Source organism: Liolophura sinensis, chromosome 8 (assembly GCF_032854445.1).
Source record: "Liolophura sinensis isolate JHLJ2023 chromosome 8, CUHK_Ljap_v2, whole genome shotgun sequence".
NCBI classification, from domain to species: Eukaryota; Metazoa; Mollusca; class Polyplacophora; order Chitonida; family Chitonidae; genus Liolophura; species Liolophura sinensis.
In genome coordinates this window covers 47,408,455-47,472,095 of record NC_088302.1, presented here as the reverse complement: position 1 = coordinate 47,472,095, position 63,641 = coordinate 47,408,455, and the positions used below count along the sequence as shown (strand labels likewise).

Here is a 63,641-nt window from a genome sequence, read left to right as displayed (position 1 = left end):
TCTTTTTGGCCTTAAAGTTCGGAATTTGTTTAATCGAGGTTCTGACAGCGATATTTTCATCCTTAATTCGCCATGCACTGACTAACCTTTGAACACCTTCATTAAGAATTAACAATAAGACAATCTTTGGTGTCCTTGGTTCATTCTGTCATTACGAAGCAATCAAGGGCGTATATCAGCGATACATATGAAGGTTTGGTGTTAAAGTTATTTGTAAGGTATTGCACTATATCTAGGCGTTCGCAGAACCACTGTTTTGCAGCAAATATTCTTGCCTTTTGTTCAACTCCCACATTTGTGACAAATCGTAGCGGGAAATAGTTAAAAAAAACTCTTAGACTAAGCGCCATTCTGTTATACTTCACACTGTACTTATTTTCTAGAGGATAAACCCACGCTCTTTGCTACTAGAATATCACATTGATGGCGACGAATGCAATACTTGTGGAAACAAAGCCATATTTATAGCGACATAACCCATCCTTTGCGACCATATCACACAACATTAGGCAGACAGAGAGGACGATCTCAGGACGCCATTCTAGATGATTATATTTAATAGGATATGCAGACTGTGAGATATGTTCTGATTTGTGGCCTGGTCCTGTACGGGATATTTATTGGCAGAGTCGCTATCATAAGCTGCTTGGACGATAACCCTGGCCGACCCCGATTCAGAACCGACTTACCAAAACGACCCAGCTTTTACGCCAATTAAACCGGTCATACTTGATAAAAACAGTTTCCTGTAAGGAGCGTGTATGTGATACAGTCCAGTTTGTCATGATGGCATAATGAAACGGATATCCATATTTAAAAAAAAAACACGCAAGCCCTATGGATACGTTATACCGAAGCTTTCCGCAAATACCCAGCTTTCACAGAATGACGTTTGATTTGTTTTCTTTTGATGCTGTTTCTGATGCGGCAATAAAACCATGAACTTCATTCCAGCTAATTTACACGCTGTGTGTGTTGGTTCAGAATTACTCCAACTCTGTTTCCAAGATCAAAGAGAGATATTACTGGCTATTCTACGGAGGATTAGGTCGAAAAAACCCAATATCGTTTGTTGTCGTATGCCTTCAGGCAAAACTAAGGAGAGTAAGTCTAGAGTCCTTAACTGACCGGTTAATTCATTAGCCAAATGCTGGAATTCTCGTTAACCGACTGATTTATCGATTGATTCTACTTCGTATATTCACTGACTGAATGACTGATTTGTAATTGTGGCTTGTTCGTTTAGCGAGCTTATTTACTAATATTCCAGTAATTTTCTAAGCATTCTGCATTGTATCAAAATGCAGTGCCATGTGTTGCAGGCAAACACTGGAACGAAATCTTTACACATTTTGATAAAAACATATGTTTAGCTAAAAAGCTTTAATATATCAATGCAATGCCTTGTGTTGCAGACAAACACTGAATGGAAATCTTCACACCTTTGATGAAAAAAAATATGATTAGCTAAAAGTCTGTAGACTTTCAACGGAAATCGAGGAGCAAAACGGCCCGACCTTCTTCCACGATAAAAAACCTGTCAGGTACTTAACATCTTGATAGAAAGTCTAGACTTGCTATTTATCGTAAACAGTGTATTCTGTATAAGTGACTGTATGACATAAGGAGAATCAGGTCGAAGAGTTTTAATGGCATGTGGTTGTTTGTTTGTGATGGTAAACTGTAATATAATATGACGGTGGTGGTTTAAAGTGCCAAAAGCACTCTAATTCGAGAGACAGCTACTAAGGGCATCTCAGTCCGTAGAAGAAAAAGATTAGAAATCAGGTAATTTAATGATACATCTTCCAAAAATTCTTTTTACACTGAGTCTGATAGGAGGTGTTAACAGACACGGAAGCTGTGAGCTATTCCCTTAATCCTGATTCTTCATGGCGGTTACCTTAGCAAATAAGTGGTGTGGGATAATGGTGGGCGGTTGTTTCACTTGATGTGTGCCTTTGTTATGCCAGGAATCACTCAGGCCAAAGAGTTTAACACAGGTGCTGGTCTCCTTCACACATTGTTGTTAAATATTTGTCTTTGACGAAGGATCTGGAATATCCCCCCATTCCTGGGTGTTTCTTTTCCGGAAAAACATTAATGGAAATTGGATCTTTGGTAGTGCGGCGTTTTTATTTATCCTGAGACCGTCGAACATCCGCGGAAGCCCAAACTTTGAACCTGCTGTTGGGAAACAGGCGCGCGTTATCGACAAAGCTTTGTAAATATTATGATTTTGTTTGCACATCCGCTGCCCCATATTATTACTGACTAAATGGCCGGCTGGCTTTTAATGTCTTGATTACCACGTTTCGTGAATCTCACTGCTGAAGTCTATTTGAAGGTGATATGGTGTTACATAGTGGTAGTATTACAAAACTCGGCACGACCTGTTCTCTGGTTCTCGTTGAAGGATGTCGGATTGATGAGTGGTTACAGCGATATATGCATTGTATGTCTGGCCACCGAGGGTAAGATTTCACGAAAGGACACGCCCACATAAAAATGTCACATATTAGTAAGCTTTTACGTTGAAAATACCTATAATTTGACAAACAAAAGACAAGTGTACTAAAGAATTTGTGCCGATGATAACTGACACTCCTAGGATAGTACAGAGATGACTATAGATTACCACGGCTCTCCGGTCGTACGTGGGATGGTATGCTAAGAGCCTGCGGAAGGTCATGATTCCCCCACCCCCCACCCCACCGGACTCTGCTTGGTTTCCTCACATCGTACTACTGGCTGCTGTCGTATAAGTGAAGCATTCTTGAGTACGGCGTAAAACACGGATCAAATACATTGACTACTACGCAGATCACGTTCACAAATGTATAAAGCTGGAAAGTATTATTTCTGAACAATAAAACTACACAAAATGCATCTCAGAAAAATCGCAGACGGTGTTCAGTGTAAATTTACGTGTTTACCTGTGGTGCCATCTTGGGTGGCGAGAATGAATGAAGGAACTGCATTTTAGAGCGAGACATCCTTAAGTTACCAGTACCTGCAAATTGCTGTAGGGAAAAAGAAAGGTTGACTAAAATGAAAATGGATCAACAGTAGTTTTATAATTCTATGACTTCGTCCAAAATTAACTAGATTGGCGTTACATCTATATCCTGTTGTGAACAAAGATTTTTCATGAAATCCAGCGTCAGCCCGGTGAATAAAGCCAACCCAGAATCTATATGAAATATATCGGTGGCATTCTCATGAAATGCTTTTGCATTGGCGTGAAGAGTTTGATGCGTACTAACACAGTTAACCCGCTGGCATTATTTGCGCCGGGAATATTGTTCACAGTAAAACCGTTTGTGGAAACAGGCAATCTGCTACCAGCGAAACTGTAATAAACTAAAATGATAATGATTTCTCCAGGGGGTGAGCTTTTGAATAAGCTGGATAGAGGGCAGCCCTTTCCACGGATTGTATCAGGTCCAGAATGAAACTAGGATATTGAGGGACTTTGCGGAAAGGTACGTCCTGTTATTTCCTATGGGACAACTGATTCCTGTCGGAAAGATAGAACTAAGAGACATTTGCATAAACGAATCAAGAGATATTGGACTAGTAAAGCATACACCAGTTTGCACCTCGTACATACAAAAGCTTCCCTTCACAATGCCGGCCAAAAGCCAAGAAAAGCTTAACTGCTTTATGTACAGATTACACTGCCTGGGATTCACGAATTTACCATGCTACATTTTTGTAAACCAGTGTTTACCTCACCCACCTATCGGTACAAATTGACCCGTTCTTTGATAAGTTTAAGAGGTGTCACACGAAACTTAAAGTCCATGTGAGGTCAGATAGCTTAATGTCCTCTAAATGATTTTTACGCAGTTCTGCTGTGTTGAGGGGCTACTTCTAGGTAAACACTTACATAAACAGCTAGAATCAATCCCATACTGCGGTAAATTGCGTGTGACTATTTGTCAATTATCCCACTGTTGTTGCTGCTCTTTACCGTTCTTTTTTGTCATATGAACATATGATCTGTTAGCAGGGTGTCAACTGGACCTTCTGAGCCTCTGTATTCATTATGTCTACATAGAGCCTTATGACGTGTCGCTGAGCTCGTGGGCTGATTGATAATTTTACTGTGGTTTCCAAGCAAATTCAGTTTTGATAAAATATCGATAAAATATTCCGCGTAAAGTTAAAAAAGCATACCTTTTAGTTTTTCTGATGTTGCATAATCGAAACATCTCAGTTCACGTGTTTGCGAAAATGCGCACGTGGAGAAAATCGGAAGTGTCGCCATCTTATCAATTGTAACCAATCAGGCGCGAATTACTTTGATAACCTGAAACCACAGCTGTTTCCACTTACGCCACGCTAACAGTGTCTTGCGTAGGATACGAGTGAGGGGGGCATCGTGCTTCAGGTTGCAGTAACATGACACATTCGATGACCTCGTAAGACTTCCAGATTAAAAGTCGAATAATATAGAGTTAACAAGCACGTCAGAGCAAAATGGCTGACATCGTTTTGGTCAGCTTCCACACATCTTTCGAAAATAACTAAGGTTAAATTATTTGTTGTATATCCTTTTAAGGTAAAACAAAATGAAATCATACATTTTCTTTCTTTAGGTTCCTTTATTTGTCATTTTAGGCGGGTATTTAACCACCATTACCAAAGAATGTATTTTTCACATCACGATTATATAAGTGAAAGTGCAATCAAACAAATAAATTTATGTAGTTTGAAACAGCGTTGTTAGATTAAGCGGACAATCATGGCGAATCAGCGCAAACTTCTATCTGTAAATAACTGTTACAAAGTAAAGTACACATATTCGAGCTCACTATCAGTCAATCTCATAAAACAAATAAATAAATCACCAATTTACAAAATACAATTCTATACCTGGTTTTAGGAGGGATTGGCAAGGTTTAAACCTGACCCCGTTCTCGCGGATTTCCCAGGGTTTAAACTCGGTATCATCTCTGTGTACCCCACGATTCGTGTAATCATGTCTTCATGTCTTCTGATATTATTAAAACCATGGTAGAGTTTATGATTTTGTGGCAAACCAGATTTTATGACAGATGTATTGACTTGTTTATCCGCCATCTTCTTAGTTAACCTAATAACACATAATTCAAGGTTCTTGTCCTACTGACCGGCCATCTTGTTCATCTCTTATGGAGAATCTCAGCAGGGATGGCCAGGCCGTCATTCCTGACATTTTGAATGTGGCGCTGAAAGACTTTGGTCGGGGCTAATGTTGCTTTAGGAGAAAATCGAAGTTGTCGGTGTCAAGTTATAATTCCTACCATCATCTTTCCTCGACATGAGGAAAGAACGGAAGTCTTCCTAGAAGCCTTGGCATATACTTTGTATGAGATATTGGCCATACTTTATCCACGGGCAAAACAAAAAAGGCCTAACCGAAAATGGCAATGTTCACGATACTCTTTTTAGAAGTCTTATCAAGACTGAAAGCCAGGTCTTCTATAGTGGGCCCTTCTGGCATCAGAAACGAAATTGCAACTTTCTCATTTTGTCTGGAGGCTAAGATTGCTGTCGCTGAAGTCCTATAAAGAAACGCTCTCAGCCAAAACAGCATAATACTTTAACCATTGTCAACGAAACCATAAATATGTCGCATTAGCTAATGCACCACCAACATGGCACGGCTTAAAACATCGAAAAATGGCCTTATTCGGGAAATACTTCTGTCAGTTTTTGACCGAATTGCCTTCAGTCTAGTATATTAACAAAACTCTGGAGTGGAGACTGCGGAGAGTCTCGGGAAACCGGTGATAGCGGCATGAAATATGATGACAAATACATTCAATTCATTTTATTGACTTAGCGTGACAGAACTTATAAATATATAGTTGTATCTGGACTAAAATGAATATGGCAACAGATTGCAAGCTTTTTCTTCTCATTCTGTTCAGCGTGTCATTTATTTTGATTTGGCATGGTTTCGGAAAACTACATCGGCGCCTGAGTGGATTATGATGGAAGGTGTAGCGATCTTGTTACATCAACAGGGTTGCCACAATAGCTTGAAATATAGGGCTACAGGTGCGAAAACTCATGACTACGGAATTATGCCCAACGTCTAATCCAATGACACAGAATGACGGTCTGTGCAAATCTAAGCCTGGGTCAAGTCAGACATTCGTATACCACTCATAGACCACGAAGGGTGCTCCGTTCTCAAAACAACTTAGAACACCAGTTCCCACAGGGATATGTAAGAAATAATATATAAATTGTAAATAATGCTGGTAACATGTAAGAGAAAAGCTGTCATCAGTTTTAAATGATGCAGGGAATTCTAGCCTGAGGATCAGTCCGCTGTTTTCAGTTTGGTTTCGCAGGGTACAGCCTGGCAGGTATAGGTCATGTGAAACTGTTTTTTTTTTTCGCCCAAAACACAGTGAAAATAAAAATCACACTAGACCAAGGACGAGTCGTTTGACTTAAATTGCATTTTAAATGACAGTAAAATAAGGTGCGATAACTGAAAAGATTACCGCAGGGGAAACATGAAACACCTGCGCCCCCGTCTCCTTTAAGGCTGTAATTCCACAGTAAGAATTATATTGAAGCAACGGGCTGATACCAAACTAATTGAATGCAGTTCATACTTCAGATTTGACGTCCAATTCAAATTCAAACTCGGCGTCCATGAATAATTTCCAGATCGAAAATATAAATATAAATATCTCAGTCACATGCAAACACCTAATCCAGTGACAGTATAGGGTTGTCTGTTCTCACCCACGACTGTGGAGTTATATGCAAACACCTAATCCAGTGACAGTACAGGGTTGTCTGTGCTCACCAACGACTGTGGAGTCATATGCAAACACCTAATTCAGTGACAGTATAGGGTTGTCTGTGCTCACCCACGACTGTGGGGTCATATGCAAACACCTAATCCAGTGACAGTACAGGGTTGTCTGTGCTCACCCACGACTGTGGAGTTACATGCAAACACCTAACCCAGTGACAGTACAGGGTTGTCTGTGCTCACTCACGACTGTGGAGTCTCGTGCAATCACCTAATCCAGTGGCAGTATAGGGTTGTCTGTTCTCACCACGACTGAGGAGTCTCGTGCAATCACCTAACCCAGTGACAGTATAGGGTTGTCTGTGCTCACCTACGACTGTGGAGTCACATGCAAACACCTAACTCAGTGACAGTATAGAGTTGCCTGTGCTCACCCACGGCTGTGGAGTCTCATGTAACCCCCTTACTCAGTGACAGTACAGGATTGCCTGTGTACACCCAAGACTGTGGAGTCTCGTGCAATCACCCAATCCAGTGACAGTACAGGGCTGTCTGTGCTCACCCACGACTGTGGAGTCTCGTGCAATCACCTAACCCAGTGACAGTATAGGGTTGTCTGTGCTCACCTACGACTGTGGAGTCACATGCAAACACCTAACTCAGTGACAGTATAGAGTTGCCTGTGCTCACCCACGGCTGTGGAGTCTCATGTAAACCCCTTACTCAGTGACAGTACAGGATTGCCTGTGTACACCCAAGACTGTGGAGTCTAATGCAAAGACTTAACACAGTGGCAGTATATGATAACGGACAAGGACAGTTATTGCAACTACTGCAGAGATATTGTTAGAGCAAGGAAACATGACTGATTAGCTCGGTACCAGTATAATGTGTCTGAGTGGGATGTCATGTCAGGTATCTTCGGCATGATAATTCAGTGGGAACAGCAATTTGGCGGCATGGACTCTCCCTGCCATAAGAAGACACAATATATATATACACATATTGCTAAGTACGAGATTAAACCCTAAGCATACAGCATACATTCTCCCGTTCAGGCACACGTCTGGCAAAAAAAGCCCCCAACAGATTCGTAAGCTGTTTGCCCGTTTTACAGGGCTGTAAGATATGTTGACAACTGTTTTACAGGGCTGTGAGATATGTTGACAACTGCTTTACAGGGCTGTAAGATATGTTGACAACTGTTTTACAGCCACTATTGTTCTCCTTAACTCATGTCTAGGGTTGCTTAGCGCTCGCTAATCAACCCATGAAGTAATCCGTCAATAAATGTAATCCATCAAAAAACCGTCCGGTATGGTAGGGGTTTTGTGTCAGAAAAATCGCCTTTCAGCCTTAGATAACACAGTCTGTATCAGTCTAACTGTTTAAGAAATACAGTTACGCCCCGTTGGAACCACTGGTATCAGGACTGTTACGTGTTCTATTAACAAGTCGGTGGTGCACTTGCACCCTTAACCGGATTCCAGATCATCAACTGTTGAACCTGAGCAATCAAGATCGAATAACTAAATATTGATCTTTCCTAGAGATCTTCTCTCAAATCTTTCTTTAACAGAGAGCCTGTGTTTAAAGACTTCGTAATTTCTCCCAGTTTCATCCAGTGTGACTCGCCTAAGAAATCGCCCAGTAATTGTTCAGCGATGCCGCGCCAATCAAGGCGTACTGGACAAATTATTTCGCATCAGCCATGGAATATGCAGGAGTAAATTCGAGCACCAGAAAAGCGCACGACACATCTAACATTGTAATTACGTTCGCCTCTTCAATGACAAGCCCGGTGAGGTGTGGGCGGCCAGGCGTGCATTGGAAATTTGCATAGAAATAAAGGTGGAGTGGAAGACGACGAGAAGGTTTTATTCCTTTGACTCGCTATCTGGCACTCGATTAATGCAGGCTATCTTTGATGAAAACTTTGAATTTCCTCTCCAAAACACTTCTTTTCATTGGAACGACAAAGTCTTTAATGTTTTTTGTGAGAAAGAGATTTTAGTGCCTTAGGTATCTGTATTTACGTGAAATCTTTAATTGCGTCATTCTGTGGAGATTTTTTCAGAGAAAATAAAAACACTTCCTGGTTTATTTTCGGATTACACCGCTATACAGTGTCTGTGGCGTAAGATTTACTACATTGAAAGAGTCGTGTACTGAGCAGTTTAAATATTCTAACTGGGGTAACAAAATTATATCATTAGGTAATCAGTAATTCACCGGTGGGGCTATGTAAAGACATATGAAAAAATAACCGGCCACTTTTCCATACTTTGGATTAGGCAAAACGTTCTTGCCATCAGCACGTCTAACAATACCAGGGCCTGATTACTTATAACTGTCTTAAGACTGAATAATATGAACTAAATCTGCTACTGTTCCAAGTGGTCTCTGCACAATTGTATTATACATCGTAAATGTATAACATGACTTAATGACGGTATTAGCTAATGCACTTACATCTGGACCGGGTATTAGCTTTAATCTAAACTAGAGTCACATTGGTAGAAAGCCATAGGTCGAATATACTGGTCTACCCGGTGTCGGTACACCTGGGCTGTCTCACCGGTGTCTTTGGCATGACTGGCCAATACTGTAAATATAGGTGACATAACATAGGATTCTCTTAGGGACAGTTATAATCAACGCGTATTTTTCATTAATCATCAGTTTTTGTATAAAAACAATTATGGAGCTTTCTACTTTCTGATAGTATTTTAACGTGTTATTTCCTAAGAATATGTAAGATGTTTTATTATTCACTTATCACTAAGCTTATTGACACTTTCAGGGCATCTCGCTGTAAACAATATTTAAAAAGTCTTCCTGTTAGCCTTTATAATTCCTTTGAAAGCTGATTGAAAATAAATTTCTAACAATTGAAATACACGTACGTATTTTTCTGAGCATCAACAATCTATTGGCATCATTTCTCTTTCTGTGCAATCGTAGAGTTTTCGAGTCATGAATGTCAAAGGCTGTATTTGTCATCCCAGTCTGACAAACTCCATGATGTGCATAATCCAGACTATTATGGAACGCTAGTCCTAATTAATTCAATTTGGCACTACAAATTAATTGCGCTGACCAGTGATTGGGGGGATTCCCTCGCAATTTACGGTAGTTTTCGAGGTTGTAGGTGGAGGGGATGACTTTAATTTTCCTCTCCAATGCTGTTGTTAGGGGCCAAACGCTTTTCTCTATGGAAGCAATAAGTAAAAGTTGTTGGCTGACACGCCAGCACGTTTTACGAATGTGATCTTCTGACCCGTCGATCGTCTCTGAGATAATCTTATTGCGTAGTATTGCAGGTTCGTGCCAGATCTTCGCTGCCTTAACCATACACATTCATTCCATCATACGTTTAGGAGATCCGTCTTCCTGTTCACGGCCAATCCCAGCCTCTCTTTATGGCGTCCGCAGGGGAAAGGCGACCGCAAATGCTATACTTCAACGTCTAACATGAGAACGATGGTATCATAACGCTGGCTGTGGCGCGAGGTAATACATCTGGTCCGGCGATTTAACCTGTTAGCAAACCTTAGTTGACAAACAGCGGCATTTATCAGCAGTTTTCTAAGGAAATTACATAGGACGGACTGGAAATCTTTCCCGCCTCTGCCAGTCTTAGCGTAGGGGGAGATATCCTTGGATTTTACCGGGATTTTCGCACAAGCACATCTGATGTATGAGAACCAACCTGCCCTCTGACCGACTAAGCGCTTTTTGGTTGCACGCTAACAAGGCGCTATGAAACTGAACTCATTAGCGCGGGATAAGACATGCAGAAAGGTTCCTGTGAAGGTCAAACGGAGAAAAAAGTACCAATCATCTGAGCAGATGTTGGGAATAATGCGCTTGAGTGGGATGAGTTAGAATAGCAGATGGTCTTGATAAAAAGGCTTATCGTTTTACGTTCAGATATTTGAATCTATCAGGCACTCAGATAATCCACGACACCCTTAACATATTAAAGGAGAAGAACACATCTTTATAAAATAAAGGTGCCAAAATAAGGTGAAAGAGCATCAAAACTTTGATATTTAAATATTTGATTTGCAAATGTGATCTTTAATATTTTTTGGATTTTTTTTTCAAGGGAAAAGGGTATTTGAAAATATTTTTGTATGGTGGGTATTTGGGACCAACTTTTGGTATTTATCGTTGTTGCATAATAATGTTCTATGTAAGGATGGGATGTTTGTCTAATAAATTTATTTGTTGTTTATATCGAAACATATGCATTTAACCTAAATTATGATAATATTCATGGACATATTAAAATATAAATATGATCCAAATTCAGGTTTATTACATTTATTAGCTGAAAAGAACAAATTCTGGTGTACCTAATATGTATTAAACCTGTATTACATTCTCATTTATGACATTACTAAACAAAGATTATAAATACCAAAGGTGGTCCCAAATACCCACCATACAAAAATTATTTTTAAGTGTCTTTTTCTCCTTAAGGAAAAATCGAAAAAAACATTGAGGACCACATTCAGGAATAACTCTTCACACGCTTTCATCTGGACTGTATGTCATTTTTATGTTTTCTCCACCTTTAAAAAAAAAATAATAAAGGTAAAAGGTGCCCGATTTTTTTGATTTATCCGGAACTAGGCACGGAAAATGTGCATACCGTTGTTTGATGCCTTTGTCGTTGTCTTTATTTTCTGAAAAATACGTGATATCAGGAAATCATGTTTGTGTATATCTACCAGATCAATGTGTACATTTCAGTCTTTCTTTAAGTCGTTTGTCTTTCTCTGAGGTTTGTAACAAAGGTTATGATTTTTTTCTCTCTTCTCGCCTCCCATGTACATGCTTGGGACATAAGATGCGTTAAAATACGGTTCATAGGCAATTCTGTGCGTACAAAAATAGGATAAAACATAATACCATCCATTTGCTTCTAGAAGAAAAAACCTACCTGCTGAAGGATTTTTTCTTAGGTAGTAAAAATGCAGATAAAAAAGTAGCTTAATAGTGATGCCAAACTGACCATTTGTAAATCGTACTCGCGTCTCGCTAGACTATTTCATATCAGATTTATGTCAAACAATTTTCACAGAAGCCCAGGTTGCCTTTGAAGGATGCTGAATAATATTTCTCGCAGCAATGTTTAGTGCGAATCCACTGCGTCCATGCCAGGATCAAGCGCAAATATCTTCCAATATATTACAAAGGTCAAAGCCATTCATAAAGACGAGCCGAGCGTCACTTGTGCCCAGTGTAATATTCACCTCCCTATTGAGCTGCGCAGACGTTGAGGCAATATTTTTGTCAGACAGTTATTGGCTTCATTGTATTGCTGATACAAATCAGTCCGTGGCCTAGATTTTCACCAGTTACAAACGTCACGATCTGGTGTTCATATATATTAAATTAAAGTGTGGTGCATGCTATACTCTGTGATTTTAGAAAGAATGTACATTTAGATTAGTTATTCTTGCCTATTTGTCAAACAATGGGAATCCGAACTTTAAATCAATGTGTACTTCTTCACTGTAAATGTTTAACGATGTCGTACAAAAGTGTGTAATGCTACTGTGATAACACTTCAATCTACCAAAATCAGCTCAGTAAATAAGCTTTTTCATCGTGGGAAAATGTAAAATAAGAATAAATAAATGTTGCATGTGTTATGTGTGGCTTAATGCTATGGTGCTGCAATCTTCCATCAATTGCTGGTAAAAATAACACACCTGATTTAAACAGGGTGATTTACAATTCCAGCGTCAATAGGGTCTCTGGAGTCCAGAAAGGTATTAAAGGAAATTAACAGTGCAATAGCACTAGTCGATCACCGTCTACTACAAACGTAAAGTGCCACACTGCAACCCATTTTTAAAGCGCATAAAGGATATTTCCATGCACACAGTGGTTTCTCGTGCAATTAATACGCCTACACAATATACTGTCTTCATGTTTCATGTGTGCTTGCCTTTGTGATGCAAAAACTGACATTTTCAAATGATATCCGGTGTGGGTATTAAACTGTGAGGTTTTTGTCTGCAGTGCAACGTGAACGTAGCGATTACAAATCCGGTATTCAAATGCTAAATGCCTTATCTTTATTAATACATTGCTGATAAATGAAGTGATACACGTTAACGGCTGCTTGAGATACTTCCTTTAACTAACAGGACAATGTGTTACAAACTACGTGTTGTGTAAGCACAAACTATATGGAATATGTCATTTATTCCTAGATAACACTGGACAATATTACCTAACCACATATGAATATTACAAAAATATAACCGTATGAAAATACGTGTAGAGTCAATTTATTTATTTATTTGATTGGTGTTTTACGCTGTACTCAAGAATAATTCACTTATACGACGGCAGCCAGCATTATGGTGGGAGGAAACCGGGCAGAGCCCGGGGGAAACCCACGACCATCCGCACGCTGCTGAAAGACCTTCCCACTTACGGCCGGAGAGGAAGTCAGCATGAGCTGGACTTCAACTCACAGCGACCGCATTGGTGATAGGCTTCTGGGTCATTACGCTGCGCTAGCGCGCTAACCGTGTAGAGTCAAGAGAAGTGTGGAAACTTATCTTTACCATTTACCAAATGCTTTGTTAGAAATCTAGAGAAACGGATAAAAAATAGGAAAACAGGCGATGGGCTGATTCATGCATGGGAGTCTTGTTCCTCTCACATGGAACATGTTTATTATGGATACCAAAGTTTTGTGAGAAACCCGCTAATATGAGATGAATTCTAAGAACTTCGGCAAAGCCTAGATTCAGTTATATAGCACTTGCTGGTACAATCCCGGAAATAATGCTGAAGTTCGTGCAAAGCATAATGACAAATCTTCCAGACAGCTATTCAGATTATTAGAAAGGTTTCAAGGTTGTATACATGGCAGTTTTGCCCTGTATCAAACAGCTCGTCAGTGTCCAAAAATTGGCGTAGTATATTGTCCTTTTCCCGCTGCTTATTTCCAGTCATATTTAGCTGAAGCGTTCAAATAACATACTGGTCATGTGACCCATTATGGACACGACCTTTTTACGCCACTTTGTTGAGCGTCATACCCAAGTGCCAACGCTGGAATGGCTCACCAAGCTTATGTTGGTTACTGATACGCTATACAAGACCCGATTATTGCCCTTTGAAAAGATATGAACGCTGGCACGTGGTACAAGAAAGATCATAAAGATCACATTGAAGTCTGTTAGGTTTCCCTCTTCTCCAAGTGTCGCTGTTGATTACAGTTTACGTTGCAGGTTCTACAAGGCTGGTGTCTTGTACGTTAATATTGACGCGTTAATGTTTATTTATGTATGGACTTTATTTGTGTTTTACCTTGTATGTCCTTGTTATGAGAGCCTGCGTGCAAATCTGCTACCGCAGAAATTTGTTCAAAGTACAAACCTAAGTCGTTTCAATATGCTCATGTCTACTAAGAATGTAACGGTCTTGAAAGCTCTTATTAAGTTCATTCATGCAGCCTTAGAAATACGGCATAGATTGCTACAGAAACTGATGGCATATATAATATAAAAGGAATGAATAAATGATCGAAATGATCGAAAAAGTCTGTTAAACTATATTTAGATCCATGGTCTTAGATACTGAATAAACTGAATTTCTTTCTTTCGTTTTACGCCGTACTCAAGAATATTCCTCTTATTCGACGGTTACCAGCATTATGATGGATGGAAACTGGGCAACGCACAGGGGAAACACAAGACCGTCTGCAGGTTGCTGCCAGAAGCCAGCATGAGCTGGACTTGAACTCAAAGCGAGAGCACTGGTGACAGATGCTCCTGTATCATTGCGACGCGTGTCGTGTACATTGATTATTGTTGAAAACTTACACAAGTCGTTACTTTTATAATTTCATAAGGGATTAACCACACTGAGGACATTTGATTTCCTGATAAATACATGCTAAATCTAAAGATGTTGGAGTTATTGTGAATCACAGACAAGTAGGAGCATATTGACCTGTCAGCCATCTTCCATCATTGGAACCAGGAATGTTACACTGACAAATACCGCCTGTTCAAATTCAGCCATCGTCTATAACATTGGGCGATAAAATAGATAAACTCTAGATGGCCCTAGGCCTAGTATTCCACCAATAATAGAAAGTGACGTTATGTCGTATGATCGTTCTTTATAGTGCTTATTTTTGCTCCATAGTGGCATTGACTTCAAATGATAAGATTCGCCTCTCACGTCCAGTAATACATATAATATAACAACCCTTGTTCATGTTCTTCATTCAATGTTTTATAGCCAGATCAGACACTTTAAGTACATTTGTATAAAAAAGGTACTAAACAGCGACTTTCTAAAGAACAATAAAACTTATTATCTTTTTTTTTGCAAGGTTATTGTTATTAAAGCTGTCATCTTAAATTCTAGAAAATTTGGCCGAGTATTCATGCATATGGGAATCCAGCTGAAAAAATAATAGCTTCAGCTTAAATAAGACGTCTACAAAATCATCTTTAATGGAGTCAACACTGAAAAGGACTTAGAACAAAAACAAGATTTTATCGATATAGAATCGAATTGCTGTTTATAGTATCAGTGCCAAATGTTGAGAAAAACAAATTCCAAGGAGCGATTTTCTCCTCTTATTCTTTCCTAAATGATTTATAAGCCGACAAGATGTATTGCCTCCCATCTGTCATATGTCTGATTTGCGCTGGATTTTTGGCTTCCCGGCGCCGAACCTGAATTACAAAATGTATGACAGCTGAACATTATGCGCATGACAACTACACAGAGCCACCCAATTTTTGCTTGTGCTATACTGGAATAATTTCATATCGATAATTTTCATAAATGTGTGATTATTACGGTCTTCCAATTTTGTGTTTATTGGCGAAAACGTGTCGCGATTTTAAATGGTAGGAATCTTTTTTATGACACCGAACTTGCTAATTTCTCACTTTCTTTTCCTCTTCAGATTTTCACAATTTGTACTGAGAGTGTGTTTGTTATTGTCGACACCCTGCACCCTGCTTGTGGCGCGTTGGTGACAATAAATCAGTGGTGTTTATGCAGTCCAGTTGTCTTTCACCAATATGGTGTACACATCTGTACTTTAAATGTGAGAAATTTTGCTAGTAACTTGCTAAAGGTCGGAGATTTATGCCTGGCACTCCATTTTTCTCCACCATTAACACTGAGCGCCATCGTATAAGTGAAATTCTTTGAGTATGGTGTTAATTAACAACTCAATATATGCATGAATAAACAAATCAGTGTTACTAGTGTCTGCCCGATCTGTTTAATGGCAACTGGCTGTGTACGAATGTCCGAATGAGCCGTTGTGTATGCACTATACATATGAATGTAGTCTTACTCGGAACGCCAAAACAACGTAACCCACACACCCGCCTTATGCCGTCGAACAGCGAGGCAAGACTTTAAAAGTAATCGTGTTGAGGCTATTTCAAAATAACACCCACTGGCGGTATCATATAGGCATGTTTTCGTGCAGTGGTCGAAATTCGGAAAGCATTTGGTCAGGTTCCCACGCATTTACCTCGATTCATCCCATTACAATAGCAATGAGTTTGAGTCCGTGTGCAGCAGAGCCTAAAGAGAGGCTAAAATAGGCGTTTGTGTGCCAGTTAAATTAAGTTACCCGGATGTGATGCCATTAGTACGTGATAAAGACATGACCTAGTTTCTCACTGTTCACTCCGTTTAAAGCAAGCAAGACTACGGTTTGGACATGGTAAGCTCAATTTATCATGCTCAAACTCAGCATGGCAGACGATATCAGTTGAACAAACATGCTATTCTCTGGGCTGTTACTGTAGCTGTAATGTAATAAAAGTGAACAATGCGACGGTAAGACTTGAGCGTAAGTGACAGTGTCTTGTCAGGAAATTACTCTCCTTGATGCTCATGCTCAAGAGATTTCCCTAACTAGGCCATTGTCTTCTCAGTCAATGTGTGAGGCACCGTCAACTACCCAAACTTTGCGCACCTTACCAATGACACGGCTCACATTTGATTTCTGTGCCCACAACATGCACTCTTCAAACACCCATGGCAAAGGAATTTGTTCTGCTACAGTTATATTAACCATACTGAAATACACTTTGCACATTTGGGTAAAACTATAACACTGTCAGTTCTTTTTACCTGTTTGACAAAGACACTTTTTCCTTAACTTTTATTCCCCATAAAAGACAAATGACATTAGGCGTCAGCGATGTAATTTTAGCCTTAGAATCTGCATGATTGCATGTTTCCATCATAAAAATGTCCCATTTATTTTACGAACACGGTATAAACCGATTTATTTTTTTGAACACGGCATAAGTGTGCTATTCATTTATCGAACAACAGAATAGGTGTCCTATTCATTTTTAAATACGGTTTAGTTGTTCTATTCTTTTTTCGAACACGATATAAGTGCTTTATTCATTTATCGAACAACGGTTTAAGTGTCCCATTCATTTATCGAACACGTATCGAACAACGGTATAAATGTCCTATTCATTTATCGAACAACAGTATATTTGTCCTATTCATTTATCGAACAACGGTATAGGTGTCCTTAACACGGTATAACTGTTCTATTCAATTATCGAATAACAGAATAGGTGTCCTATTCATTTTTATATACACGGTATAATTGTTCTATTCATTTTTTGAACACAGTGTAAGTGTCCTATTCATTTATCGAACAACGGTATAATAGTCCTATTCATTTATCGAACAACGGTATAGGTGTTCTTAACACGGTATAAATTAACGGCTAATACAATATAAAACACAAGACGATGACTACTTAAAACAGCTTAGTGAAATATTAATTAATTGCAGAATTTTCCGCGTACGTGTCACCCTTGCTTCCAGATTATACAGAGCGGGTCGCCAAATGAGCGAAGAGAAGCCTCGTTAAGGCAATGTCCTGCATCAGACAACCATATACTATGAGAGCGCTGCTCCAAAGCGAATCTAATACGCTGATGGTATCAGCAGCTGTCACGATATACCACACACTGTCTCCTCAGGCAAGGTTGAAATAGTTTATCAGGGAAAAGCGACGGAGATTGTAATACCGCGAGCCGCAGGAAAGTATTTCTAACTTGGATCCAGGCCGCGGTTAGTGTGTGTCTATGATCCATAAAGAAATATAGTCTTTAGTCTGACAATATGTATAATGGGGAACTGTCAGTTGTCCGGCAGTAGAACCTTGACGCCATTGTATTGACTTCAAACTTTCGTTTCCCAGCTCATCATGATGACGTCGCAATAAGGACACAGCGACGTTACAGTAGAAAGTAAAACAATGTAACATTGTAGACGTTGAGTTACAATAAATTTTTTGATGTAACAATGGCCCGAGGTCCGGCTTCACACTAGCGCCACCTCAGGGTATTAAAAAATATGCCGCCTCCCCATTGTCAGGAATAGACACAATGCAAGTGGTCCATAGCTTGATGATCCCAGCATTTATCGTGACATTTAAAAATAAACAATGAACGAATTAATACATGTTACCACCATATGAGATGTGTTAAAATTTAACTCTGGGGGGAGACAAAAAGGGGGATAACCGTAAAGGAAATTTGGAAAGTTATATAATATTGGGCCCTTTTCTTCATTACGTAAAATCGACTTGAAGAAGAAGAACCTATGCGTCAAAACAGACATTCGTAAACCAGCCGTCAACCAGTACGGACGCTCCAGATCAATAATTGCAAGGTCAATTCCACCAAACGACTTACAACACAAGCCACCTATACAGTCCTATATTTCATAAAAGGGCCAGTTCCTCGTAGAGCCATGTGACCCAAGCGATTAGATGGAACACACTGACTGATTGATGGACTTGATGGACTGATATTTTACGCTATGCCAAAGAATATTTCACTTGCATTACGGCGAGGAGCGCACACAGAGCAGAGTTCTTCGTCAGATACCCGGTAAACCCCCTGACTTGAAGATGCAGGCGGACAAGATTTGGTTGCATTTGATCCCAAGACATCACTGATCAAAGGCCGATCGACCGCGACAAGAGCGACACTCGAGTGGACTAGGGCTTACAGTGGAACATATTAGTGCTTGAATCGCCATCGCACTGACCAGGGAAGGTAACACTTTGCTTCATTGTTTTCTTTGATTATTCCTTAACGATGCAATCAATAATTTTTCATTTATACTATATAATGGTCAGTTTTATGGGTGTAGGAAATCGGAATGCGAGAGTAAACCACCAACCTCTGGCAAGTAACTGACGAACCTGCCCATTTGTGACGTACAGATATACACATTGTATCATTGGAAGACAAATGGTCTTAAACGAACCTTTGAATGTGTAAACTATGATGAACACACGAAAGACAATCAACGCCGTTTGTCTACCATCGAACAATGAGAACGGGGAAATCCACAAATTCCCTGTCCAAGGCCGGGGTTGAACTCAAACCTAGCTATTGTAAGTTCAGCGTTTTAAATGGGGTAAGACTTCCTCCCCTCAATCGGTTGAATTAAGACGCAGAATCTGTACAGCTGACAGCATAACAAATCACGATGAGATGACAATTTGCCAGTAGCCTCTTCGTTGTTTTTATTTTGTATAAAATCATCTGATAAGCTGCTGTCGACTGCACAAATTAAACATAGCACCGTTATGGCCAAGCAGTGCAAACATATCATGTTTTTTTTTATATTTTTTCATTAGCTCTATCGTGTTACATTACATCAGAAATGAAGAAAGAGAATCGGTTCAATCCTCTGCTTGTTTGCTTTACGGAATCACGTAAAAAAACGGAGAGCTAATTGCTGGATGGCCACGGTGGCTCGAGTTGTAATCCGCAGTGATAATGAAAACATGACAGTTTGGTCTTGTGGTAAATCTAACCTCAAGAGAGGATTAACGTCACGCGCTGAAAAGTATGCCAATCACTGGGAATGGGTAGCTCTAAAAGACGCACATAATGGAATGAGCTGCAGCTGATATAAGAAGAACATCGAAAATTAATCGCGACATGGCAATCATGTAATAACCAGTAAAGTAATTAAGCTAGCTGATCGACGTGTGAAGCTTAATATTTCACTCAAATTCTGTAAAATCGAGATCTATTTTGCATTTAGTTTCGTATGTTTAAAATAAAGGGAACAACATACGCGTTTTTTATCTGCCAGTGAAGTCACTGATTCAAAGCCAGCTCACGGCATGATGGTTTCTATTGTTAACATCTCGCATTTCTGCCACCCATAAATCTGGCGCAGTTTTGAGTTCCACAGAAAACACGTGACAATGAAGAAAAGTAAAAGAATCAATAGAGAAATAAAATAACCCAAATATAATCTGTGTATATGTAAAGAAAAAAGACCGTAGACAAAAATATCAAAATATCAATAAAAATATATCTAATGAATCAAATAAAAGGATGACAAGACCACATACAACAACAGGTATGGATTAAAAAGACATATAAACAATCATATATAAAAGTATGAAATGATGATATACAGCCACATCACTAGGTAAACAAATATATATCAATGTTAAAACCACACAAAAGGGAGGGGGGAAAACATGTACATCAAAATTAAAGGATAACAATATACATATATACTTTCATAAAAATGAATGAATGAATGATTGTAGCTTAACGCAACTTTGGCAATGTTGCAGCCATGCCGTGGAGAGAACATGTTTAAAAGATGAGACTGGAAATGGCTTCCATTGCAATGAGAACATGAAGTCAAACAAACATTGACGGATATTTTCGAAACAGTCAAAACAAACATTATGGACACGTTTTAAGTATGTTATAAACAAAGCTATTTAAAATTAACTGAATATAATTCTTATACATTGGTCTTCAATATCATAGAATATAGTTCTTATACTACAAAATACATAATGTTATATGGCCACAGCATATAAAATATCTATGTATTTAAAAATAAGGACAAAAAAGGACAAAAGGATCAAAACACAGAACTGGGTGTAATATACTTACAAACAATCACATATAAGGATGAGAAGATCTTATACATTGAACATCTCATATAATCACATAAAATAATGTAAGACTGAATCAGAGAAAAATTGTCATGTCTATATAAAATTAGCTTTTAAAAATTATGTCACCTTTGCCTTTTAAAAGACTGGAGTGAGAAATGATGGAAACGAAAGGGCAGAAGCCCTAAAGCAGATCTACTGGGAAATGTTTGTTTGGTATGCATCTCTAATCCTGAGAAAAGACGGAACAAGGTAAAAAAAAACCAACCCTACATCTCGAGGTGAAACGACTAAGTTTACATAGTCAGCCTTGGAAATGAATTCAGTCATGTTCCTCATACAGGATCAATACAGCTCTGCGAGTAAACACCGGTGTGTCAACACAAACTCTTCACAGTGTACACAGTCAGCCGAAAATCTCAGCCAACCCAAAAGAGACAGTTAATCCCCTTCCATCGCAAATCGTTAGTTAGTGCATTTTGTCTTAAAACTTGAGCAACCCAGATGGGCTATAGAAGGGTGACAGTTGCCAACACTCTGTGAGTGTCTGTATTGGTTTGGCTTATATAAAAGGGTAAACGCAGTTCTTACCAGCATGTATACATATTATAGAAGTCCTGAAAATGGATGAAATGCAATTGCCTAGACAGACAGTTACGTTTTATTTTTCAAAGTAAACAAGAAAATAATCGATATACTTTTGAAAAATGGTTAAATGTGATGTCTCGTCAAGAAAATAGATATTTTCAACAGCCGAAAACAACTGCAAAATACTTGTTTAGAGCGGCCTAAAATTTGGAAATGTTTGGAAGTGGGAAATTACCACATAGAATATCAACCCATCCATCATTGCAGCAACAATCAACTTTGCTCCTCGTCATATCAGGTTCTGAATTCTTAATCCAGTTTTTCCAGCGCGTATAAATGGTGGATTGTCTTTTATTTTTTCATTTTTTTTCACAATAATGATTCCTCTTTCGAAAGCTATCCAAAGCAAATCTTGTTAACCTAAAACACAATAAAAAGACTAAACCCAGTAACATGGATAAAAGCTTTTTAAAAAAAATGGCCATTGCACACATTCATATGTAGGTGAGACGTATTGAACATGGGACCGATATGGTGTATTTTTAATCAAGACTAAAGGAGGCGAAAGCTTACTTTGACAGAGGGGATTCATGTAAATGACTCGCTCTATGCCTTGAATCCACCCAAACGTCTCTTCTATCCATAAATGAAGCATAAACCTGTCGTGTAAGTACCGTCTAGTACAGCATGTAGCAAACCGATTACAAAATGCGTGACATCTTCTGTCATTCTCCTTGACAACACTTCCCAAGGTTAAGATCTTATTTCTGAAAGACAAGCTCAGATGCTCAGCAAACTGACAAAACTCTGTCATGGTCAAGAAAAAAATTCTTCATGGACAGAATGTGAGACAATCCCAAGTCGAGCAGTTTGAAATATAACAGCATAAACCTTGTGAGGGAGAACTCCTACGTGTCTCATGCTCGTTAACAAATATTTACTGGATAGGATTCCCTCTAAATGTCTCCATACATAGGAACGGCATCTCCGAGTAAAAAAAAACAAGGTACGGCACAAAAGTGATGTGGTATTTTTTTCTGACTTTGTGTCTTAAACCCGCGATACTAAAATAAAATGAAAATATTATCTCATAGTAAAAAATATTATCTCATATACACGATGAAGGATGGCAAACATATCCGACACATTGTCTTCACGAGTTTGTGAATGTGATCAACAACAGTTACATGGAAACTCCCAATGGCGTTATTCACAAACGTGTGAATGTAATAAAAAATAGTTACCTGGAAACAAGTACACTCCCACTAACGTTATTCACAAATGTGTGAATGTAATAAAAAATAGTTACCCGAACACTAGGACACTCCCACTGGCGTTTTTCACAAATGTGTGAATGTAATAAAAATATAGTTACCTGGAAACTAATACACTCCCACTGGCGTTATTCAAAAATGTGTGGATGTAATAAAAAATAGTCATCTGGAAACTAGTAACTCCCACTGGCGTTATTCACAAATGTGTGAATGTAAAAGAAAATAGTTACATGAAAACCAGTTCACTCCCATTTGGCATTATTCACAACATGTTTGAATGTAATATAAAATAGTTAGATGAAAACTAGTTCACTCCCATTTGGCGTTATTCACAAATGTGTGAATGTAATGAAAATAGTTACATGAAAACTAGTTCACTCCCATTTGGCATTATTCACAAATGTTTGAATGTAATCCAAAATGGTTACATGGAAACTAGTTCACTTCCTCTGGCGCTATTCACAAATGTGTGAATGTAATATAAAATAGTTAGATGAAAACTAGTTCACTCCCATTTGGTGTTATTCACAAATGTGTGAATGTAATGAAAATAGTTACATGAAAACTAGTTCACTCCCATTTGGCATTATTCACAAATGTTTGAATGTAATCCAAAATGGTTACATGGAAACTAGTTCACTTCCTCTGGCGTTATTCACAAATGTGTGAATGTAACATAAAATAGTTAGATGAAAACTAGTTCACTCCCATTTGGTGTTATTCACAAATGTTTGAATATAATGTAATATAATGTAAATTAGTTAACTCCAACTGGCGTTATTCAAAAATATTTTAGTGTAATCACAAATAGTCACATGAAAACTAGTTCACTCCAACTGGTGTTGTTCACAAAGGTGTAAATGTAACCAAAAAGGGTTACATGGAAATCAGTTCACATGGCGTTTATATACATGGCTGTCTTTGCAAACGTAGATTTACGATTATTCAAGAACGCAAAACAGACAATCGGATGCGTACAGAATAAGCCACCTGCATCTGTAGAGCGGAGAAGATTCCAGAAGACAGCTCTGAACACAAGTAAACATTTTCAGTTGTAAATCCCAATCTTGTATTGAACTACGTAAATGGAATTTAACGTAAATTTTCAAACCAAACATCCATTCGCTGCCGCTTAAAAGACATCAACTGCTCTCAGTTTCTTTGCAGGCTTTGTGGTTACACTCAGTAGCGATATATTGCTGGCTTTTTTTTTTCGGTTTCTTTGTATATTTCATCTATACTTTTGGTCTTTTATTCGGGCAAGGAAGCCTTATCCCAAACAATGCGGTTATGTATTCCCAGCGTGGGCTGATTTGTCTTTGAATGCAAAAGGTAGCTCAGCTCAGGCACACTTATGTTTGGGTTAGCTTCTACGATTACACTGACCTAAGATTTTGAAATGAAAGCCGGCTGTCGCATGACCCATCCAAGCAGGAAATAACCAGGGTGAATTCTATTGAATTAGCACTATTAATGAGGAGCGACCATGATTTATGCCTATCTTATCTAAACCACGTGTTAAGAATACTGTTTGGAAAAGGTGGAACTCTGACTAGGTTAACCATGTAATTGTCATTTTATTGTTTCCGCGTACATAAATTTTTCACGCCGATCGCGGTTGATCCATTGATTAGCGAACGTCTCCGCGCGTTTTCTGTCGTGGCTGTAAGGTGATCCAAACGGCACCTCACTCAGCCAGAGCCTAGTCCGAATAACGAGCTGATGAGGAGTAAAGATAATTCTCCTGTCTGGGACGAGCACTGAATCGGCAAAAAAGTCAGGTAGGCAGCGATTCCAAGCGGCTAATTCTGCCACATGGCGGAAGATTTATGTTGGAGCACTGCATTATTTAGATATACCTCTAATGACAGGACAATAATACGGGAGCTTCCGAGACGAAAAGAGTTTTTTGCCTTGCAAAGTGAGTCACTCAGAATGTCTCAGTAGGTATTTACGGAAAGATAAGAGCCTTCCCTAAGGAATCTTTAAGCCAACAGTTCGACAATTTACTTGTGCAAGATTGTTTCCTTGTGCAAAATAAACTTTTTATAACACATAACTCTGGTGTGTATTAATGTGAACGCATGTAAGTCTCAATACAGGTTTCAAACAGGTCAACACGTTCACTTAACAAACATTCAAACTATGTTTATAAAGCAATACGTTTATAACCTCATGGGAACAACAGCTCTTCCATGTACATACGTTGTCTGTTGGTATATCATAACCTTGTAATTAGCACCAGCAATCAGTGTATACTTCCTGGTAAAATCCGCCTATTCCATTCTCTAACAGGTGTGGGGTTTATATAATACACTCTTTCTTGAACATCAGCCCTGTTTCGTCTTGGTATTTCAAAGACAAGGGAGCTGGTTTCTAAACCGAAACATCCAATGGAGAAAACTCTATTACGGAAAATAACGGAAATCGAATGTAAGGCGAGACGGGTACAAGAGCACTAGTGAAAATGAGAGGAAAAGTTGACGTGATATCTATAAGGGGCGAGAGGAAACTGTTGGTAGGGCAATCCATACCAATTCAACCACACAGTTAAGTACCGTTCGTTAGCCAGAACAGATTTCATGGTAAATAAAGGAGAATCTATAAGAACACATCGACGAGAGGTATTGTAACTTACCGCAGGACAGTAAGAGGCACACCTGGGCACAGCACTGGAATTTCTTGACAGCCATGGTACTCGCGTCACCTCTGTGGGAGCCGTCAGAACTATAGCTCAGTGCCTTTGACGTCTTTCTTCCCAGGGGTAGTTTTATCGTCGGCAACAGACATCGGGATGCGGTCGTGGACAGATGGTAGCAGTCCCAAACTTGTCAGTCTCCACAGCCCGATGGAGATTCGGATCGATCAACGCTCCTGGCTCTTTCCAAAAAAGTAACGGTCGAGGAGATTTCTGCTGAAACTCCAGTAAAAAATTTTCCGGACAAAAGAGAGCATCTAAAGCTTAACTCATGTTGACTGCTGAGTATGAACATCGATCGCTATAAGCACGCCGCCGTATCGGCAGGTTATGATCACACGAACCACATTGCGTCGCAGACTCATTGTTGTGTTCAATCTGTAACCAAGCAAGCACGTGACGATCGATTCATTCAGTCAACATCCAAAGGAATTTCAGAATTCCCATCGCTCATTCCGTGCTCTTTTGAACAGAAACAGGAAATCCGTAACTTGAAGTCTACTTTAGGGTTTGATAAGCTTTCTGGCAAGCTATTCTTTACAAAAAACAAATTCGTCTCCGCTGAGGTAACTATATTCCCATCCTGGGAGAAAAAGTGTGTCGATAATGGCTGCATTGATATCCTGGTAGTCATTTCCCATAAAGTGTGTTTTCGGAAAATCCTGCGAAATTAAGGCACGCAGAAAATCACAGCTTTTGCTGAGATGACTACACGCGTGAAAGTGGGTAGAAAGGAAACGAGTTTTTATCAGTTAACAAACAATTCATTTATGTTGATTAAAAAATGTGACAAAGAGAAACAAAAATTTTCGTCTTTACAAAATATCTTTTTGTGAAAATAGGTGCATAGTTAAATAGGTACATAGTTAAATCCATGGCGCCAAAGTGCTGCCGCCAATGAGGTATCATGCCAAAGACACCAGACATGACACCAGACATGACACCCCCACCCAGTCACATTATTCTGGCAGCGGGCCAACAAGTCCTAAGAGCTACAAGAGCGCCAAGCGCTGCAGCAACAACTAGCATTTTTACAGTCCTTGGCTTTGATCCTGGATCAGAACCAGAATTCCAGACGGACGCGTTAACCATTAGGCCATCGAAGAGAAGTGTGGGAAAGTCTACCAGCAAACCTGCGCATGATCAAGGGTTTCCCCAACGTTCTGTTCGGTTTCCTCCACCACATTGTTGGTTGGTGTCGTGTACTAGTAAGTGAAATATTCTTGAGTACTGCATAAAAAACCAGTTAAACAAATAAATATCGCCATTAAATCATATTACTAAATCCACTCAGCCGACACCTTGTTATTTTGGTTGCTTGTTGTCTTGCTGGTTACCATCACACATTGTAAGGTAATTCCCCTTATTAATTAACCTGCATAAAGTAAAGCGGCGACAGATTAATCATCAACACTATAATAAGCACCAATATTTAATAGAAAAAATAAGTATATAAATAAATTGCGTAGTGAAAAGCTGCTTGGTGTTTTCCCACAAAGATATCAGTCTAACTATAACTTCAACAATTATACTACAAAAGTGTAACCCAGGCGTATAATTACACTGTTTACGGATTCCGAGGCAAGAAATACAGTTATATGAATAAAGCCCTTAAAAGGACTGCATGGGTATTGAGTACGAACTGGGGATTGTTAGAAACTGCTGACAGCGTCCTTTTACAACGAACTTTTCTTGACATTATATTAATTAATTTCATGATCTTGGGCTTATCTGCCGGTTGCCTTGTTGTATGGCTACAGTTGTGTGCAGAAAAAACGAGTTGAGCATGTTTGTTAGAACGAGGAGCGGCCAGTCATGAAGCTGTTTACACACCTTGTACGGGTTAATTGGTAAGCTTTGTAAACAGCCCTTGGTTCCTTTTCTTTGGAGTGAGTCCAATTATAAGGTCAATAGAATAGTGTTTATTGAACACAATGGAAGCCAAGATTCAACATGGTTACAACAGCTCTGGCGATTACGTAAGATACACACTACAAGAGATAGCCATTGAAAGTTTTAATATAACCGGATAGGCTTCGTTACCGTTAAAACACGTAACACTAAACTAACCCGTCATGGTTAATAAAAGTTCTGTATAGACACATGAATACACTCCATGTCGCTCGATACAGTCTCTATAATTGATACTCACGGGAAAACGTATCTGAAACATGAACAAACTACCAGTGCCCGTTTAACAAGATAGATTCTACATAAGCGGAGAGTTTTGAATTTGGATAAAACTGTAATTGGTTAAATAAAGTGATTCAGATTTTGAGTTCACGTTTTTATTGCAACGACAGCTTGTGTGGAAGTTTTGAGATACGATTTTTTTAAATATATAATAGTTTCATCCACACCTATTGCCCACACTTCTGTTCTGGGACGTAGTCTTTTTTTTTTTTTTTTTTTTATTACCTAAATCACTTCATCGCCTCAATCGCCTCTATGGGAGCTGGTAAAATAAAGTAAATGCTGGAAATAATGTAGGATTTCTTTGACCATATTAAAAAATTTTGTCGTGTTTCCATAAGAATACTGCCATTAAAGTAGTCGATTTTATTTCCTTTATTTTATTTAAGCAAGTACATTTTGTATTTGAATGTATCAGTGCACATCTGGGAGTTGTCCATGTGTATCCATGTGTATTTCATACTCATCGAATAATGGAAAGCTTAACTTGGAAGTATAAACAATGACAGTTGGAGTGATCATTATCGTAAGATCACTCTTAACTTTTGTTCGCAAAATAAAAAGACAAAACAGGACATTCGTAAACCAAAGTGACAAGTAATGTCTTGAGTTGCACAATCGGCGAAGCAAACATTTAATTGAAACACTGTTCGTTTGGAACACTGTGATGCATCAGCTGTGCATATCTGGTTATTTGCTTTTAACGGAATTACTCTGAAATTTCCGCTCTCTCACTCATTTCAAGAAGGTGAAAGTACATCCTTGTCCAACTACTTACTAATTCCATGTCAACTCTCAGTTAATCTCCAAAATAGCCTCGAATCTTAGAATCTACAAATTTAAATTTAATTTATTTTTCAAAAATGTCATCTTAAACTCTTGGACGGAAATCACTACCTTAGTAAATGACGTGAAGTATGTCGTGAACCTGAATTCTCGCGTATATGAAGAGGGTGACGAAAAAAACATCATCTTCGAATTGAATTTAATCTGTTACAAGCAGATCTTCATCCCACTTCTGAATACCTAGCTCGGCTAATTCAGTGTTGATTGCATGTCCTTGAGTTGTGACAAGCTCGACTCTAATTGGGAACAGTGTCAAATGCCTTTATCGCGATGATGTTCTTGTGTATCGGTAAACATTTACACAGCCATAGAGGTTTGACACGACAAAATTTGATCTCTATATAAAGCACTGATTCGGTATATCTACAGGCGAGCGGAATAGTCGCCAGGCTTTATAGTGAAAAGCAAGTCGATTCGGTCAAGCCTAGGGTCCACGTGTGACAAGCTGTCAAAGATCCGGCGATGGGGGTTTAGATAATCTTGCCTCCGGTCGGGCGAAAAACGCACGGCTGATTCCCCAAAGGTTTTCTCGGAGTTCGATCCGTTTACAAAGAATAATGGTCTGCCTAGCGATAAGGACATGACGCCCATGTGACAGGCAAATCCATTCCAGGTGACGGACGGGAATGCGTCTCACTCCCCGGGACGTCACTTAATGACGTTGCCACTCCTCAAGGTTCTCCAGCTACTGGACCAACTCCCACGGGTCAACTGTCATGATATCCACATACGTTTGGAATAATTGGCAAAATTAGGAAGAAAATGCAAAAGAAATCCGAGCAGCAGCTAGCTGGAAGGCTTAACTACTGACGTCACCAATTAAGACTGAATCCCAAGAAGTCTGTTCAGTAGATGGTCATCTCAAATGATTGATAGCCCGAAATCTGATTGATTTTCGGTGAAGTTGCGTCTCATTCAGAACTCTTACACAAAGCATGTCCGTTTACAAACAGGGATAGGTGTGATATCAGCCAACACGAATATCACTGAGCTGAAACTTGGCGCCTAATAAATACATGACACGCTTACACTTATGTACGGTCACAGAGGATTAAGTGGAAACTTTCAAGAGCACCTTTTGGTCATGTCTTTTTTTTCGTAAAGTAGCAAGCTGGGTTGTTATATTCCATCCCTGGGCGGTTGCATTGGTCAAAAACATGCCTTCACTGGCAGCGAGAAAGACATGATATAACACTGAGCCAGGGGGCCTCCGTGGCTCAGTCGGTTAGCGCGCTAGTCTGCCAGCAACTTGCGGATGGTCGTGGGTTTCCCCCGGGCTGTGTCCGGTTTCCCCCCACCATAATGCTGGCCGCCGTCGTATAAGTGAAATATTCTTGAGTACGGCGTAAAACACCAATCAAATAAATAAATAAATAAATCAAATCCACTGATCAAAACTCTTACATGACACCCGGGATGGGTCAAACGTTTAAATCATTTCTCAAACATAGACATATTTCCATCCATACAGTAATGTATGCGGATTATGGTCCTCCTCTCTCTTAATTCACTTCTAGGTGGCTCTGGTGGACTGCCTATAACGCCAGTCAAGCATGACGGCACAAGCAACGACCTCAATTATCTTTAAACATGCTGAAAAAACTGAACTCGTTGGGATACTAAACACAACACCATTTACACAGCCCAAGCGAGACGAATGAGATAATTGATTTTTCTCTTTTTTTCACTTATTTACAGACTTCATTTTTTTTTCGATATTCTCTGCCCAGGACAAAATCAATGATACGCCTGTCAAAAAATGGCACCCAAAAGAAAAGTGGTACATTCTGATCAAGCGGATTTTGCTATCATTATATACCGGAAATGTTTTCTCTGCATTCTATTGCCAAAAAATTTAACCCATGTTATTTTGTTGGGTTGTTTTTATTTGTTTGTTTATTTTTCATTTTTGATTGTCGTATCAATGATCTTCAGTTTGGTGCAAAATAATTGATTTCCAACGAATGATAGTGTAGTTTCAAATTTATTAAGAAGAGTTGAAAAATCTCATTTGTTTCGAGCCTCTGACGAGAAACAAACGAAATTTTTGACTCGGATTTAATAAATTTTATACTACAGGGTCACGGGTTTGGGGATTCTGTTTATCCCATTGATGGAAAATCGAAAAAAGTACAAAATTTTGCCTCAAATCAGAGAGAATATTTTGTCTCCTTTCTCTGCTTGCACAGCAGTGCAGTTGGATTTTTTTGCGCCTACACATACATACATTTCCAAGGCATGTATGACTACAGTCTACAATTCTTCGGACGATTGTGAGAACTGAATTGCCCTGATGCGACAGCATTTAACTGATGGATATTCGTCGTTTTTATTGTGGTTGTGGATATGAATGTTGAGAACTCCACCAGAGATCGGTCCCGCGAAGAATGGTGCACTTGACCGGATTTCCATCTTGCTGGTGCGAATTTTCAGCTATACAAGATATACTCCTACTTGTACATATATTTCGCCAAAATCCTGAAAACCTAATTCAGAACCAAATATTGTGCATTTAAATAGAGGCTCAGTGCGGATATAATATAAAACACTTGCTGAATTATGACGAATATTTAGGCTATCAATTCCTACACTGCACATTTTGCAAGTTCGTAAATAACTCATTTTCTCTATCTGTATGAAGTATGAACATTACAAATCTTGGTTGTGTTCCACTCTTTTTCATTGCTTCAATATAAAGTGTTCCATTTTCCGCTGGTTATGTATTATTACCATATGGCCATCAGAACTGTATTAGAACTATATAACAATATATGGGAAGGAATTCGTCATAATTGTAACCAATCTTGAATAAATGCTTGAGGTCTTTTTGTAACTGGCAATCGTGAACATAAAAACATTTTAAAAGCGTTTTTAAAATGAGATGTTAATACAAATCAAATATCAATCCCATTTATCATTGATCTTATGTAACTGAGTGGTCATGGAATTAGATAGGTGAGTTAAATTAAGACGACTTTCTCACGCCAGAAAGCATATGCGCTTTGTGAAACCAAGCAAATTTTTTTCGTTTAAACACTTTTCCGTCCCAGAACATAATTTGCCTCAAAATGTCTCAAATGTGGTCGTGTGACTCATGAAAATGTGTCAGTCTCATTTTTCAACATTACATTTTCCTCTTTTTAGCATGTGTAGCAAATTGGAGTGCATTAATCATTAATGTGAATGATAAAAAACATCGAACATGTATGTTTTGGTAGTTTCGTAATGTTTCATCCAAGGTATATCTGCCCTTGAATTTTTCAGTTTAGTAATACGTAATACGCAACATTATTGGAAACCATGATGTCCATTTGACCCTATTCACTGTAATAAATCTGTAAGTTGAACAAACATTTTTATCCAGTCTCACTCTCAGGAGAAACCCTACAGACAAGACTAAGATAGCTCTAGCCTCTGGGAGCACAAATGTTCTCCAATGAAAAACTCACAATCCTGGTTTCAAAGTACTCTTGGAATGGTAAGTGGAAAAATGTGAACGATATGCTAGTGAAGGAAAACGAATGCATGTGATTTACACAGAGTACATGTAGTCCTAATATGGCGCCGCTCAGTAGTTTGACAACGACAACATAGCAAGAGGCCTTACCCGTTCAGCTTCTCTAAAAAGAAGTCCTGCGGAAACAAAATGTACCATATCTTAGAGCTAATATATCGCCGTGCGCCCGACGTAAGTATGGTTAGCTCTATTTAGAATATCTTGACATCGCGCGGAAAGTTTTCACCTTGCACATCTCTGGACTGTCGCGAGGTCCACCTGCTTGTCACCGACACACGTGTTCGTTCAGTCCTAGCCTCTGAGAGAGCACAACGGCAAATAACCATCGATAACGCACCTAGAGCCGTTCAGACGGTCTTACATGAAGGTTCTGTGGGAGAACTTACCTTATACCACTGACCTCGTTCTGCGGGTTGAAATCTGTGCGTAACATATGGGTAAATTCTGTAACATGACTTGTACGCTCAATGAAAATTGCCGTTAACGGTAACACGACAAGCTCATCATATTGATATGTTGGACATTCATTTTATTGCAAGGAAAATGCAGTTACAATGCTTTGTTAATTCATAAGTGCATAAGCTTGTTTTTGCCACGAAGGCTTCATTGCTTCGGCGACGTCATAACGTCAAAGCTGCATGATTTGTAATGGGCGGAGTCAATCATGTTTTGACCTAGGACGACACCAGTTACCAAAAACGTGACTGCCATTACTTTAGACCCTGTTTCTGGCACCCCCATGTTTGAAATTGTTTTCATGGTTTAGTACATACCCTTAATAAATGGATTTTAGTTTATTATATCTTTTGTAGCTATGGTATAGTTTCAGAGTTCGATGTTAGCAAATTCCGTTACATAAAAAAGAAATTAGTCGAATGTTCATGACGCAATAGGTTCATTATGCAGTCATTTAACAATATGATTTAGAAAAAGTATTTTAACTGCATTGTCTTTGTAATAATGTGGCTGTTCAACACTTCGATGTGTAGACCTTTTGCTTAGCACTCCAGCGCTGCGCAATGACACAAGAGCCTCTTGCCAATGCGGTCGCTGTGAGATCAAATTCAGCTAATACCAGCTTCCTCTACGGCCGTAGATGGGAAGGTATTTCAGCAGCGTGCTGATGGTCGTGGGTTTCCCCCGGGTTCTCCTGGTCGTTGTCGTATAAGTGAAATATTCATTTGTGCGGCTTAAAACACAAATCAAATAAATTTTCGGCACTCCAGGGAAAGTGACCACGTTGTACACATGAAACATTGCTGAGTACAACGTAGCACACAAACCAAAGAATCTGTCACTGACCCGAGGTACTGTCGGCTCATTCCCCATCACGGACAATGAATTTTTGTGCGTCACATCGAGGAGAACACGTCAGTTTGCCTAGTGCTTATCTCTGATTTTAGGGATATACAGGTAGGTATTTTATAGTTTCTGGAGCTAGATATCTCGATTTAGATTTCATTGATCGTAGTATATAATTTTGATTGATTTAAGATTTATTTATGTAAGTAAATATTTTTTGATTTTTTCCTTTCGGTTTGAGGTTTTTCATAACATGCTGCAAAGTTATAGTTTTATTCACTTGAAATTATATTTCAGAAATAATACCATTAATTAACTCGTCAGTAGTTCTTACACAACTACGATACGATTTCGTGAATAAGTACGAAAGTCACGATAAACCTTAGCATGAATGTTCCAGTGCAAGACCCATTTAATGGAAACCTTTTTCAAAATTGGTTCCTCATTCAAACTGCTCAAACGATATGCATTTCCTTTTCGCCACAACAGGCAAGGGCGACCTTTCAAAAATTGCCTTGTTCAAGTACAAGCGGAATGCAAGAACAACCGAGCATAGAAAAAAACAAATTGGTAGAACATTCATTCCGTAGCCGTACTGACATATGGTTGACGTTTTCAGGAAACCGCTTGTTTGCCGAGGCATTGTGGCTAACTCCGAGCAGTTTACTCTGCCATTAAACTCTGCTCAGACCCCTGTAGTTATGCAGCTCTGATTTTATACCCTCGACTTCATCTGGACCAAGGCCCTTGTAAATGTCATGAATGAACAACGACATGTAAGACTGGTGGAAAACGTCTGTCAAGAAGACCTTAAGGTCATCGAGAACATTATATTGACATAGGTCATAGAATAAAATCATAACTGAGGTAAACAAGAGGCCGTATGTCACCGTTTAGGGCTGACCATTTGTCAATCATCACACTGTTGTCGCTGCTCTGGTTTTACTTTCTATATGCTGTAAGTTTTATTATCAATCTAAATTATTATTATAACTGGCATTTTACGAAGATATATCTCTTTCAAAATGTGCGTATACACAGAAAATTCCATTTCTAGCTATTATTACATCCTTCCAGGCCTGTACACAGTATATCTGGTTGCACTTGTACAAAGAAGTACGAAACTACCTAGTGCATGACCATGGTTCATTTGGATTATTTATAATAGTTTCTATGGTAGAACTGAGCATAAACGCCTATCGAATCTGAGCACAAATAAATAAGAGAATGATTTCGTAGAAAAAATGTAATAGTTCTGTAGTACAGAAAATATAAAGCCCTTTTGTGGACCTACATTGCAACTGGAAACAGCACGGAAAATGTTTTACTCCTTTGGAATCCACAGCAGTCTCCACAACAGTCTCCCTTGCAATCCACAACAGAAGAAACACCAATCAGTTTCCTTATTCCACCGAAACGGTTTTTGTTCCCCTTTTTCGCTTCTCCAAAGAAGCGAGGCACTGGTACTGCTCTTAGTTACAGACATGACAAGTATTTTATGCCGAAATGCTTTCACCTATTAATATCTGACAAGTTCGCGTTTTATCGGAAATTCCATTTCCTGTCATGCCTGTCGCTTCTTGTCGCCTACTCACAATCCTTGTCATCCCCGAATTGTAACAATGTGGCCACATTGTGAGGAAGTGCATGTGCAGAAAATAAACAGGTGTGTAACACATTCAGACGTTAATAGTAACAAGTTTACCGAGGTGCATTAATACTCATACACATTTTGGTGTACTTATACAAAATGATCTTATTTTTTTATTAACCGGATAGTTGTGGGTTTCCCCTGGCTCTGCCCCTATATGATGCTTGTCGCCGTCTTGTAAATGAAATATTCTTGAATAGGGTGTAAAACACCAACCAAATAAGTAAGTAAATACTTATTCTTTATTTCACTGCAGTTTTACACCGTATTCAAGGATATTTCACTTATACGAAGGCCACCAGAATCATGGTGGGAAGAAATGTACACAGGCAGTGTATGCTTGTTACCAAAGGCATATGGTGAGGTAACCATGTACCGTTCAGTCATTTACATCCATTATACTGATAAGGGTCAATCAGTCGTTGCACTATCCCCTTCATGTTGGACGCCAAGCGAGGAAGTTTCTTCCTCTTTCAAAGTCTTGACCCAGGATTGATACTGGGTCTATAGCTCCCGAAGCGGACGCTCTACCAACTGTGCTATCCGGGCCGGTTTATCCTGCATGAAATGTAAAGTATATACTGTAGAGCTTAATTCTAACAGTTCAGATCGTCCACATTTAATGTACTAACAGTTTATATCGTCCACATTTAATGTACTAACAGTTTATATCGTCCATATTTAATGTACTAACACTTCAGATCGTCCACATTTAATGTACTAACAGTTCAGATCGTCCACATTTAATGTACCAACAGTTCAGATCGTCCACATTTAATGTACTAAAATGAACAACAACAACAACTAGATAAACAACGATATTTCTTAATCGCCAAATACGCTCTTCTATAGCTGTCATATAAAACTGGGGGGTCTCAATGCTATAGTTGGAACCATGACTCCAAAACTCGGGGCACTGACTTCTAATCTTGTATATTTCTGTGCGTCTCGGGGCTCGGTTTAACTTTGAATGGCTGAAAACTATGACAATCTAGGGTCGCGAAGGCCTGGAAGGCCCCTGGACCCTCACCAGATGTGCTCCGGCAGACATTTGAACTGCCATTCCCCCACTTATAGTCTTAAAAAAATAACCACGTCACTTTTACGTCTCTGTACTCTTTAAACCCTTTGTCTGGATGCCCAAGTTTTGAATGTCTCTTCAATTACACATGTAATCCATGGCAATCTAAGGTCACAGACAATCCGAGATCTAAGCGGCCCTGGACCTTCGCCTAACCTGCTGGAGTAACCTTTTAAAACTTTCAGTTTTAGAATGTCAAGAACAACGTTAAACCCCGAGCACTCACTTCTACCCTTCATACCCCTATCTCTCCATGCACCGAAATAGCTGCGATCTCATCTACGGCAATCTGGAGTCACCCACCTTCCGTGGGACCAAGGCTTCCCCTGGGCCCTCACCTCATGTCTTGTGATAGTTGGGCCCCCCTTTTCATTTCTTTCAACGCTGTTGTTGCTCGTATATTGTGTTAAAATAGTGGCACAAAATGTAGCCGATGGATGGTGTTTCGGTCGGAGCAGTCATATGTGTGATTCACAGTATTGCTTTATCTACAAGGCCTAAGCGAATCAAAGTGTAGACTCTGATATATATCCAGGAAACTACTGTCTGGTTTACTGAGATGTTAGAGAGAAAATCCATCTGTAAGCCTGAATGAATAGCGTGCATGATTAAAACAGCAATCACATGTAACCTCCTTTGTTCGAGTAAATCCTTTGATGGCTTATTTAGAAAATATCTCAGTTGCTTTTATGTCTTTCACTGTACATAGTTTCGACGTCCCGGTTGAGTTACCCACCGCCAGATACAGGATCGCTGATTGTTGTAGCAGTAATCCACTGGTTTATTCAATAACCATCACACATTCTTCAAACGACAAACTTTTCCTTTCTAGACTCCCTGTTCATAAAGGACTGTTATCTATCTCTCGTTGGTTTGAATGCGTTCGCCTTGAATTTTCTCCACGGAAGTGACCCTAATGACTGATTGGTGGCATCGGGGATTAAGGTCATTTTCAAGAATATTCCACGTGTTGGACGGCGATAAATGATATGTGTGGAGGAAACCGAAGAGTAGAGTATGAGCCATGTTATTTTGCCAAAATAACTCACGCCTTTCCCCATTTGGAGGCAAGTGAGCAAGTCTGGCATGTGGAAGACGAAAGGAAATAATTACAGATATGATCATATGCATTAAACTTGGCCCCATGACCTTGTGTCTACAGTCCGATAGCCGTTAGATTTAGCCTATAATCAGTTTTTGTCAATTCGGCCTAGGTCTTACGATTTCAAATCCACATGTCACTGGCTCGTGTGTGATTATAATTCAAAGATAATGTCACGTGTACATGCGACAGGCTTAAATCTCTTGTTAGTTTGGGACATTACGTTAACACTAAAAGTAAATGCATCATTCCATGATCTCAACAGAACTTACTTATAGCATCACTGTAGACTGCTTTTACAACAAAAAACCCCGTCACAGGCCTTTATTTATATTTTATTTCATTACTGTTTTCCTTTTATATGAATGAATGGAGGAAACCAGAGGTATACAAATCTATGATGAACCACACCAGTTCCAAATCCATAAAGTAACACCCAGGCAGGAGCTCGAATACATCACTTCCGATCCCATAAAGTGACGTGTAAAAATATAGGGGGTTGATCAACCAGACCAGTTGCAAACCCATAAAGTGATGTGTAAAAATCTAAAGGGTTGATCAACTTACACCAGTGGCAAACCCATAAAGTGATGTGTAAACATCTAGACGGTTGATCAACTACACCATTTCCAAGCCATAATTTATTTATTTGATTGCTGTAGACCACACCAGTTCCAAAAATGAAGACGGTTGTCCTCGATATAACCAGACCCAGAGCTGACAATCAAGTAAAGTATTCTAATTTTGCATTCGTCTTGGCTTCAGTCTCGTGAAATATACTTGACCACGGCTGGGTTTTTTGTTACAAAATCTTACCCCTAACCAACATCGCCTCAGTGAAGTAGCTTTGTATAAATAACTATACAGCAAAGAGCTCCAAAGGCAGTTGCAAATGGTCAGACGTAAGCGGTGAAATCCGGCCGTCTTGTCAGTTAGGATTTTATTCCAGCAATACAATGAAATGTAAATGCTTAAATAGTAACAACTTATACAGCCCATTAGCAATATGTTTTTAACAGAATTAGGTCAAAAAGTTCAGTGATATTAGTTTGTCGTTTGTCGTTGTTTTCATTCATAGACATGAAAACAATGCAAAGGGAGCAGACTTTGGGGATACTGCGTCGCGCGTTAAAACCAAGGTATATTAAATTAAATTGCCAACCAGGATTTAAAAGAGATAAGTGTCATGACAGTCGCCATTTTACTTTATGGAAGATGATGAGATGAGAGCAATGTTTGATATGCCATGCCTCCTTTACGACAAGAGAAACAACTTCAATTTTGGCGTTGTTAATCATCCTTAACTGAATAACAGTATGCCGAAAGGGCACGTAACAGCACAAGCTGTACACATGGATACGTTTTAAGTTTTATATTCTTGCTAGGAAAATGAAGTTAGAACACTTCTTCTAATTTATAATGTTAAAGTCCATGAGCTCAGTTTTGACGGCAAGAACCAATTGCCTCGGGTGACGTCATATTTACCAAAAAACCAGTGGCATGCTGGGTATTAAGCGGAATTCAACATGTATTGAAGGAGGGAGACACCCGTTACCTGAACTGCTGTCGAGTTTACCGTAAACCCTGTTTCTGACACTGCCATATTTGAAATCGTTTGCACGTTTGAATATAATATAACCGTAATAAATGAATTTTATTTTATCTCTTGTAGTATATGATCTCACGGTAGTATAGTTTTAGAGATGGATACTAGGAAATTAAGGCGATCTAGTTATTCACAGAGACAGTAGTATAGGCGGTGTTATTGGATGGAATTTGTTCTAACCGCTGGTTGGTGCAGCCATTGTAAAACAAATTACTCTCCACGCCCATTGTCCAACATGTAACTTGATTTTGAATAATTATGACGTCACCTGAGGCAATGCGTTCTTGCTGTCGAAAATGAGCTTATGGAGGTTAACATTATCAATTAGAAAAATTATTCTATCTGCAATTTCTTTGTAATAACATGGACGTCCAACTTATCAATGTGTAGAGCTCGAGTTGTTACGTGACACTGGCTAAAGGCAATTTTGGTAACGAGAATAAGATTTTACAGACAGCTGAATATAGTTGACTCTCTAAAATAGATAGACTATAGTTACCATTTTATATACTAGGCGCATCTGGGACGTAGAAACACCAGTCAGTCGCATCTGGGGTCTAGAAACACAGTGAGTCGCCAGTTTATATATGTGGCCAGTTAATTAATTCGCTGGCTTGACCATTGAGGGTTTGTTTGTCAGTAACTTGTCAAAGGGCGATGGTTTACTTAGGATGCTCCGATGTGCTCCTCTCATAAACCTGACCTGACACTGTAAAATCAAGTGTTTAAATGCTGAACACTATATGGCTCCCACTTTAAGAACGGAATAGTTTTATGTGATTGTTTTTGAACAAAGATCAAATTTTCACTTGAAGTGGTGTCAAGTCGTGTTTCACATTTTTACACTTTTATTCATAATTCCAGTATCTAGCCATCATGGTAACAATAAAATTCAGCAATGTTTCATCAGTGATATACTTATAATCCAAAATAACAAATCTTAATTGCCTTTATACAATGCTGTTGCAAAAGGATGGCTGTTTCATGTCTAACATCCATATATAGACAAATGTCCCGCATTACAGAAACACCGCTCCTTTGTACATTAACCAGTTGTTATAAAGATATATTTTATATGCTTCCGAACCAATGGCAAAATGCCTTACTTCTTTCATATACACATATACGATTTACTAAAGATCTTGAGACACCAACAGAACAGTTATTAAGTGCCACAGTTTGTAGTTTGTAGAAGACAAACTACAGCTAAATAACCTATTCCATGCTCTCGCGTATTTTCACAAAACAATCACACAAATTGTCAGCAATTCCACTTTGTAAAGGGTGCAAGATTTTTGGCTGTATCAGACACAACAACAAAGCTTATTTAAAACTGAAGACACCTTTATATGAGTAGTCCACGCGAGAATGATCACGTGTCTCGAACCGGGTCATAGAGGTAAAAAGAAGCATTTGGTCCTTACCCCTCTAGATACATACACAAACATTATTCCCTACATGAATAACACACCTATATACTTATTTTGAAACAAATATATTAGCAAACGGTGAAAGTGAAACAAGCTGTCTGACAAACCTGACCTGATTTCCACATCAAAAATCTCCAAAGATGATACGAATGATAAACACTTCACAATAAATATTAGATAAATGAGTTCCTTAAAAATGAAACGCCTGGTACGTTACATAAGTCGACAAGGAGAAAAAATAATAAATTTACAAATGGTACATCATCAATCCTTATACCTTCATTTTCAATGATTCGCAATAAAAAAAAATGATAACCACAAATATCTGAACTTCAACTAAAATCACACTTTGCCTTCTTTATAATTTCTAAATTATTTCTAATAAAAATTTACAAACCAATGTTGAAAAAGCACATGTGAAAATAAAAACAGACAAATAGCTTAACTCAGTCCAAATCTGCAGTAATTACGTCTCCGTACACAAAACAGGTTCACACGGCAACGTCTGTACAGTGTTTATTGCTAAGAAGAAATATACATTTCCACCATGTTCCGGGATTTAACAGATTCCGGATATGAGTTATAAACCACGACAGATGGAAATTTGCATCAAATCGTTACTTCCATATGTACATTATGTACAGGCAGTAGAAAAAACAAAAACAGTTGTTCCACGATGGCAGGCAAATACTGAGACGATCATGTGACTACCAGATCTCACGAGATAGCGCGAAATCTGAAGTCAGATTACAAAGCTGTTTATTAATGTTTGTTTGGTTTTCGTTACTGTATCCTTTCCACAGCAGTGCCCTTAATTCTTACAGAAAACCGGAACCACACGTAAGGGGACACCAATGTCGTGAACGGAAGATGTCCAGTCGTGAACAGAAGATGTCCAGTCGTGAACGGAAGTGTCGTCAGTGACATGAAAGTCGTCATATATCTTTTATCCTGCTGGATTTTCAGTACCAGTACCACTCTTAAGACTGTTTATGCTATTTTTATTTAGCCTTTGAAGCTATCGAGGCTTTATTAATAGGTCTGATTCCTCCTACATACCAAAACCTAGCTAGCACGATTTTCACCCAATCTGCTTCACTATGACTTTAAACCAAATCAAAATATGAATAGACAGAAGAAAACAACTATCAGGGTTATGTAATTCCTCGTTTTTTAAATGCATAGGCTAATGCTACCAGTCGGGTCACATGACATAGCTCGGTTCTACTTTCGACGGCCAAAAATATGGTCAGTGTTGTGATGCCTTCACTTTCTTCTCCAACATAGACTATGAAGGGGTAACGAGATCTGTCAATATCTTGTCTTGATCCACAAATTCAAAAATGTGTGGGGCTTGCAAAAATATCCCCATTGTTCCGCCAATGGTAACAGCCAAAAATATGTACAGGTGAAGCCTATCCAAAACCAAGGCAACGTATTTCCAGTCTTCTCGAACCTGAAAATAAAGAAAGAAATCCACATGAAAGGTGTAAAATTTGTTATTCAGATTTTTTCATTTATTTAGTGCAAATCTAACCCCCAAGTCTGATATTCGTATATCATATATGATCCATAAAGAGGCATTCCATGTCGATGATTGCCTTGGCCTGTAACAAGAGATCCAACATCCAGGAAATATAACTAAGACGTAAAAGACACGTAAGACGTACATTTAACAAAAAACTCATGCGGAGAAGTAATCAAACAAAATATTCGAGACCCACTCGAATCCATTCACTCACACTCAAGGTCTGATATCACAAATGACCAAACATCCCAGATATAATGCGTGTAACTTATACATGTATGCAGGGGCTAATCTCACAAGGGATTCAATATCAAGTGAATAATCCTGAAAATGAACCTAGATCCAGAACCTAATCTCTGGAGAGACCCATTTTCAAATGAATAATCATACAAATGAACCAATACCCAGATCCTAATATCAGAGGCCCTTTAGCTAATCTCACGCGCGACCCACCACTGATGAATATCCAGTAAATGAACCAACACTCATTATCTAATCTCACAAGCGACCTAACATCAAATGAATAATCCAACAAATGGATCTAAATGCAAGTTCACATGCGCCTTGGTGTACAACAAAATACAGCAAAATGAACCTAGACCCAAGAAACCATTATCCATGGAATAGACTAACAAATGACCCCAGACCTTTAGATAATGTAACAAGAGACCTAACATCCAGGAAATAACCTACAGAATATAAAAGACTCGTCTGCTACTAGGGGAAGTAATCCAACTAAATATTCTCGACCAATTAATCTCACAAGAGACCCAATATCAAATGAATAATCCAGTAAATGACAATGGATCCACGGCCTTATCTCACATAAAACCTAATATCCAAATGAATAATGCAGAAAATAGCCCTAGACTCATTATAGAATCTCACAAGATACTCAATATCCAATGACCAATCCAGTAAATGACCCTAGACAAGAGGCCTAATATCAAATGAATATTCCAACAAATGACCTTAGATCCATGAACCAATCTCATAAAAGACTTAATATCCATTGAACATTCTAATACATGGCCTGAAACACAGCTAAACAAGAGTATCACAGGAATAGTCCTACAAATGAGGCTAGACCCACAAATAAGTGTACCAAATTTACAGAAATAATGTAATACACCGCCCCAAGCGAATTCATGTCAAACAGAGAAATCGAAAGCTCACTTCATCAAGGTGCCTAAACAGCTTACTAAAGTCGAATGGCAATGCTACCACCGTAGTATGTACAATAGATCCTCGAGCCGTTTGGAAATGTCTATGCTATACATCTTAATGCGAGACTTACAAGCCAGGGAGGAGACTGGATTATTGGAACTATACATAACAAACATACTGAACTTGTGTTTACCAGTGTCGTCAAACGTCTTCGATAGCACGATATCACTTCGATAATCGAAGCTGTTTTTTGCTTCATGTTCAGAAGGCTAAGAAAAATGCAATATGTTATTTATTTTCACTTTTGCTCATATTGTTAAAGATTTTGTTTGGTGTTTGTAAGTCTTTTATTATTTTTTAATTAAATGTCAAGTTGAGGTACTGTCTTTTTTTCTCACTAAATTCATTTTTTATCTTCGTTATGTATTCTTCATTTGTAATGTATGAAACGAATTTATTTTAAATATAACTCATATCCACATTAAAGTCTCTTTAAATTTTACGACTCTTCAACAGCCACTGTTTCCTAGTATTCATTCACTACGGCAAGGATCATGTTATCGTTAATTTTGCCCGTAAAGTAGTATGCCTGTCTTAAAGAAAAGGATCACAAGAAACCGAAGTAGGCATCACTAAATAGACCACTCAAAACTATGAATAAATATACTTCCATTTATTTTTTAGATTTTTGCGAAAAGAGTTAAAGGATTTATGGGCTGTACTATCAGAGTTTGGGAACGTCACAGAAAGTTTTTTCATTGTAATCACGACACGTTGGAATAATTCCAACATGTCGTAAGAACACGTCCAGTAACCATAGCTGTAACCGTTAAACATTAAAACTTACATTATCATATTCCTCCTCGCTCCGCAAGTGCTGGGATATGAACATCAACGACTCAGTTGCCTTATGTATCTCGGGTGTCATGGGTATTACCCCTTCCTGGCTATTATGAACAGCCTTCTCGTACGTTGGGGGTGCCGCCTTCGGGTTTAGCTTACAATTCGGATGGTGAATTTCCGTAAGCTCCAAAAGGTCCGTTCGCCGGTTCAGTGTATATTGTCTGGTGTCATTTTGGTCTATAGTTTGAGTCTCTATAGGTTCTCTTTTCTTCCAGCGTTCCTCGTGGTCGGGTCGCTCCATGAATAACAATTTTGGCAGATATCTGAGGAAGACAATTCGCACCCAGTAGGGCATACGATGTGTACGCGGGGTTCGATAGTTCCTGTTGATGATGATCACAGTTATGAAAATGGCAAATATGTTCATTACAAATGTAAAAAGTAGGTACTTAGCGATGAGCGGAATCCGAAGCGACGGTGGAAGAATTTTGGAGACCAGTAACATGAACACAACGAGCGCAAGTAAAATGGAGATACACAGAGTCATTTTCTCTCCGGCGTCAGCCGGTAGAGCAAACACACACACGCTCACAAAGGAAATCAAAACACATGGAATAATTAAATTGACGGTGTAGAAAAGTGTCTTCCTGCGCAGCACCATGGTAAACACCACTTGCTTTGTAATTTCATTGGTCCGTTGATCCGCCTTGTCGTCGATACGACCTGGACAAGCTATGATATCCCAGGTACCACTCTTCAGGTAATCGTTCAGGTCGACCCTATCCATCCCTTCGTACCACGCAAACTTCAGCTGCTTTCCCGTGAACGTCCATGAGCCGAATTTCATCTCACACTTCTGCTCGTCGAAGGGAAAATACTGCACATCAATTGTACAGGAACTCTGGTAGATGGCAGGCGGAATCCAGTTTATGTGGCCATTATTGTATATCACACAGTTTGACTTATACGACACCTCGTATTTACCATCAGCACTGGAATTCAAATCAGATAAAAAAGGATTAGCAAAACCTTGGAAATGCATGCAGAAGAAATTGATGTGTACAGTCCACCATAGACTTTTGCGTACATACCATAAAACCTAAATATGCCAACACACAATTAGACATAGTAAAAACAATGACAGGTAAGCAATGCTTTGAGCTATTGTCATTTGTCAACCAAACCAAATGCCGCGGTGTGTATAGAATTTATATTGAATGTTGCAGATGGTGAAGGAAAGGTGCCTTTTTTATATAGGAATAAGATTGAAAAGCCGTTAAGGTTTGATTGAATTTAACTTTTTTCCAGTGTTTAATTTATAACATGGTTACGTCATACCGTCTGTGAAAAACAAGCACACACAACAAAACGTGAATAAAAAATAGAGGGTCTACGCAATATCGAACAAATCATGTAACTATTACCTTCAATAACAACACATACAACGCAGACTATCGTTTTACAAATCTAGAGCAAATATTGATGTTAGTGAAATGTGCCTGTATAATAAAGAGCAAACATTTGTCGCGACTTAACCTACATATTGTATTTAAAATTATTTAAATACAGTGACAGGATGTTTTCTCTTAATGTGTATCACTAGTAACAACACACCACCTACTGGATAATCCTTCAGACATTTCAACTAAAACATGCAACCAAGGGGAATAACTCTAAGTAATGAATATGAATGAATCTATTGCATATCCTTGAATAACAAGCATTAACTCAATTAGGCAAATAGACAATAATACTAAGACATACCTAAAAACTTTTATCTGGTTGGGATGAAGTTATATTTTCCATGAACTAATATCTTTCAAACTGATTGTTGTCTGATGCAAGTGGAAACATTGTTCTTCTGATAGTTCGTCATTGCTGTTATTACGAAAAAATTCATATATAAAGTTTTATATCCCATGTATATGTAAGCTGTAAACCGTGAATCCCAGAAAGCTACACCCGATGCCATTAATTTATAAGCCTCTCTTCATATGAGGCTAGTTCCACATCAGCTAAAGGAAACATTACTGGTAAAAAGTCCAACTAACAAAGACCTGCAATCAATGAAAGCAGGGGAATTTACGCCCGCAGAGGAAGAGGTTAGGTCTTGTAGTCTGTTCCGCACATTCAATTTGTGTCGCATTTCTCTCATCATGAGGTGTGTTATGTGTTGTTAAATCCTAACATTCATAAATAAACTTTCAAAATCACATTTCAATTCCTGACTGAATCAAAAGTGGTTTAGCCACCTGGGAGTTGAGACAACTCCAATACTCACTTGTTGAATAAGACTATATCTGGGGTCCAGAGTTTGTCGGACGGTAACCGGATGACATTGATGCCCCCGTACTCAGTTGGGTCCCAGGATAGCTGGTAGTCGAACCAATACTGCAAAACAAGCGTTGACAAGGTGTAAAGGATTGAATTGAAGGAATCAATGCTTCAATAACCCAAAACCTATTCATCATAAATGTACTCTCAATCTGATTTACCCTCATCTTCAACTTTGATTGTACATGTAATTACTCCGATTTAATGAGTACAGAAGTATTACAAGTGACTTTAGAAGGTCCATGGATTTGATTTTAAACTATGCACTTTGTTTTGATATCACTGAGTTCTTCCACATATATACAGAATCTTTGCAGACATAGGCATCTAATGTGGTCCATTAGAACTTAGAACGCATACAGGATTCTCACAGAAGAAATCTGGTAGTACTACTATAATTTCACGATTTATAACAAACATACCAGTTGTAGCCATACGTTAGTCTTCATGATTTGGTTCTTTTCGTCCTGAAAGAAAGAGTTGTCGTTATCTCAGTTCAGATTCGAACAAAATATTATTACGCCTATAACTGAAACATTACTAGCGCATTGCCATGTTAACGCAACTGGAAACAGTTATCAATCTATCACAGTGAGGTTCAGTATAGTTACTACAAAAAATGACCAGTTGAACACTATATTACATCAGTAGATATACGGAGTATTCCCCGCGTAAGGAGAAAGAAAAATCATTCATCTTGGTTTTATATAAGCTCTAAATAATTCGCACAATACCTCAGTAAAACACTCTTTTATCATATCAACACATGTACTAGGGAACGCTACACCAAACCAAAGAAAACAGCGAACGAAAGAAAATGTGTTCTTGGATGGTACGAGGTATTTACAAAAATATCCCAAGTGACAGAGGTAATTTGTGGGTATTTTTCATTTTTGTCGTTCTTATCAACATACAACATCCAGATTTCCTGGGAAATTGAAAAACCCATAAGTAAATACACCATAGATATAAAGGTAATATGTACATTGCTGACAAGATGGTGTTATCTCCCCTCCCGACATGTTCTTATAAGTGTTACGAAAACAAACATATATGTCAATTGCTTTACAATTATAGACAGCAGATGGTGGTGGTTTATATCTACTATTGATTGTCGAAGGACATCTTTGATAAATCCAAGACAAATTATCGTTCGCTTTAGATCGTCGGTGTTGATTTCAAACTGAGTACTGCCGTACCGTTATATCAATAAATAACGACCTGTCACCTCTTCGTACAGACAAATAAATCCGTATGAGCTAGTTCAAAGATGATCTTTAATAACTAACGATATACCCTGGCCTCGTACAGCTGGCATAGGATAGAACGGACTTTCCTCTCCAAATTCAGAGCAAGAAACTATGCACGCGCTGGGTGAACACCAGAAAGCATAATATTGTTACATTCTTGAATTTGTTTTCGTGACATAGCATGCATTCTAAAACAGCTCAGTGCGCAAAGCTAGAAAAACACTCAAACGCCAGAGGGTAAACACATCTTCAAAGGTAGAAAGCGTAGATAACGCTTTCATTACAGGAAGTAAAATATTTTAATTATTCGACAGTCGCACCGCCATCAGTGGAGGAAGTATACACCTTTCAGGCCTAACAAATTGGGACAATTAAGGTTTCTTTTGAATGACACAGAATAATGTCACGGTATAATGATTCGGTATAATTTCTTAGTGTTTCTGCTCTTATCTCATGTGAAAAATCTTCAAAACAATGACAACGTGTGCTTACGATGTTGGCATTTTATTGTGACTGATCAGTGCTCATGGGAATGTATGCTAAACGTATTAATCAACTGGTTGGGTATTTCCTGATTGTTCATGTTTGCTTACAATAATGATCAACTGGTTGGGTATTTCCTGATTGTTCATGTTTGCTTACGATAGTGATCAACTGGTTGAGTATTTCCTGACTGTTCATGTATGCTTACAATAATGATCAACTGGTTGGGTATTTCCTGATTGTTCATGTATGCTTACGATAGTGATCAACTGGTTGAGTATTTCCTGACTGTTCATGTATGCTTACAATAATGATCAACTGGTTGGGTATTTCCTGATTGTTCATGTATGCTTACGATAGTGATCAACTGGTTGGGTATTTTCTGACTGTTCATGTATGCTTACTATAATGATCAACTGGTTGGGGTATTTCCTGATTGTTCATGTATGCTTACGATAGTGATCAACTGGTTGGGTATTTTCTGACTGTTCATGTATGCTTACTATAATTATCAACTGGTTGGGTATTTTCTGACTGTGCATGTATAATTACAACCTAGATAGACTGACAAGGTATTTCTGTGGCTGTTCAGGTATGCTCACTATAATGATCAACTGGTTGGGTATTTCCTGACTGTTCATGTATAATTACAGCCTAGATAGACTGACAAGGTATTTCTGTGGCTGTTCAGGTATGCTCACTATAATGATCAACTGGTTGGGTATTTTCTGACTGTGCATGTATAATTACAACGATGATCAACTGACGAGGTATTTCTGTGGCTGTTCATGCATACTTACGATGTTGATCAACTGGCTGAGGGCAAGGCTGAAGTTCACCTGGACGGTATCCTCAATGTTTCTCACTGGTCTGATCAAGTGGTTGTAACTCTCGAAAAGGTCCTTAAGGAGCCGAACTTCATCGTTACTGCCCTGACCTAAAACATAGGGAAAATGTGGTACAATATACATGGTCGTCTTTTCTGAATACTGCTCTGGCTAAAAACAGAGAAATAACATAGGACTGTATTCATGAACACGATGTTATATTTACTTATACTGCCCTCACCTAGAATATGAAAGTAAGATGGTAAAGTATACATCAATACCATATGGCATTTCTTGGCATTTCTTACTTAAGTAGAAAAATAACATGCTACAATAAACATGACCACGATGTGAGGCTTCTAGAGTCTACCCTAACATATAACAGGAATCAAACCTGGTACTTCATATAAGGAAACGATGTCACATTTATATAAGCTACCTTGAACTAAACATGAAACAAGGATGGTACAGCATACATGAACATCATATGGCATTTCTTAACAATGCGCTGAATTAAAAGAGGTATGTAACACGCTGCAGTGTACATAAACCTGGTACATAAACCTGGTATAGCACTTCTTAACACTTCTTAAACTTGCATGCCACGGTATAAACTCGCCACCTAATGTAGAAGCCCCTAATATATACAGCTTCAAAGGAATCAGAATTTTGGGCACTGCTGTCGCCTTATACCGGAACGTAAATATTCTATTGCTCAGGAATTTCTCTTTGTTCTGTGGGTGACTTAACAGAAAAACGATAGTTTAGAATGTTTAACACATTCTGTTTACACAAAATGTAGATCCAGTCGGCTGATCGTTCCATTAAAGAAGCATCAGTAGATGGATGTATGTTACCATGAATCATTCCTTTTTTCATAATAATGATGCTGAGCTGCAAAATCACAGAAATAAATTGTGACAGGTAGGGTTTTGTTTCCTCTGTGTTCTACACCGCATGGCAAACATGTGCTTAGAAGAACGCTAACCTGACCATGAACATATTGTGTGGCATATTTGCTTGGAGAGACGATAAAATTGAGTATGATTTTATTTTATCTATTTATTTGATTAGTGTTTTAAGCCGTACGCAAGAATATTTCACTTATACGACGGCGGATAGCATTTTGGTGGGAGGTAACCGGATGGAGCCCGGAGGAACTGGAGCCCTGGACTTGAACTCGCAACGCCTGCATTGATTTAGTAAGGAACCCAGAAGGAGGAGGTCACTTATAATGTTTACTATGCAAATAAAAGTGAATAACGATTCAAATGTATAACAATTATTTTGTCTTAAAAACATTTCAAGCAATCTACTTGAGGGCTAGCTTGGTCTGAATTCCGGTGATAACATTTTACAGGTAAATTAAACCGACTGTTCGACAAAGGTTGCTCCAACAAATTAAAACAATAAAGATATGGCACGATATGACATACATTCTTGTACTCTTGGTTAATGAATCGTATGAATGTTAAGTAGCCGGGTCATTGCTGGTCGGTTCAACCGATTTCACCGTTCATCCTTGTCTAAGTCTTAAGTGTCCGCCCATCTCTAAGAGAACATCAGGATCCTGATGGACAGAATGCTAGAAGCCCGCCATAACCGGGTTAATGAAAGCATTTCACGTTATAGGAAAAGTTTGGCGGCGTAGTTTTCAATATCTCAGAGTTTTAAGCAAGGAGGTCAATGCTATTCGTTATCTGGGTTCCCATTACCATGTGAACCTTGGATGGTTTGTAAAGAACAGAGAATTTGGGATGATAAATTGAAAATGTGTTATTGCAATATAGAGTGCAAGGCAATGCACTATAGTGGCAGCTGCACACAATTCGACTACTAATTTCAGTTTCATTTCAAGGATTGTATTATATCAGCCCAGACTTCTAGCTTGAAGATACAACTGTGTCAATATTCACGTTTAATGTACATAAGTATGTACAAATACAAATATTTAGTTTTAAAACAGCAGGTTCTACTAAAACATAAAGGAATATTTAAACGTACCCAGAGAACTGCATGTAAGAGGCAGACAGTACAGCGTGACTGTTGTTTACACGTCAACATCGCGAAAACAACATACAATTTAATTAAGACGTACGGCATTGAGGGGAAAACCAGAGCAGCGACGTCAAACGGTCACACGTAACCGGTTAAGTGCGACCTATTGCCAGTTTACCTCAGTTAGGGTTTTATTCTAACTGTTCATGTAAATGTTTAAACAGTAACGCCACACGTGGGAAGGTCTGCAAACAGCCTGTGGATGGTCATGAGCTTCCGGGCTATGCCTGGTTTTCTTCCATCATAATGCTGGCCGCTGTGTATAAGTGAAATATTCTTAAGTACGGCGTAAAGCATCAATCAAATAAATAAATAAATAAATAAATAAATAAATAAATAAACATAAGCAAATTACACACCCCCTCGCACCATGGCTTAAGCAGAATTATGTAAAAGAAATATTAAATTGTCCAGTTATATAACATGTTGATTCACTGACCAGTTCACACATACATACATTTAAAATATATTCCATTGTAGTCGACAGTAAAAGGGGTGTTTTTACTGAGAACAGAAAACCGCCAATTGTCACATTACAGTAACATATACCTGAATGAACATGGGTTATTTGTTCTCAGCAATTCGCTTATCGTTTACACTAGGAAACCCGGGATCACTCATAACGTAATTATCACTTTCGATTTTTTCAAAAAAAGTTAGCTGACAGGTTTTTCACAGACTGTGTCAATACACCGTCTACCTTCATGTAGAGTAGGAACACGACCTACAGCTATTTTTTGTCAACTTACAGACCGTTGACTCAAAACGGTTTTGTCATTAATGGTTTTCCATTCTCAAATCAGCATGGATTCAACCGCGGTCAGACATGACCTAAGTGCCACTTAAACAGAATAGAAGAGACAACGAGAGTGAGCGGATTGGTTATTCAAACATCCATTATGTAGTAGGCAGCGTTTACCACAATGTTTATGTGTACAAGACATGAGGTTGTAAAAATTTCCGTTTATTTCATGATAAATACACCGTTGGGTGGTTGCATGACCACATATGGTGGCTATTCAGGTTGATATCAATCTTATTTTGCTTCTTTGCGTCGTTTTACATCCACGCTATATATTGCAGTATAGAGTTTCATAGTTCCTAAACTTTTGTAACACAAAATTTATTTATTTATTTATTTATTTAATTGGTGTGGTGGGAGGAAACCGGGTAAAGCCCGGACGAAACCCACGACCATCTGCAGGTTGCTTGCAGACCTTCCCACGTACGGCCGGGGAGGAAGCCAGCAAGAGTCACGTGAACCAACTGAGCCAAGGAGGCCGCTTGTAACACAAAATTATTAAAAGCCGAGCACACAGGACCGGATTTTTACCTAGTTCTGCATCTGAAAAATAACCCTTGTAGAAAATTTAGGGTATGGCACGTGTGGGTGTGGGTGAGGGTGAGACTGATAAATCCTGAAATGATTAATGCTTTTGCAATTATACCACATTAATTCCCTAAAATCAGAGCTGGTGTGATGAAGAGCCATTTGTCCTTGGGAATGCAAAGGCATGGAATATCTTCCACTTTCTTACGTTTCTTCGTTTTTTTTTTTGTTTTTTTTTTGGGGGGGGGCGGGTTATGCCGAACATTGTTGTGGAAATATTTGTTGTGATTGTTGACCGGAACAGCCATCATGATAGACGGCTGGATTCTTGTCGACGCCAAGATATTCACTAACTGCAAAGGTTAACATGTTGGATGGTGCGTGTTGTCCTAGTCCAAAGTAGCATCAGGTACACAAAACATATGTGTGTCCAAGTTAAGGCTCAGTGTTAATTGTACGAGACGTGAGATTTCAAAAACCATTGACGCCGGGATTGATGGGACGGATAGGACGGATGGGATGGATGATCTTTCAGTCGATAAATTTTGTTGATATATTACGCAGATAGAAACTTTTAAGGCTCACTTTTAATAACCATTACACTGTCGAGTTTTTTTCTGTTCGGTATGAATTTAGTAAATTATCGGAGCTATCTTGAAATAATCAAGTATAGCTTAGTCAGCGGGACACGAGGGATTCCCGAAGATGGATGGATGGAGTGGAATGAGTGAATAAAGTTTTGCATCAGTCAAAGACATGCGTAGGAGCAAACATATCGTGAAGAGTAATTAGAGGTTCAATACAGTTTCGGAACACGTCTTTTGGGGCATTTAATTTACGAGTATAGCATTCATATTAATTACATTTCTAGCGACGTTTTTGTCATGTTTTCCTGCCAGACTCATTTTTTCCAAGAAATAAACCATTATTAATTCCTGCATATCATAATGCTGAGTGTCAGCTAAACATGTGGAGAGAGGGCTATTTACACAGCGTTTAGCAACTTGCAAAGCTTCTATGGCAGCAGACTGATAATTGATGTTTGTTGCGGAGAATATGTTACACAAAGAGTCCAGCAATTATACAGTTACTCGGGCAAAGCACGACGCCATTATACCGGGTTTGCAAAGGTCATGGCTTGATTCGGGAATCCATTATGGCCCGACACAGCACATCATGGAAAATCAGGGATAGGCTCTCGCTGAAATATGCTAAATTCAATCCTACCACCTGCACAGTAAAATTTCTCTTTGGAACTCATGGATAGACGGCAAGAAAAAACATTTATACATTAATCTTAACTGTCTTTTTCAGGACAAAAGATGTGATCTTCTCAAACAAAAGCGTAATGGACAGTGTGCATGGTGTGCTTTCGGAACAAGATGAAAGGCTACCCGAGGTGCCATAATTCTCTATCTGTTCGTCGTTTAGCACTGCTTTGGGGGTAAAGGAGTCGCCCACGAAAGGGAACTATCTTAATCACACATCTGGATAGGATGCCAGAAGCACAAAGCGCTGTTTCTTATCGCATTTTGAATATCTGAATAAAAGACATCGTCCTAAAACTGAATTATATGAGATTAACCTTTCTGTATATGAGTTTAATGGAAAGATGTCTGACACAGAGCCTTTTGCAAAACAGTCTAACTTTTACATTAAAAATCATTAACATTCAAATTCAGCGAAGAACATGAATAGCCCTGGCATAATCTATACATATACACACCACAGAATTCCTCAGTACATTTGATCTGGCTTGGATCATACCAGTAGCAACTGCTTTAAAGCCATATCACCGATGATGATCTGTAATTCTTGATGTCACAGTCAAATTTACTGTGGTGCTTGCGTAAATAAGGCGCTGTACCCCAATTGTATTACGACAAATTTTAGTAAATTAATGCGGTATAATTACGTGACTACCATAGTAGTGTGACGTTGTCACTTCAGGCCACGTTGCTTCCGGCCTTTGTGATATCTTCACTGATTGGCTCTGTCCCTCCCTGTGTTTTTTTTTTCAGCTTTGGTCTAGAGTGAAACACCATAATTAAGGCGGACAGAACACGAGGCTGTAATTAATGGAATTTCATCGATGATGATCTGAGAAAGTGATTTTGGAAGCATAGATATGACATCAGCTCTTCGTGAACTTCTTTACGTTGTTTTCAACATGTGTGACCGCAAATATCATGGGTTTATCGTGTATTACATCAGGATTGGTTACAAAATTAGCCCGTTGAATTTCTATAAAGGTGAAGTGATGACGGCGTCAGTCGTGCCAAAAAGAAACGGGATTTGTCGTAACCTTGCTGCATGCTTATGCATCCAGTGGATACATGCAATAAGGTATGATCAACAAAGGGCGCTCTTAAAGCTTCACTGGGAAGGATAGATATTAAGGACTTTAATGCCTAGTTTCTGAATCAAAAACCTAACCATCAGAAAATCTCTCAAAATGCTGATGGAGTTGATCAGATCGACTGCCGGTGATATTACTGATGTCTTTTAGTAGCTGTCTAGATCACGTGACAAGTCTGTACTCCATTGAACGTCCCTAGGACCTATCAGGTGAAGACAACTGTAGCTCCTGGCCGTCATTTATCACAGCCCCAGGATAAGGCTATGGTATCCAGCTCAGCTAATAACCCGTGTCGAGCCAAGAAGCTAAATGGAATTCGGAGGGAAAATATCAATTAGAGAAACCATTCATTAGTCACAAACACAAACAAATGGCAGGCCATCAACTGTATAAATGGCTGTGCTAATGTTGCAAAAGTCTTTTCTTGTCGGCGAATCGCTTGGAAAGGGGAGAAGAGGGGCAGATAGACGGTGTTTGTCGAGACATGGGGACCTGTACCCGTCTCTAGTAAATGGTTTCGGATCGAAGTTCATCCACGCTTCATCAACGCCAGCTCTCATCGTTGGTTAAAAAGATAACGTTTTATCACTGCTCACAACCTTGTCAATTATATGTGTACGGCATGGCGGCATACCGCTGGGACATGCTGAAGAAGAAACTGCGCCCACGCAACGCTAACCCGGTTACGTCAATGGACAACAACGCGGACATGAGTCACTTGCAAAGTAGCAAGGCTATTCACAACACGTAAATAAGATTTCCATTTTCGGATATATCGACAAAATCTCGATATGGTCCATTTTAAAGTGTTACAAATAGTCCACAGGTTTAGGCTGCATGGTTCATAACTTCTAATTCCATCTCTTGAAATAGTGTACTTGTTCACTATCGGTTGCATGAAATAGTTACACGTACTTTCTGACATGGGATTCCACATTTCTTGGACTGACTCTCCTTCACTTAACATTTCACTTATCACATCAGATATCAAATGCAAGAACTGAAGTCAGTACAAAGGCGAAATAGTGGTAAGGTTATTCTAGGGCGAAATGTAAAAGTTTCGTATACCAGCGGTCAACCAAAATGGACACTCCAGGTCAATAATCGTAAGGCCAATTCCCAACACAACGCTTAATACAAATTACAAAAGAACTGAAAAAGTGTATACAGTATATGGACGGAATCATGCAAAACAGAAGCATTTTTAAATGATGATGGAAAGGCGCAGGAAATGTTCCAGGCGTATGAGTGAAATCAGTTATCAAATCGTGTACCATGCTGGAATATAAGTTGTCGACAATAAAATATGTATCTCAGTTGTGCATTGATTGTAATTGTTCATATATCCTCCCATGTGGCGATCAAATTCAACACGATAAATATACAGTCCCTAGCCCCGAGTTAAGTGGAATTAGACACAATCATGAAGCAGAGCCCCAGAGATTCTGTCCACATTTACTTACAAGAGAATTATACTCAGTGTAAAAGAGTTTGGAGTGAAGGCGTTTGAAGGAATAACCTTGACACCGGCTTGATGATGGAAAGCCGCAAGGAATGTTATAGACGAATGAGTGAAATCAGCATTCAAATCGTGTATCATGCTAGAATATAAGTTGTCAATAATAAAATGTGTATCTCAGTTGCGCTTTGATTGTAACTGCTCATATATGCAACGTGGAGATCTAATTCAACGCGATGAATGTCCAGGCCTTAGCCCCGAGGTAAGCGGAATTAGACACAATCATGAAGCAGAGATTCTATATAGTCTACCCATATTTCCTCACAAAAGAATAATTGCACTCTTTGTAAAATTTAACTAACTTAGAGTAAAGGCGTTTGATGGAATAACCAAGACACACCTGCTTTTACAGTAGAAACTTTTGACGTTCAGTGAAATAGTTACATAACATACATGATCTGACTAATGCTACAAGGCGAGATATATACACGCCATATGCACGGCCCTTCGGTGTATTGGTTTGCAGGTAAGGATAATTTACTGTGTCAAAACTGAAACTATCCCCCTTTCTGTAAAGCAGCAAATGAGACTATTTGACGAATACAATTGTGGCATTAATACTTTGTCAATGTGGTTAATCATAATGCAAATATAACTTTCAGACAATCGTCAATTTCAGCAGTTACATATCCAAATCATCAAGATATACTCTTTTGATATGTAAAGGGTCGCAAAGAATTGTAAATGACCTAGACTCTCAACAATCGTAACCTACATTGTAACATTGTAACTCAATAAATATAGATGTACATCCTGGATAGAGATCAACATTAAGTACATGTAAGAATTGCCATGATACGGATGGCACATTGCCTGTTTGGCGATAAGCCGAAATGATTATCATGCATTCCAATTTTTGAAATGGTGTGGAAACCATTCACGGTCATGATCACGTTTATATGCACTAACGATTAAGAACACATTAAATCGGCAGCTAATGACCTCGTTCCAGACACAAACTCAATGACAATTCACCATAGCGTGACACATTCAAAGAAAAACACATCATTGCCACAATGCAATCGTCGACTTTTTTCAAAGGGTTTCATTTCAATGAACAAGAAAAAGTTCAGCCTCGATCGACATTCTTTTCTGTTGCATGGATGCTGAATGGATTGTCAATTTTTTTTCATCTCATTTTCTCAGTAGGACCACTCCGACATTTATTTGGGTAATTAGCACAAATTACCCGGCAATTTGTCCTGCTAGAAAGAACAAGGTCACGGTTCAGCTGATACGCTGTGAATCATGGCCGCCTATGTTGCCTGGTCATGTTTGGTGAGCAAGTTCCCTCTATACAACATGGGAATATAGGTTTTAAGCACACCGAGCAGGGAGTAATATTACAGTCGTATAGCCAATGCCTGAAGGAACAGGTATATACCTGAAATTTTTTTAAGAATGGAAACGGAAGTTCAAAAGAAAGGTTGTTACCGGCCGTCTTCTCCAGCTCTATTTTTCAGTTCTGAATAAAGTTCTTGTGAGCTGTACCCATGTAATGTGCCCGTGAAAAAAGCAAATATGACAATAAATACCAGCCTTGAGACCAGCAAAAGTCAAGTCTACGTTATCAATATAATCCATAACACATACAGCAGCGACAACAGTGTGATATTTGACAAGAGGTCACACGTATAACCGTTGAAATCCAGCCTCTCTTAATTTACCTCACTTTGGCTTTTCTTCTACATAATTAAAAAGACGTAACTTACAGGCCCCCTAGCGCCATACATTAATGTCCTAGAATCAGATTTCAGTGATTCCATTTAACTTGGATTTAAAAAATTAATTAATGAAAATTTTATACACAATTTTCAATAGCTTTTCTGGTGATGCTTACTTTATTTTTACTTTACTTTTTCTTACTCTTTAAGCAACTTCCTTGGTTAGACGCTGGTGCAGCTGCTTATAGAAATTAAGCTTTCAATTACACAAATGAGGACTATTTAGAGAAGTTTTGTTCAGGCTTGAAATCAAACCGTTCAAACGTTACGGTAATCAATTTGCCTGGAAAAAGTTGGAAGAAATTATTGGTTTGGACTAGAAAAAAAGAGATATGTTCAATGAGGTATATCACACATTTCTGAACAATTTTGCTGGCATTCAAACAAATAACACAATAATACCGGGTACATATACCAACGGACTGATCAGAATATACAATTGTAGCATGTATTTACTTTGTTTAAATTTGATGCAGAAGATGTTTCCCGTTCGCACAATTACAAATGAAAAAAAGCGCCAGATTATTTCTGGGTACAAATATTACACAGCCATATAACCTTGGAATTCAATCATTATAAGACAAAACCAAATACATAAATCTATAATCGTGACTAGATTTCAACACTATTAACAGTGGATACATATCCGCTGTATCATTTAAGTTTAGACAATGTCATAACAGACATTCGAGTTTAATTCGTCAACAATAATGTCGTTCCGACATTCAAATGTCATTCGTTCCGGGTAAATAATTTCAAGGCTAATTTAAAAAAAATACGTACGAAAATGGGACGGAGTCAGACTTGAAAAGAAGATAATATTTGCATTGGTACTGGAAAGACGCAAGGAATGGTCTGGGCGTGTAAATAGAAACAATGATCAAATCGTGGAACATAAAAACTATATAGCATGTAAATGGTCATTAATAAAATTGATGTATCAATTGTGCTTTGATTGCAACTGTTCCTGTATCCAATAACGCGGGGACTTGATTTGATTCAACAGGATGCATACATTGGCCGGCAAGGCATATCCATATTTTGCTCCCTGTAACAATTAGCAGTAAACATTGGTTTGTAGTAGTTAACATTGGTTTGTAGTAGTTAACATTGGTTGGTAGTAGTTAACATTACTTAGTAGTTAACATTGTTTGTAATAGTTATCATTGTTTTGCAGTAGTTAACATTGGTTCGTAGTTGTTAACATTGGTTTGTAATGTGCTAACAGCTCGTGTCTTGTTGCCCTGTAGCGATATCATTCAAGGCGATGGGGCTGTTCATTTATTTAATGACGACTCAGTTTATTGGTTTACAGAGAGTTGAATGGACAAATGGTTAGAACTTGGGGTCATTTAGCGAGGCATCTCAGAGTATGAATAGACAAGTTGTAGTAACCTGGCTACTACTAATAACACGTACTTGATTCCTTTAAAAATAGCTCGACCCCCATATAGCGTCTTAAAGAGAAGACACATTTAATACAAAGCAAGGCTGAGACAGGAGTATGTCCGGAGCACTGACCTTTAGGGCTATACAACCTAGAGAATGATACTAGATGAAAGACTCCAAATACATGTATGGTGTAATATATGTCGTAAGTGGTACCGCCCATTATGTTGTTTACGGCATAGATAAGTGATACGTTCTGACAGAAAGATGATGACTTTTTTTCACTTCTCATGAAAGAAGTGGGCACTTTATGACATTTGAATGGAGAAAAGTTATTCCCTTAAGTTGGTTTCTTGCATGAATGTAGTAGATGTATTTTTCGCAGTTGTCGCAATAGTAACAGTTCCATTCGTCCAAAGCTTTAGATTTGGCAGATGAAACACTGTATCCATCTGACCAGGTAATAAAGCCAGAATACAAGTTAATAAAAACGTAAAATAACATCTTACTACAGAACCAATGGAGTTTACTATCCAGTGAACCCTTTGTCGATGGCATTCTAGTATCTGGTTAAAGGCCTTATCAAAATTTGGAGAACGCTACCTAACGCATTGCTCGTTAGGTAATCCATTTGGCATAACATTAAGATTTTTTCTGTGTTAATTAAACATGAAAAAATAAATGTTTTGGTGCCAAATTCAACAATGCTACTATAACCAAAGATAATTGCATTAATAAACAAACTGACGAATATGAGGAACAGGCATCAACATTATAGTAATCATTGCTTTGGATTAAAGAGAGCTTTCCATAAGAGTTCTTAACCCAGAACTGTAATGTCATTTCATCCAAATGTTTGCGTCGATAGGTTACGCCAATGTTTATAATACATAGACCAAAGCATTGTCGGCATTGTTGGCATTTGCGAAAAGCTTTTGAATGCGTGATACAGGTTAAGAAGAAGAAACTGGCTGTGACTAATTTGGTGCGGTCTGCGTTACAGGGCAGTAAGGTAGCCTGATCAAGCAGTGGCCAATCAGTACAGAGTAAGTGAATGAATGAGCTAGACCACATGACCGTCTTGCTGGTTAGGAGTTTGTCGGGTTTATTACGGCTAACCCCCATTTCGTCTCCCCTGCCATTAATCATGGTTCCAGTATCGCAGTTTCCCGACGTGTTGGAGCACCGGTTACCCCCTGGCGATTCCGTTTGCCGGATAATTGCTATGTATACATCACGATTAAAGCCTACTCAACAATTATAGCTACCTGGAGAATTCCAGCAGAACATAAACAAAAATGGGCAGTGTGTTATACAGCGTCAAGGCTAACGTTTCTCACTATCCATTGTACTCAACCCTTTCACCTAACTTTGCCGCCATGATGGAAAATCAGTCTGGCAGACGACATGTTCGACCATCTGCAGGCTGGTATCTCGTGTCCCCACGACTTGAACGTTAACTCGCGTGACACAGATTTCTCGTCGGCCTTGAATGAATAGATCAATAGCTCCAAGTGTGACCCAGACATGACTAGAGCAGGGGTGCTTATTTTTCCCATGAGCCGTGTAGTATTCGAGATTGCCCACATCACCGGTGCATCTTTTCCTCTGTTTTGAGATTATCGTGCTTACTGGGTACAGATGGCGCAGATAATCCCATCGGCGTGTCTGTTTTCTGAGTTTCTCATTCAGCGCATAGAGAAGTTGATTTACATACGTGGGGCCTGTTTAGAACTGCCATAGACACAGCGCAGTCGCTTACTCATCAAGATAAATCGATATATAGGCTCGAGAGGTTTGTCTATATACGCTGGGCTATGGTTACAACCGACCCGCACGTACCCAGTTATATAAGCGTATATTAAGCAAGATTTGTGCACTATTCACCATCTAAAATCACTGCTTTACGAGACAGAGAGTACTCCGTTGATGAGCAGCATTTATGACTGGTGGAACAGGTTTAAACGCAAGCTGTTCAAAACTAGTAAAACGTTCGTATGTATATCAACAGGTACTAGAAGTGAGAATTCTGTATAAAAATGAAAAGGGCATGACAGAAGAGATACGTGTAAAATATAGCTGTTCGTAGCAACGTCTATCATATCGACGGATGTGCTTTCAAATTATCTTTATAATGGGAATCCCAGACACCATAAACACATACATCATTATGTAAAAAGACATCTGTATACATGCTCAAGTTGTAGGCTACATTTGGTATTTGACACATATCTGGCATGCTGTCAATGATGAACCACTGTCCGCTCTGAGGGTTATATGTACGTTAGACTGATGCAAAGCCCCGCTGATGGGGTAGTATTGGGATTAGGTATAGCACAGAATTAGATACAGCAAAGTGGCTATGTGAGAGCGCTAGTGGAGCAACACTAGAAGCTGCATAAATATCACAGGGTAAAGGCGTGACGGCTGAGTTGTAAACGTAGATACAGAGAGATAAGAAAATCTGTATAGTTACCACTATGGAGGAGTTGCAAACTGCACTGGGTCCAGCTTAAAATTAGAGCCAAACCCAGTGTAGAAGAACCCAGAAAAATCCTCATACTGCATGTTCAGGGAAACAAGTCACTGGCCATATCCGTGGAGATCCAGGAAGATGAAACAATCTAACACACGCCAAATAAATACCAACTCCTGCTTCTTGTTCCCCTTGTCGCTGGCCAGGAAAAGCAGTACCGGTCATGCGCAGTCGGTCGGCTGGTTACCACCTCGTCTAGAGCTCTTCACAATGCACGTGGCAGAGCCTGAGTCGGGCTGCGCTATGGTACCTGTGGTTGACTCAATTCTACCTCTGCGGATTGATGTCTATGTGTGCATATGTATACATGCACGCGGTGAGACGGCCTCGAATTCCAGGTCGCCGCTAACACATGGCTGTGAACTCGATGGGAGAGTAGCTTCGTGGGGGAGACCCCAGCCCTCACTCGATGTTATCTGACGAGTAAGGATGAAGGGTTTGTCTACATTCCAGCATACAAGCTGGTGGGGGCATTGGCTACAGGAGGCAGAGAGGGAGAGATTTGCGTGCCAGCCTAGTCTCTCTGATTAGTTGCACATTTGACGGGAACGGCAGCTTTTTCGGGGTCACACATATGGTTCGACTGCATCTGGTACACAGCTACCTCGTGCTTCCTTCTCTCCTTCTTTCTCTGTTTCTCTCGGATCTCGGATTCAATAGGCGCGCTTTCTCGAGTAATGAGAAGTCATCTAGAAGAAACGGTATTAGTCCATGGATCACACAACACAGAAATCTAACACATCAGACTGAAGAACGGAAGTGGTTCACCAGGCAATCAACAGTCAAGAGAAGCCGGCTGCAAATAAATATTAGGCGAAGCTGTGGTACCTAATCCCAACCCGTAATTATCATGAGTGCTCAGCCAATAAGCCCCGATTATAACCATGTTATGACCATCGCTGCCAAGCAAACACTATACCATGAAGCGTGTCCAAGCAACGAGACTGCGCTGGTACGCATGAATGACCGAGCATATTCCAAGTCCAGCCCTTCGTAATTTTCCTGGCAGCGAATACATGTTCAGTGAACTTGATCCCAGATTAACTCCCGTCATAAGATCCAAGGAGCTGTACTGTCTCATCGGATTAACTACAGAGATTATCCACATTAATCCCTATCAATAATCCGCGGTTAAACCCCAGGCACCAGAAACAATGCGTGTTTACTAGCATGGGTCACAACTCAGAATAGCCCTTACGACCATAAGACATTTGTGTACAATCGAATCGAACCGTGAAGGCTTGCTCACAGACTTGTTACATAAGCCCGCTAAAACCAGCGTATCAATATGTTAGAAGAACACGGATTTCAGCATCTTTCCTTCACTCTCTCCGCCAATGTCGCTCATCGGCTGTCCACGAGACCAAGGCTCTCCTTAACCTCCTTCACTCCTGCAGTCTAGATCGCGGATCATTGTTTTCAGTTCTGCTTTTCCAATACAAACCTGCATTCAGATATTTCACATTGGTCGCCTTATCCCACACTGTCGACTCCAGGCCAGCACAAATTAGCCCAGGCTTTCTGTAAATCCTGTCAAAGATGGCCATCGCTGTAAGCAGCCCATAGGGGTTAGTTTCACGAACACCAAAGGCTTTGCATAAAATCGCGTAATCTCATCTCTAACCCCTATCCTAAACGTATTGACCCACATGGCATTCCAGCCCATGATACGTCTGATAGAGTTGTAGGCCTTTTTATCCTAGTACGGACATAACCTCTCCTAAAGCCTGCGAGGAGGTTATATCAGGTTATCGGTTTTTAAGATATTTTAATAGAGTACGGATTTCCATGTTGCCTTTTGAGTTTTCCCGTTATGATGTTTCATACATTTGTCATACAGATAAACGTCTACGGTATTGCAAAGTCGGTTAGTCTAGAAAGCTTAATATCACATGTATGGGGAATAATTTTCAAAAGCACAGATCAGGATGTGCCATCGATACATAGAAATCTGTTTGCATCGGTTGCTACAAGAACAGTAGTGGCATTGAAACCTCGTTCTGGATAACGAATAAAAAATCAGCACCAAAATGAGAGCGAAGCTCGCAAATAGCTACGACCAAAATTCAGTTTGACTCGCGGACCGAGTCATTGATTTGCACGTCAAAACCTATGCACTAACACGTGATTGATTTCTGGGTTTCCTTGAAAACCATGGTTGCAGAGGTTTTTTTCCTTCAGTGTGCCTCATTTGTTCGGTTGTAAACCAGCTCTACAGTTTATAATAACATTGGGTACAGAATA

The 63,641-nt window shown here is 39.0% G+C and overlaps 1 protein-coding gene across 1 annotated transcript; it reads right to left on the bottom strand.

Annotated features, from left to right (window-relative positions):
• Positions 1-37,339: 37,339 nt before the first annotated feature.
• On the bottom strand, positions 37,340-61,518 carry LOC135472275 (acetylcholine receptor subunit beta-like 1). The gene is made up of 6 exons (XM_064751708.1): positions 61,338-61,518; positions 48,456-48,592; positions 46,345-46,389; positions 45,870-45,979; positions 43,593-44,580; positions 37,340-41,506 (listed from the first exon to the last, which is right to left on the bottom strand). The coding sequence occupies exons 1-6, from the start codon at positions 61,420-61,422 to the stop codon at positions 41,339-41,341; spliced, it is 1,533 nt and encodes a 510-aa protein (XP_064607778.1). The 5' UTR covers positions 61,423-61,518; the 3' UTR covers positions 37,340-41,338.
• Positions 61,519-63,641: the final 2,123 nt, after the last annotated feature.

What these genes read in the sequence shown, in the direction of transcription:
- LOC135472275 (XM_064751708.1), bottom strand. Translation starts at nt 61,422, where the DNA reads ATGAGGATTTTTCTGGGTTCTTCTACACTGGGTTTGGCTCTAATTTTA. An exon ending in TCAGCCAGTTGATCAACATC is followed by an intron (nt 46,390 to 48,455) that starts GTAAGTATGCAT and finishes TCTTTCTTTCAG; the next exon opens with GACGAAAAGAACCAAATCAT. An exon ending in CTAACGTATGGCTACAACTG is followed by an intron (nt 45,980 to 46,344) that starts GTATGTTTGTTA and finishes CTTGTTTTGCAG; the next exon opens with TATTGGTTCGACTACCAGCT.